Source organism: Falco cherrug, chromosome 11 (genome assembly GCF_023634085.1).
Source record: "Falco cherrug isolate bFalChe1 chromosome 11, bFalChe1.pri, whole genome shotgun sequence".
NCBI lineage: Eukaryota > Metazoa > Chordata > Aves > Falconiformes > Falconidae > Falco > Falco cherrug.
This window is the reverse complement of record NC_073707.1, coordinates 5,760,051-5,829,742: the sequence shown is the minus strand read 5'-3', so window position 1 is coordinate 5,829,742 and position 69,692 is coordinate 5,760,051. Positions and strand designations below refer to the sequence as shown.

General features: G+C 49.9%; 3 protein-coding genes across 3 annotated transcripts; 1 reads left to right on the top strand and 2 right to left on the bottom strand.

Annotated features, from left to right (window-relative positions):
• Positions 1-30,366: 30,366 nt before the first annotated feature.
• On the bottom strand, positions 30,367-38,988 carry CRYGS (crystallin gamma S). The gene is made up of 2 exons (XM_027808891.2): positions 32,655-38,988; positions 30,367-30,694 (listed from the first exon to the last, which is right to left on the bottom strand). Exons 1-2 carry the CDS (start codon positions 32,961-32,963, stop codon positions 30,422-30,424), a joined length of 582 nt encoding a protein of 193 aa, XP_027664692.1. The 5' UTR covers positions 32,964-38,988; the 3' UTR covers positions 30,367-30,421.
• Positions 38,989-39,127: 139 nt separating this feature from the next.
• Positions 39,128-48,072, bottom strand: TBCCD1 (TBCC domain containing 1). The gene is made up of 7 exons (XM_005441755.4): positions 47,613-48,072; positions 47,384-47,533; positions 45,284-45,650; positions 44,128-44,314; positions 43,478-43,975; positions 40,248-40,408; positions 39,128-39,656 (listed from the first exon to the last, which is right to left on the bottom strand). The coding sequence occupies exons 1-6, from the start codon at positions 47,952-47,954 to the stop codon at positions 40,279-40,281; spliced, it is 1,674 nt and encodes a 557-aa protein (XP_005441812.2). The 5' UTR covers positions 47,955-48,072; the 3' UTR covers positions 39,128-39,656; positions 40,248-40,278.
• A 300-nt stretch (positions 48,073-48,372) lies between these two features.
• Positions 48,373-63,532, top strand: DNAJB11 (DnaJ heat shock protein family (Hsp40) member B11). Its single transcript, XM_055723269.1, has 10 exons — positions 48,373-48,561; positions 48,695-48,851; positions 52,282-52,379; positions 53,469-53,601; positions 54,541-54,683; positions 55,215-55,297; positions 56,572-56,629; positions 58,201-58,312; positions 58,724-58,883; positions 63,130-63,532. The coding sequence occupies exons 1-10, from the start codon at positions 48,392-48,394 to the stop codon at positions 63,192-63,194; spliced, it is 1,179 nt and encodes a 392-aa protein (XP_055579244.1). The 5' UTR covers positions 48,373-48,391; the 3' UTR covers positions 63,195-63,532.
• The last annotated feature ends 6,160 nt before the right edge of the window (positions 63,533-69,692 follow it).

The window sequence follows — 69,692 nt, the reverse complement described above, 5'->3', positions numbered from 1 at the left end:
TCTCCAAAACAGAACACAATGCATATTTGTCACAATGCTGGGGGAGGAGGACCCTGGCCTCTGGAAACTTTATCATAGCTCTGTGTTTGCAAGGGAAGCAGAGGGACCTGGGCCCAATCCCACTTCTGCAGATGCCATAAAGCACAGACATACCTCTGCCTGGTCTGCCAGGGCCTCACCATATACACTGCAGAGCCACCACATCCTGCATCTGACTTTCCTGGGAGTTTTATGCAGTCCATGAATTTCCTACCCCAAGCCAAAAATCTCCCCCAACAGGACAGATTTGTGCCCCATGTGTGATGGAGTCCAGTGAGGTGCCTGTACCACCCCACCAGCTCCCTGGAAAGGGGACAATAAACCTTCTCTACTGCAAGGCCAAGGAGATCTAGAAGCATATTCTCTCTCCTTTCTAATCCTTATGGATCATTCTATTACTCGTTGCAGAGGGTTAGCCTTCACTCTCAGCCCAAAGCAGGACTAGGTTGGCTTGAACTTGGAAGGCTCATGGAGCTCAGCACGGCCACTCGCTCTTGGTGGACTCAGGGCAGGTCTTAGCTCATGCCCAGGGGCCAGCACCTCTTTTACAGGTGAATTACATCAGTGCGTAGTGGGTCTCACTCTGCAGAGGACAGACGGAAGAAACCTCTCCCAAAGCCCTGTCTCAGAGGTGGGGAAGGGTGAGCATCCTCACACACTGGCATCACACCTTTAACTCAACCAGGAGCTCTCCTGGAAAGGAGGAAGCTGTGTAAGAGGGAAAGCCATGCTGTTACTATTCCCATAATCAATCATGGTGACCTAAATAGTTTTCTGTACTCACTCAAAAGCCAAACCCATCTGCTTCAGACCCCGGGGAGAACATTTCATTGTAGGAAGGACCATGTTCAGCAGGGGAATAAAAAACCCCTTAAGGAAAATGCTTGGAATAAAACTTTAAGACACTGGAAGAACAGGTCCCAGGACCAACTCAGACTCACTCTGTGACCCTGGGCAAGCCTTTAATTCTTCTGCGTCCACGCTTTCCACCCAGGAACCTGCTGCTATCTGGAAATATATTCATGGCATACATAAGAGTTGTTGGAGTCTTTTTCTGCATCTGTACAGCCCCTAGAACGATGCAGACTCAAGCTGTTATTCCCGTCATCTGAAAAACAATTTATACTGGTCATGCAAGATGATAGAAAGAGCTCTTTAAAAAAGGATACAAAGGGCTAATTCATCCTGAATTAACCAATTTTTTCTTTATTTTAATGCAGATGTAATCCACTCATCGTTCCATGTAGGAAATCTGCTGCACACTGGGGAGTGCCAACCTCAGCTCTCAAAGTGCATTACAGTTTTTACATGTCCGTGGGGAATATGCCTCCAGGCACATGTGCCTGGACTCTTTGCTGGTCAGTACAGAGCACCCAGCCAGGGAGGATTCTCAGCATCCTGTTGGGAAGCTTCCGGGATCAGCCCATGAACGATGAACCGACAGTAAAGATGAGTGTTCTTCCCGTCTTATTTATTCAGAGCTGGGAGTCACAAGAGGGAAGAAGGGAATTAGTCTGGGTTTTTAAACACCCTGTAATAGCTTCCATATTCCACATGTCATTTCCAGATTCAAGTAGGTGGGAGTCTTTACCCATCTACTCCCAATTCATTCAACCCCCAAAATGCCAAATTAAAACAATGACACAAAATGCCATCCTGCAATCCCATACAATACTATCCTGAATTGTCAAGTGCACTCTAGCAAGGGTGAAAAGTGTAAAGTGATCCAGAGCTGGGTGTCAAGCTCTGCCACAATAGAATTCAAAATAATTGTGCTGTTGTTTGACAGGTAGTAAAATTCATGGTGGTCTATTAAATCAATGGCAATATAATGCGGAACACTGCAGATTAAAAAAAAAAAAAAGCCAGAGAGTTCACAAAGGGAGGCCATTGGCAAGAATCCCTTTGGAGCTCCTAATAGGTTTGATTTGTGGCGACAAAGGCTCATACATGCAAGACAAAATAGATAGAGGGGAAGACAAGAATGGAAAAGAGAAGCAGGAAGAGGAAAAGCAAAATAAATGTAAAAGAGGAGACAAGTGAGGGAAAAATGGGAATGAAAGAATTGTAAAGAAAGTACTAACAAGTTATTATTGTATATAGATGCCTTGGTCTTTCCACCTTTTACATGCATCGATGCTTATTTTGTCACAGCCGAGAGTTCCTTACGCCAGCTTGTGGATACAGGCTGCTTTGGCTGCCAGGAAGAGACCTATTGATTAAGTTCAGAAAGTGAAATCTGCTTTTATTATCTTAAGCAGGATTCATCCCAAATGCAGAAAACCCCTCCAATTTTACAAAAAGTACGTAAAACACTTGTCTCAAAGCCAGCATGTCAGGCTGAGGCACAATGAGTATAAAACTGGCACTGGAAGAGTATGACTGCCCGTGGCTGGATGCATTATCTCCTGGCTGGAGACCAAGTTTTAACTCCAAGGAACCCAGGGTGCTTGGTGTTCACACTCGCAGGGACCGTCAAGGATTACAGCCCAGTTGTGTCGTATACATTTTAAAATGCAATGGGGGCATCTTTCACCCAGGAATTCTGCTGGGCCTAGGATCTGGTAAATAATTTTGCATTAAATCACAGCGCTTTCATGAGGTTACACTTACCAGTTTCAGGGAATCGGCTGTGCCAAAGGTGCTTGTGAAGAGGAGCACAGGTTTGTGTCTGAATACACTACACCGAAATGAGTGGGAGATGAGCCTGGAGAAGGCTGCGCTGGCCATGAGGGTCACAGAGGTTCACCCCCCAGGTGCGGCAATGGAAGGGGTTCCACCTTCTTAAGACACCTGGAGCCTGCTCCATAGCAGTGGTTGAACTGGAGTGAACCTTTCAGAAAGCTATTTAGTTGTGAACAAAGAGACAAGCAGTCATGACGGACTCACTGCTCCTCATGAGAGGCTGTTCCAGCAGTTAATTGCTCTCACTGTCAGCATCTTATTTTCCTTTGGAATTTATCACACTTAAGTCCAATCAAGTTCTCATCTTATGAGCACTCTGTTATGAGAGTTTGGTGGGAAGTGATGGATCTATTAGAGCAAAGATCACTTTAGTACCAGATGCAGGTGTTGACATTGAGATACCACAGTCAAATCACCCTCTAAAGCTTGCTTTTGGTAGCCCGAATACGCTGATTACTGTGTCTCTGTGTGTAGGTGTTTGCTGAAGCCCCAGCTTTTCCATGCACTTGTGCCCTCCCGCTTAGAGCGTGAAGACCAAAACTGAATGCTGCCTTTCAATAATGATCTTCCCAGCTCCATTAGTGGAGATAATATCATTTATTGGCTTCAAATAAGTATGCCGGGTGTCACAAAACCTTTCATGCCTCAGGACAACAAAAAGAAGGGCACATTCAGCCGTTTATTTACAGTAACACAAAAATATCTTCAAATATGCTGCTTCCTGGGATATAACTGAATTATAGCCTCCTATAGCCCATCAGTGCTTCCTGCGTCTTTTGTTTCTAAATATTTGACCTTGCGTTCGGTGGCATTGAAACATATGTTGTTTGATTTGTGTCAGCTTACCAGATCCAGATTCAGATAGCTGAGACAGTGATCTCTCTGCACCTCTACTTGTCATATCATCAAGCCTGATTGTCTACAAAATCTATTTTTTTTTCCATGCTATGAATAGAAAAAATTAGACTCAAAGACCATGATCCAAACATACTGCACTAATATACCTAGCCATTGGTTACAGCACCTTGCTACTTATAATTTTGGAAATATCAATTCATTTTATCAGTTCATATGGCCTAGATTAATTTTATAAAACCATTTTTCTTTCTCTCCTGCTGGAAAGGTCTGCAGCAGTAACTTAACCGGTCCCAGCATTCCCATTCAAAGATTTTTTTTTTTTTCTTTTTCTTAACTGAAAGCTATGATTTCACTGAACAGGTTTTAGGGGAGACTTTTTTTTTTTCCCCACAGCAATGTTACCTTTTTGTTAAAAATACCTCCTATTCTATAAGAAAAACTTTGATATATAACTTTTATTAGACCAACCGAGGTGGTTGTACAAGCAAAAGATCTCACTGGCTCCTACCAGCTTATGCATTGCAAATATAACAACATTCCAACTGTATTACAACTCCATTATTAGCAGCAAGTTTATCTGTGTCTTGTCAAATAAAACTTATACCCTTTTAGTGTCCACTCAAGCTCTCCTGAAAGCTAAAAAAAATTGTTTCAGCAGTTTTCAACATTTCAAAATTTGTTCTAATTCTGCTTCAACTCAACAAGGATGGAGCTTGTTCTAAATCCTCGATGAAAAACAATTTCTCAATATTTTTCCCCAATATATTAAAAACAACTCATGTTTCATTTTATCCCTAAACCCTAAAATTCTGCTCTCTGTTTTTATGCAATTTAACTGAAAAGCACTAATGGAGTTACAGAAAGCTTGCTAGTTTTCCTTCTCCATTCAGTGCGTAGCTCCAGAACAGCCCACTCAATCATACCTGCTTATCAAAGACTCTTAATTTCAAGGGTCATCTCGCATTTTAGTCTCAGAGTCTATCCACTTGACACAAATTGGGCCAGCTCTCACATTTCCTTGGGTCAGAAAGAATCCAGCAACTGGATTCTATTATATAAAATAGAATTATATTGAAATATAATTTTAAATATTTATATAAATTATATAAAATTATTAAAAAGAGCCATTTTCCCAAAGGAATGAACACCACCTCATGTTCATTACACCATCATTTAGTAATTTCTCAATTATGCCATGCCACGCCAGGTTTCATGGTGGGACATGCCACCATGGCTGATGGGCACTAGGAGAGATGAGGGAGGCTCTCAGGGACAGTTGCGGGGGGAGGAGAGAAAGAAGGAGGCATTTTATAGACAAAACTGTCTTCTTTTGGCTACTAAAACCCACCAGGTGAAAACGTGAGCCAGTGCAAGCTAAAAGCCAGAAGCCAATGAGAGGCCCCAGAGGTTCTCAGGACTCGGGTCCTTCCCCCAGGGCACTCAGGGGGCACGGGGCAGCCTGACGGCAGCTGGGCAGCGGTTAATCAGGACCAGCATGGCTTGTTGGCTGAGCAGTGCCCACGTTTTCATAGGGAGCAGCACAGTGACGGCACACTCCATGACTTGCCTGCTATGTTGCCTCATGCCTGGTTTCAGCCATAGACTCCACGGGCAGGGCCACCACTTACCTCCTGCACTCCCCACCATGGCACAGCCAAGCCCAGCCGTGGCCTTTGGGTCATGTCCAGGGTATAAAAATTAAGCAACGATAAATCCCACGCAATCCCAGCAGAATGCAAGTCTCCCCTTCCCTCAGAGCCAACATTACCATCATGGGGGCTGGTATATGGCAAGTCTCAGCAGAAATAAATAAAACCAACGGCACACAACTGTCCACCTTCGCTTTGTTTCCCCGCTATGTCTGGTCGATGGTGGTGGGACACGCCTTCTCCCTGTGGTGGGATGCAAGTAGCCTGCAACAGTCACAGGTCACCAGCAGACATCTTGCCCAGTCGGGTGAGAGGTGATGGTGGCCAGCCCACAGCTGAGGAGAGGCCCATGGTACCCACAGGCTCCAGGCCAACCTGATGCCATGCAGGAGGCCATTGCTGCCTAGCTGCTACGGAGATGGCTCCAGGGGAGGAGAAAGGCTGGAAGACATCCCACACACCTTGTTTTCTGTCCTTAAATGTATATATTGCCTGAGTTAGCAGAGAGGCTAGTGTCTGGCACAGTCCTTCTGGCCCAAAACCAGAAGAATGGGACCACCAAGTCTGTCCGCTTTTCTAGGACAGCCACAGAAAAGGCAGCAGAGAGAAGGGAGATGTCTATGGACTGCATCCAAGAGCCAAAGGCGTCGGCTGGAGGAGCAGGGCACCAGCTGGACGTAAATCACAAAGTTGCATGATGCTGTGAGCAAACACACTTATTTGAATGTGCCTAAATGTACACTCATTGCTAGTCTTGGAATCAACCCGGGTGATGAATCACTTAGCTAGTCCCAGGCACACACTCAGGACAGACTTTCCAAAGAGACACATAGTTTGAGTACCACATACTGTGATTTCTAAGAAAAAGAGGTCTGCAAGACTTTCTTTTAGATTTCTGCTGAAAGCAACCACTATGCTTCAAATTTGTATGACCTTTTCTGAATTCCCTACAGACGAACTTTAAGCCCTTCAAAAATCATAACCAGCTTACCTGTGGGGATACCTCCAAGGAGGTCTCAACCCAGAAAATGCTTTTTCCTTCCACAAACCTCCTGTCTATATGTTCGAAACATCAGAAATCCTATCAAATCCACACTTCAGTTTTGCCCAAGGGCTGTCAGGATTTGATGGCTCACATAACTCTGAGTTCACTTCTTCACCTCTCATTTCTTCTCACTCTGAAGTACAAACCTTGAAGTCCTTCAGCTGACGTTCCTTGGTTCCCTCACTTTGCAATTTTGCAGGGCTCACTGCATGACAAGTTATTTCACACTCAACGTTGCTCCCAAACTGAGGTATTTGTAATAAATACACTTGGAATACATTATCTGGCTTCCTCAAAAATACCTGTCTGCTCCAACTTCCTTTGGCCACCAATGGAAACAGAAATCTAGAGTTCCTAACTCGTCGAAAACAAAGTTGAGGAGCAGTTTAAGAAAGCAATTTTTCTACTGCCATTGTTCAGTCAGAACATCACAAGCAAGAAAATGCAGATGGATAGAAAAAGGATGTCTAATATTTTTAGGATTAATAAGTGGATGCAGAATGAGGATTTGCCTAGCATTGTATACCCTTTAAAATCAGTGGAATAACCCACCCGGCAAAGCAGGAGGCATACAGAAGTATACATTGATCAAGGCATTAAAGATAACTAGATGTGAACCAAACCGCTGTAGTAATGGAGTGAGTCATTGTGTGTGAAAAGACACTTGGGGATTACATATTAGGAGTGTGCTGGGCCACCCCTGAACTAAAGCAAAAATGTAACTATTCAAGGAATTTTGAAGAGACTTAACACTCTGGATTATAAAGTACTTCTACTTTTGTCTTTTCTTTTTTAAATATATTTTCAGGCATGCTTAATTATATCATGTTTAAAAGTCAGCCAAGTCTTGAAGTTACATTCTAGAACAACAACAAAAAATAAGCATTTCTCACATGAATGTGCGTGCTGTCCTTTGGATCCCACTGCAAAGAATTACTTTGGTTTAAACACAGCTGTTGTCAGCTGAGAATCTGTCATTTGCTAGTGGTGTCCTTTAGCCATCTATAAAACACAATTCATACAATAAACCCAGGTATTGCAGTGGTAATTAAAATCCAAAAGCAATTAGCCTTTTGTTTATTTCACTTGGGAATCTGACTAAAACCTAAATGAGAAAACCAAAAAAAAAAAAAAAACCCCAGAAAAATCTCCATCTTAGGCATAGTCCCAGATGTCTGAATGATGTTCTAATTTCCTAATTAAGCTGTACTACAGCATCACAACATAAGCTGGCCCACATATATATGTATACACATACATGTGTGCACTTTATTATGTGCTCTACAGCCCTGACAGCCTCAACAATTCATTTCCAAGATCTGAGCAGGTGGCAATTAAGGACTGAAGGGCTGGGGGGGAGAGAAATAAGCAACCTGTCTAAAGCTTTCCTCAAAGTCACCTGGGAACAAGTGCCTTCATCTGTGAGGATGCAAAAGGTCTGGAAGCGACCCTAAAGGGAAATCCTTGTACGGTGGCTGCAAGGGGTGTGTAACCTAGAAGCAGGCAGCCAGGTTCAGCAGAATGAGGTGAAGATGTGTCTGAGGTTGAGGGGTGAGCTGCACACAACCTTCACTGCTGGCAGGTCAAACCTGAATCTGCCAAAGAAATAGCTTCTCGTTTTGCCGAGATTTGTCCCTTCTACCCACATGGAAAGAGGCCGCAAATCATTTCTTCAGACTCTCAGAGGTGACCCCATCAACGGAGTTTCTATCTACTCCAATATTCTTGAGCCTACTCCCACAGAGCATTGGTTTCACCCTTCTTGAGCCTTTTAAAGGTGGGAAAGACCAGGTTCTTGGCAGGAGTTAGAGATATCCAAGGATTAGATTCTGAGCCTGGGTGCAATGCCCAAATGGAAGTGAGACAGGAGATGGGCTGTTTTCCAAGGGAAGAAACGCAGCTGTGCGGAAGTACAGGTCTGGGAGCAGAAAAAAAAAGGGAAATGAATGATTTCTGAAGGACACCACACTCAGAAAACCCCACTGGAAATGCTGTCCTCAACTTCAGACACCAGCTAAATAATACCTCAATGATGTCAGCTGCTTGGCTATAGTCTAGTAAATTCAGTAAAGTCACACGCAGGAATGTTCTTGCACATAAAAGTAACACCCAGCCATTTCCTTGTGCATTATTAATATCAGCCCCCCTGGTCTGCATAACTGTAGAGTTTGCATGTGTGTATCCATGAATTTACCTGCAAGAGTCTCCAGGAAAATGGAAGGATCACTGTTTGCTGTCAGTTATCACGCTGCAAATCTGAGCTACAAGCATGGAGCGAGGAATAGCACCTATTATAGCAGTGCACAAGCAGAATAAAACCGAGGATTCTTAACCCCAACAGAAGCGTTCAGAATTTATATTTGTTTTTAGGGCATTATTTAAACAGAGTTAAATTGCATTTAATAAACCACATTTCTCAGTAAAAGGAACACATTCAGCTTTCCATCAGTATTTCAAGACTTAGATGCTAAGCAAGGAAGGCCCCAGTGATAAACCAGTTCTCCCATGGGAGTGGTGGGAAGCATGTTCTCATTTGTGTTGTAGCTGAAATGCAAAGGGAGAGAGACAAACTGTTAGATGTGGTTGGCTGGAGTTGAACTTAGCTGGTTAAGACGCACTCTTGTCCTAGGCAGCCACTAACAACCTTTTTAAAGGAGCTGCCTCCCCCCACAGCAGTTTGGCTATGTGTTACTTGGATGCTGGATCTGCCTGGAAACATGATGGCATGTACCCACGGCCAGTGCCACATGGGCCATACTGGTGATACTGTCAAACACCCTGCTTGGGTGTTGCTTTTCAGAGCAGACACCGCTGACAAAAAACACATTGCATTATCAGCTCAAAACCGCTGTCAGATCCACCAGCCATGCCTTTGTTCTGTGTGCTCCAGTTCTCCTTCATGCATACCATCTGATATTTTGGACACCATTCTTGTTTACCTCCTCTTCAAGGAAAGCAGACCCAGACACTCTGTCCAGCTGCATTGTTTCCCCCAGCCTCTCAATGGCTTTTGTGCGCCGTCTCTGCACTTTTTATTTCCCACCATCTTCTGCCTGTGGCAGGCATCCAAACTGATAACTTCATTTCAGCATGGGAGCATCGATGTGGCTTTTCTAAGACTGTAAGAATGGTTTAATCTTTTCAGATGCTTTCCAAGAAGTCTTCAGCAGAGCAAATAAGCTTGTTCTCCTCATCTTTCTAGATGTGCTCCAGCTACAATTCCCACTTCCAGCCATTTTCCCCTCTCTGAGGGTACTGGAGGAACCTTCTAGATTCTCATGACTTTGCTGAAACCAGTCAATTCTTTGTCCTATTTGCTATTATCCTTCTTGACTTGACTGCTTTCACACCTTTGTTTCACTGTCTTCTTCCAGAGTTGCCCTTGCACAGAGAGGTTTCAGACACAGAAGCCTGACAAGCTCTGAGCAGGGCATCCACGTAGAGACCCGCAGAAGTCCCTTCCAACCTGAATTACGTTATGATTGGTATAAAACATGTCTCAATCACTATGTTGCATCATCCAATGAGAAAAAATAAAAGCAGCCCCCCAGGCAAGATCAGATGCTCTGTGTTTTCCCTGCCCTTTCTAGATGATGATGATCAGTCCCACTTTTCTGAAGTTGAGAGTACTTCAAGGCACAGGGGAAGCAACCAGCTATAATGAGAACATGCTTGGTGAAGATTCCCCACTGCCCAGGAAGCTGTGAGCCTGTACAGCAGCTAAGCCCTATCCAGGGGTTTATGTGGAGCCTTTGTGCTGCATACAGCTTGCGTTGAACCTCCAGAAGGACGCCTTCAGAGAGTAAATGCACTGCAAGGTTCATGCTTCAAAGTACACGCAGCCCAGTCCCAGAGATCTCGCAGCACTACCTGCAGGCTCTCCATCCAGTGCTTTACTTTCACACCCTGTAATATATCTACAAATTAGTGTTAGCTTTCACTGTCCGCTAAGGAGTTAAAGATCACCAGAATATAGCATGCAAGTGAAGAAAACAGCCGAACTCAGAAAAGATCCCAGACTGCTGTTGCAGTTTTTCCCTTTTCTGTTTCCTCCATCTTCCTCCACCTCTAAAACATTCATTTTGCTCATCTCTTTGACGGAAGAACAAGCTAAAGCAGAGAAAGGGATAAAATAAACCCAAATAAAAAAATAATAAAGAAAATAAAAATAAATCCATAACAAACCCCTTTCAAATACTCACCCTTCAAAAGGATAAAATTATTTCAATTTTGGTCTGTCTCGTTCACTTCCCTCCCCCCTTCCTCCCTAGGTGTATATAGATATCTGTATATTTAGAGAGGGGTGTTTTTTTGTATTATTATTTAGTTAATATGAATTACAGGCCTCAAGCTGCCTCTCCTCTAAACCCAAAATGAAGAAGCTCTCTTTTTTCTCTTTTTTTTCCCCTCTTCTTTCCCCCTCACCAACACGATTTACATTCTCAATGTAATGTATTAAAAAGTTGACAGGGCCGAAAGGATTCACATGATGTCGGCTAAGAAACCCAATTTCCATGATGAATTGCCCGGAGCCCCTGAATCACAAACCATTTTTTCCGCTGCTCAGAAGTTGATTTTTTTTTTTTTTAAATCTTCTTAAAGCTTCTCTCCTAATCTTCGGCTAGAAGAGATGGGTGAAAGGATTTTTTTTTCTAAACTAAGGAAAGTATTAGCATCTTGGTTGTTGTGCATCAAATTTGAAAATGCAAGGTTAGTAATATTTCAAATCGGCTACGGTCCAAGCCACTTGATAAGTATGCTTGCTGTCTCTCGCTCTCTCCACCCCCCCCACCCCCCCCCGCTTCCAAGTTTCTGTTGGCAGGAGTACAGTACTACTGCAGTGACTGCGTGTGCAAGTGTGCGCACGTGCACACTGTGTGTGCAGGTAGGGTGGTGGGAAAGGAGTTTCAGCCCCCCCACTTTAGCTCTTCCTCCTTTCTTTCTTCCCATAGCACACGATTTCCAGCGGAGGAGACCCATCCATCCCCATTCAGTGCTTACATGATTTGAGACAGGGCAAATGAAGCAACAGCAAAATCCAAAGCCAAATACCTACGACTATGTTTTCCTTTCAAAAACGACCACTGAGTTCTTCCCTGGGTGCTGGGATAGAAGCCCCATGCTGAAATAGTGTGTCCTGCAGGCGCACGGGCATGTATATTTGTTTTTAAATGAGCTCCTTCCCTCCATGGAGTTCCTGGAAAAAAAAACCTGCAGAGAGGAAACAAGTCATCTTCCCCACTCTAATGAGACATCCAGCCATTCCCAACAGCAAGGTCTTTAATGAGATTTCCTCTCCTGCTCCCCTCATTTCCCAGCATACGAAAAACTGAAGGTGATGGGGGGGCTTGCCTCTGTGGATGACAGGAGGCACAGTTACTTCCCCCAGTGCTGCTGCTTCCAAGCTGTAGCATTCCTGTCTCCATCGTTTGTAGAGTGCCCCTACTGCTTACCCATGAAGGAGGAAAATGCTGGCAGACAGTGGATGGAACCGTGCTCTAACCAGCTCTCCAAATGCTTGAGGCTCTCAGGAAATGGCTCGGGCATAAGTGCCAGATGCAAACCCCAGGAAGATGAAGCAGCACAAACACTAAGGACTCCCAGCAGCAAGTTCTGCATACAAAGAGTGGGGTCAGAGACAGGGTTAGCATAGCAAGGCATTTCCAGGGAATTCATTGCTTTTTTTCCCTTTATGTTCCAAAAGGAAAGATATTTGCAGCTCTGGAACACTCAAAATACTACTGGGACCAGGTAGAGACTGTCCACTCATGCCATGTCTGCTTAGCATTTGGGTCAAACAGGACAGTGGCTTACAAAGGTAGCCCAAGAATTTACCCAGAAGACCCAGCACACCCATAGGATGATCATCCAGCACAAACAGAGCCAGGAAACACTGTGCAAAGAAACGCATCCTTCTGTTTGTTGTGAACCTCTTTCCTTACTAAAGTCATCTGCTGCCCCTTGTACTGGAAGACACCCCGGACTCCCTTACCTCTGGGAATATAAGTTTGTTGTAAGCTTGCTTCTGCAGTGGTGTGTCTCACCTTAGCTGACCACAGCTCTCCAGGCTTGCCGTCTTCTCTGTTTTCCATCTCTTTAGCTATTACCTTAGATGCCTAAAGGCAGGGAGTCAATTGTATCCATCATTTTGCATACAAGTTTCTCACACTGAGGGGGAAAAAAAAAATCAAACACCACCACACAAAGCCTCTGCTTTGCCAGAAAAGAAGCTTCCTCAAATGCCAGAGTTTTCTTACTGGGAGTGGTTCTGTTCTAGTATATTGCCAGAGATGCTGGAAGGAGTGAGTCTCTCATGATGTTGGCAGAGCTACGGCATGAGCTTCCACTACCTCTCTGTCATGATTAGTGTCCCAGCCCAGACTGCAGCAGCCTATTTTATTTTTATTCATAAAATCCCTCCCTGGTCACCTCCAAGTCAGGATCAGCTTTGGGAGCAAAGCCAAAAGCTCAGAAAATCACCATCAGTGCACAGGGACCTGAGGGCATCATGTATTTACTACAGGTATTGGAAACAAATTTGCATCTAGGGGACATGAGAGAGGTCATGGTGGGCTAAATACCTCTGCGATCCATCTGCAGAAGAGTAGGAGGGACTGGAATCACTGACCTTGGAGACCTCTGCCCATGGAGTGGGACCTACTAGTTGAGTAGCTGAAGAGGAAATATCCAACCATTCCTATCTGTAACCTGTGCCAAGAAGGAGGCTTCAGACCCTCCAGTTTCTTGCTAGCTGTTGTCCCACTCACCTTGTGGATTTACACTCCAAGGCACCCCTCTCTCTTCAAATACCATCCCTCTTAACTATAAAAAACACCCCCTTTTTCTCCCAAATTCAGCCTTTACATCACAGCACCCATTTCCACTCTTCAGTGCCCAAAAGCCTGCTTTTTTGAGGTTGATTCCTAAAGCACCTTGACAAAACTCTGGACTGGGGCATCCTAGAACACTAAGTAAAGCCCAGTTTTCTTTGCTAGAGCCATCTGCATTAGTCCCATATCTCATGCAGAGCAGTAGGATCTGTGCCTAACGGTTGACTCAGCCTCTGTCCCTGGTGCTAACATTACTTGCATTGAGGCAGGTGATCCTGAGGATTAGGGCCCAAAGATAAGCCTCAAACTACTTTCTTCCAGGTACAGCAGCTGATTTTAACACACAGCTGCCCAAGCGTTAGGCAGGCCTTAAACTCGGGATTGTCTTGAGCAATTCCAGCCCTTACAGATTTAGGAAAAACACAGAACTTCAGCAACTGGGCTTAGGAGCTGATCAAGCTGAGCTCCGTTCCTGCAATCACGTCACCAGACTTTGCTTTCCTGGATTTAGCACCAGGAACATGTATACGAAGCAGCAGCAGGCGGGGCTGACCCTGTAAGTATTGCTAGGAGTTAATCCAGTCTACTCAGACTGATGAAGGCCCCCTCCTGTGCCCTGAGCTCTCAATCCCTGCACAGTTTTGCCTTGCAGAGGAGGTGGGAGAGACCTCAAATCCCACTGCCCCCCGCCTGCTTACCCCCACTGAGCTTACACCCAGAAGCCATATACCCATCACATCAAGAGCAGACAGGGTGATGCAGCACACCTGAAGCTGGGTGCAAACCAAACTAAGGCGATGCAGAGAGGCTGAGATTGAGGACTATCAGGACACTTAGGAGAAGGTGAGAAACATCACCTGCAACTGCTGAAAGCTTGGCAGACTCCATACACTGAAGGCATTTTGTTGTGAGACGTGAGACCTGTGTAATTTAAGGAGTTTTCCTATGTATTCCCAGGGCTTGATCAAATTATAGCAGGCAAAAAATCTCAGAGGACTGATTCAGATGAAATCACCAAAACCCAGGTTATAGCAGTTGGAGAATCACAGAAGTGCTTTCCTTAGACCTAGCATGCACTAACATCTTTCAGTGAGACTGGCCCTCCCAGCGCACGGGTGAAAACATTAACCCAACAGTTAGGCAGGTAAGTGCAAGTTACAAGCTATGTAATCTTTCCAGGACTTTGCGTCCTCTATACCTGAATCAATCATTATGTGATTTTTATGATTTGCTTGCTCTGCACTCACCACATCCATGGAAACTCTGGAAAACCAGCACATTGTTCCCTTCTTTCTTCTCCAGACAACAGCCAGGAACTTGGATGACCTGCTTTCACCATGATCCCCCTTTTCCTGGTTACAGTGGAATGACTGTTAGTCACAGTACTGAACAAGTCTCAGCACACGTTTGGTCACCGTCAAGTTTTTAGGAAAACACCTTAGAACATGCTTTGACCTCTCACAGACAGATCAGGTTTAAGGCAGGAGGCTAGTGGAACGTCACCAGAAGGATCAGCTATTGCATGATGCCTGCATCAAAAGCAGCTGGAACACGGAAGCATGAGTGAAGCCGTGCCTGCAGGAGAAGTCAAGGCTCTCCATGTTGGATGACCAGCTTGGAGTTTGCTTCACATCCAAGCTTTAAATCCAGTAGTTTTCAGAGTGTGCCCTATCTTCCCCACCCATGAACTTCAAGTAGTGGGAGCTTCTTAGGCTGAAAGAAAACCAGGATCCTCGGCAGCACGGGTAGCCGCAGGCATGCTGCACCCACGCACCCAGCGCTGCGCAGCGGGCACCGGCACTGCTGCGCCGGGTGGGGTGAGCTGGAGCCCAGGGTGACCCCAGCACCAGCAGTGCCCTCACCCACCAAGGGACGGTCCCTCACTGCCACCAAGCCAAGGGCTGGCCACAGGGTCCCTCAGCGGTCCCTGACCGCGGAGGGGACGGCCAGGTCCGAGGTCCATCCACAGAGCTCCCCTGGGAGATGGGGCAGAGCCAGCTAACCACGACACGCGTCCCGGAGCTGCCCGGGGCAGCCAGCGCAGCCACCGCGTAGGGCCGAGCCGGGGCAGGAGCCCGGCGCCGGGCTCCGACGGGCGGGTGCCCAGGGCAGCCGCGGCGGCGCGATGGTGCGCCCGGGGCCCTGGCGTTCCGCCAGGGTGTGTACGGCCACGCACACCTGCCTGCAGCCCCGGGGTGTGACCCTCTTAACAGCTCCTGAATCCGAGGAAAAACACCAGCGGCACTGACAAGCGGGTGTTACAGAAACACGGTCAGTCCAGCGGCACGCGGGCCCCTCCCGCCCTCGGACCCCCCCAGCCGGGAGGGGCCGGAGACGCGGGGCCGCGGTCCCGGCGCTGCGGGAGGCCCCGGTGAGCCCCGCCGGGCCGGGCGGCGCTGCGGGCAGAGCTGCCGGCGGGGCCGTGCCGCGGCTGCCGGTGACTGCGCGGCCAGCAGCAGCCTCCAGCGGCCGCCCGGCAAACGGCACCGGCGCGGCTCTGGCCGGCGGCCGCGCCAGCCCCCGTGGCCCGGTGTCCCATGTCCCACCGCAAACCCCTGTGGCCTCGTGTTGTCCCGGGGCTCCGTGTCCGACGTCCCACTGCAAACCCCAGTGCAGCCTCGCGTCCAGCACCCAACAGTAAACGTGCGTGGCCTCCTGTCCTGTGTCCCACCACACACACCGGTGTGGCCTCGTGTCCGGCACCTAACAACAAATATCAGTGTGGCCTCATGGCCAGTGTCCCACCACAAACACCAGCGTGGCCTCATGGCCAGCGTCCCACCACAAACATGTGTGGCCTCATGTACAGTGTCCCATGGCAAACACATGTGACCTCGTGTCCAGTGTCCCACCACAAACATGCATGGCCTCGCGTTCAACATCCCACCACAAACACCAGTGTGGCCTCATGGCCAGCGTCCCACCACAAACATGTGTGGCCTCATGTACAGTGTCCCATGGCAAACACATGTGACCTCGTGTCCAGTGTCCCACCACAAACATGCATGGCCTCGCGTTCAACATCCCACCACAAACACCAGTGTGGCCTCATGGCCAGCGTCCCACCACAAACATGTGTGGCCTCATGTACAGTGTCCCATGGCAAACGCATGTGACCTCGTGTCCAGTGTCCCACCACAAACATGCATGGCCTCGCGTTCAACATCCCACCACAAACACCAGTGTGGCCTCATGTCTGGCATCCCGTGGGAAATACCAGTATGGTTTCGTGTCCAATATCCCACCTCAAACGCCAGTGTGTCCTCAGGCCCAATGTCCTACCCCAAACACCAATGTGGCCTCATGGCTGGCACCCACTGCAAACACGGGTGTGGTTTCATGTCCAACACCCTGCAGTGAACTCCATTTTGGCCTCACACCCAGCACCCCATGGCAAACATCAGCACGGCCTCACATGCAGTGTCCCGTGGTGGGCACCAGCGTGGCCTCACGCCTGACACCCCACAGCAGACGCCAACACGGCCTCACACCCGGCGTCCCACAGTGAACTCAAGCGTGGCTTTGCATCCAGCACCCTCAGGTGGCACGCCGCCATCATCACCCACATCAGCTCCAAGCCCACGGGGATTCACAGTTGGCCCGAAGCCAGAAGGACATAAATCAAACCCTTCCTCCTAAAAGGGCAGTTTTTCAACAGCACCACCACACCTGCCTGTGCATGGGCAGGAACGAGCCTTTCCCCTTTCTGTCCAGAAATCGTACGGACGCATGGGGCAGGCCTTTGCCCCTGTTGCATGGACAGGGGATGTTGTGACCATGTCACCCCAGAAGCAAGGTGGTGTGAAAGGGTGCACCTCTTCCCCTGCCCTTCACCCTGATGCAGTTGTACGATGGCAGCATCCTTGGCCAAGTGTGGCTGCACGCATGGCTGCAGGATCCTGGAGTCTCCTTGGTGGCTATTCACCGTTGTCCCCCAGAAGGATGGCCTTCAGTCATCAGTGTCACCGTGCCACCAAGGCCCTAAGGGATTTGGGAGCAAAGCAGAGCTTTGCCTGCGCTGGGTCCCCAGGTCCTCACCCTTCCCCAGCATCTCACCCCATACATTGCCTGGTTGTCTTTCCTGAGCTGCTGCACAGAGAACATCTTGCGGAGGAGGAGCCCACCCAGGTGTCTGGAGAAGCTGCAAAACAGGAGTGGATGAGCTTGTTTTCTTGTTGTCTGCTTTTTCTTAGTCCTTTGAAATAATCACAAACATAGCAATTATTGCAAAGATAAAATAGCAAGGATTATGAAATCCTCACAGGCAAAGCTCTCCATCAATTAACTAAATCAATCCTTGCTTTAAAATATAATCCACAACAAGAAGCCACAGCAAGAGATAATTAAAGAAAAGCACAACAAATAAATATTTTTGTGGAAGAAAAGGGTGGGAAGGAGAGAGGAGAGATTTTTATCAGAGCGCAGAATAATTTCGTGCGGTTGCATGTAATGTACAAGCACCAAAAATATCTCAGCAAGGAGCAAGCTGAGATACTTACTGCTGAGGTTTTAAAATGTAGCTGAGGGACTTAAGGGGTGTCATGGGTTTGGAGGCACACGCACACACAAAAAATGCCTGGATCAAGATTTTTAAAAGTAGTGCATAAGACTGGGTTCCTCAGTCCACATTTAGGGACAGATAACTAGAAAAGCTCTCTGGCACCGGGAAGTCCATTCCCCCACAGCACGGACAATGCTGGTGTTTAATCCTCTTCATCACTCACCAATCTCAGCGTAAAACCAGCTCCTCTCCAAGAAGGGTTCGGTCTGGGGGATGCTGTGCTTGGTGCACTGCTAGAGGGGCTCCTCCACAGCCTCCCTTGCTCTGCGATTGAAAAGTCACTGGCAATCCGCTCAAGTTTTTCCCAGTTCAGCCCCATTTATTCCAGTATCAATATCCCCTCGTAACTCAAGTAGCTACCAACCACTCCAGTGTGCTGTTTGGGGAGTAAAGTAAGCAGCCAGCTTCTCAGCAGCCCCAAGTCTCCTGCAGCAATCACAGATGAGGCTGAGCACTTGATTGATTGATTGATTGATTACTACTTTTAATTAAAGCCTTGCCTAGTGACTCTAGCCAGGGATCAAACCTCAACGGCAGGGTGACATGCCAGCATGAAGTCAACAACCGGACACGTGTTCTTCTGGGGCACCCCAAGACCCACGTACATGTGAAGGACACAGGAGTGGTGGGCACTGGCGAGCACCACACACAGCCCCAAGGCTTTGCAGAGGTGTCCACCAAGCGCTGTAGACTCCCGTGACACTTGGGTTTGCCCCTGTAAAATGGAAGCAAACTGGTGTTGGTGTGCCGGCGTTGGGCTGGTGCATGGAACAAGGATAACTAGCCTACGTTTGACCGGACAGATCTGGGTTTATGGCTCAGATGAGCCTCTCGTCTCTCTTTGTTCACCACTTCTCTGTCCTCTGCCAGGCGTCACACCGCACAGGGCGAGGGTGCTTTCTCCCCGTGCCCACGTACAGCACCGAGCACAAACGTCTGCCGTGGTGGAAGAGCTGGGAGAGCCCTGGGCTTGCTTGGCAGATCGAGCTGCATTTCAGACCTCTCTCTCTCTCGTGTGCTTTGTCTTCCTTTTGAAACTCAGAGCTTTTCTGCTGCAGCAGAAAGAAACCATCAGGGACAATCAAAAAGGTTAATAAAAAGTTGGAAATGTTCTTAAATGACAGCTCAAGCTTGAAATGTGAGTCGTCTGTTTGTTTTTCTTTGTCGCTCGACTTGAATATCCCTGCTAATTTTTTGAATATTGCTGTGGTGTACAGAAGAATTGCTGATGACACATTTTCCTAACACACGCATTACACAAAAGGAGATTATATTTTAGCCTCTTTTAGAGTCTATAAAATCAGATTCATCCTAACGAAACAGCAAATAAAAAGGGGTTTCCCTTTTCTTTCTCAATCTCTTGGCATTTTTCCTCCTGTGGTTTTATTCTTCTCCTTCCCCCTCCTCTTTCTTACGTTATCTGTGTTTCCTGCTCATTTCAACTTGATGACATGTTGCTGGGACGACTAAGTCTCGTAACCTTCTTAACTTTGCCATTGTTACTGCCTGGAGTGTATTTAGGAGGAGTGTTTTAATTTCTTTTCGAATGCATAGCGCCTGCCCCGTAGAAAGATATTAGAAATGGAAGGGGGGGGAAGGCTTTTCTTCTATAAATGTATGCTATTCAAATCATCTCTTCTTTTATTTCCTTTAAACCCATCATTTGTATGCTGTAGGTCGCTACTTTAAAACCCGGCTCGCTGTTGCTGAAAGGATCACCCATATAATGATGTCATCCATATTCAGCTGAAATCTTGGCTCCTCTGGAGCCCAGCGCTTCCCTCCCCTCCCCCTGGAAGCCCAGCCACAGGCTCCCAACCATCCGCACTCGCCCCAAATTCCCCATGGGAATGTGTGGGCTCAGCTGGGGGTCACAGAGGAAGGGGTGTCCGGCGTGGAAAGGCACCACGACGCCTAGTTTATATGGGAGCAAGCAGTAAATCCAGCTGTTTTGGAGACACCCCTTTTCCAATTTTGATGGAAGGTCCTTCCTTGGGGTCATCCCATGAGGAGGAACCACTTGCTCTCGCTGAGAGCAAAGGATGGGGTCTGACCTGGCTGTCCCAGCCCGTACAGCTGGGCCGAGCCGGGTTTCACTCTGTTCGACATCCCAAACCCAAGGCTGAGCGCCGGCTGGATGCCCCCGTGCCACTCCAGTCTGACTGTATTAAAAACCTAATTGTACACATGTTGTGCATGCGATTGCTCAGTCTCTTCAATGTCAGCCTGATGTCTCCCTGACACACTTATTGTACCTGGATCAATGCTCTTTTAACAACTAATTGATCTTTTATTAACATATAATAACTTACTTATTAAATCTAAATTAAAGACTTAATTGAGACACTTAATCTAGAGTGGCTCAGTGTATCACCCTCATAAGCATAATGTATAATTTAATTAATTGACAGAGCTGATAATAGCATGTCATCTGTCACCATTTCTCCTGACCTGGGAGCTGGTTGCAGCCCGAGGATTTTGCCATGGATCCAAATACAGGGCTCTCCCAGGAGTGGTACTAACGGGGTTTGGGTGATGCTGCTCAACACGCCGGGCACAGACCTCTGCGAGCTGATCCCCACCCCTACCAAAATGCACGCAAATAAATTGTCCGCTGCCTAGGATCACAAATCAATATTAACATTTTATCTGCTTGGGAGGAGGAGGCTGAACGTGCGCCAGGCGCCGGTGGTGAAGGACCAGCTCAGCCCAGCGCTGTCCTGGGGCTGTTGGAGGAGGACGGCAGGACTGTCACCGTCACCATGCTGCCTTCCCCTCCCTACAGGCAGAGACTGGGGGGGGAGGGAGGGGGGGCAGCTGCCCCAAAAGCGGGGTGCAGGCAGCATCCCCCATGTGGGGAGCTGGCAAGGGGCCCCACGTTCCTGGCGACATGAGGCACCGACCAGGCAGGGCTTTATTTCCCCGCTGGTCACTATTCCTTCTGCTCCAGCTAAAATTTGGGCCCATGCACCATTTTTCACAGACAGGCACTTATGTTCCCCACCCACCCACCCCCACCCCCAACCACCATCTCCCAGCAATAAAGAATTTCATTTTAAAAACTGAAAGATTTAATTTAAAAATACAAAATGGCAAAGGGAGGGTTTTTAAATAAAAAAATAAAGGTAAAGAGATGATGGTTGGAACAAAATGTTCTAGAAGAAAGCTGTTCCCTTGGGGTTTCTTTTCTTTAAGCTTTGCATATTACAATTTGAAATTTTTGTAAAGAGATCCCCATTTTATATTCACACTGGTAGCCTGAATTTAAATATCTCTCTCACCTGAGATTAATACAGGCTTCACCCTGAATTACTTCCCAGCTCTGAAGTACAGCTCTGGAGAGCTCAACTCTCCACAAATTCACTTCTCTTTTAGAGGCATAAAAGCTTATGAAATATATGAAATATTAAAATAGCGTGTGTGCTGGGGCAGAGAGGGGGGAAGGGAAGGCTGGGTCAGTGCGGGGGGGCTCCTTTGAAATGAAAACACACTTTTCCTCAAATGAAACCATGGATCTGTTAGCACAGGACAAGAGGCTCATTAAACACTAAAGGTGAAGATTTCAGCCTAAAAGTTGACGCTTTTCTTTTCTTTTCTTTTTTTTTTTGTTATTTTTAAGCCCTGCAGAGGGAGTAGAATGTAATCCATGTTGTATGCGACAGAAATCATTATTTCTGTCAGCAATAGAAAATATCAAGTTTCTCCGGAGCAAAACAAAGTATTCCCTGCAAATGAGGTTATAAACAAAGTTATAAACACTGGCTTCTTATTATGCTAGCTCAACATTAACCAAATCCACCTGATGGGGGGCAAGTACTTTGTTTTACATGCTGAGGACCCATTAGCTAATTGCTATAGAAATCCATCATTTTATATAATGATTTAACCCTCGCAGAGCTGCCAGGCTGGTGGCAGAGGGCAGCCGGTGTGGGAGAGCAGCCAGCACGGCGGCAGGGTGGGCAGGGGCAGGCGGCATCCTGGAGTACTTGTGTGGACCACCTCTCCCGGGGCTACTGCATCCCTCTCCTGCTATTGCCGAGGCGTTTTTTTAACCAAAGGATTTTGGTCCTGTGAAAACCAGCCCCTGCTCACCCTGTGTTTGCTTTCATTCTCCGTGTCTACAAAGACATCAACTCCATCAGATTTCACTTGATTGTTTCAGCACGTGATGCTCGAAGACCTGTTGGTCTCTGGTAGCCCCTCGCACTGTCCCCATCTCTCTTTTCTCCTCCCTGTGTTTTCTTGCATCTTTTCCTCCCTACCTGCCATCACCAGCCTGCACAGCCCAAAGCAGGAGCTCCTATCCCCGGCCGGCGGGGAGGAGAGGAAGCTCTCAGCCAAGACAGGTGGAGTATGACAAGGTGGGACCTCCTGGAGACCCAGCATCGCTCAAATGAGTAACCAGGGGCTGTCAGTGCTGCAAAACCCTGTTTGCTCATGAGCCGTGAGCAGAAGATGCCAAGATGGCAATGGCTGGAGTTTAACAGGGATGGCAGGGGCAGCCCAGAAGAGGCCCAGGAGTGACTTTACCCCACAGCCCTGCCTGCAAGCCCTAGCTAGAGCACCGTGCCTGGGCTCAGCAGCAGGAGGAGGCTGCGGTGGGCACTGCCCACATGGGTCGCACCCTGCCACCCACCCCAGCCCATCAGGTGGTTTGGGGCTGTGCTTGTGACCACCACAGTGACCTGCCAGACTCGTGAGCTGCTGCCAGAGAAAACCTTCCATTAGAAACCTTCCTCAAGGGATCATCAGCATATAAAAATCCACCGATTCCCTCCTTCTTGGCCTCTGTAGTCTTCAGGGTTTGCAAAACACCCAGCACAGTTGTGGCCCAAAAGACACCCCAGCTCCCAAGCGCTTCTGGGCCAAAGCCAGAAGGGATGCAGGGGCACGCACAGCGGGTAGCAGGCGGGCAGCCCACTGCTGCACGTCTGCAACGCGCATCAAGCCGAGGCAATGGGTGGCCAACCTCCAGCTTGGGACATGCCATCAGGGTCCTGCTTCCACGCTTGCCTGGGTGTCCCCAAGGCAAGCGTGATGGCTTCTGGAGCCAGCTCTTGGGATATGCTGTGAATCAACACAAGGCTCGGTCACGGTGCTTTCTCCTGGCAGCATTTTCCGTGCAGACTATGCACACGTGTGCACACATGTACACACGTGTATGCTGTTTTCTTGGAAAGCGCTCACGGCTGTGGCAGAGGGACTTCTGTGCAGCTTCTCCATTCTGCCAGCTGCAATAATTTTCTTTGCTAGCGCTGCTCGTCTGAATCAAATATAGTTTATTTCATTTTAAGAAGTCCTTTTTTTTTTTTTTCATTTCAGGAAAATGAATGTTAGAGCCAGATAAGAAACTATAGTCTGCTTTCAAGAAGGTTACAAGAAAACTGCATCTTGCATTACTAATCCTTTATCTTTCATGTTAACAAAAAGATTACTGACATATTTTTGAATGAAAGAAAATAAAATAGCAAACGCATCTAAAGAACTGTGTAACTTTCATGCAACACACAAATCGGTTGTTAAACGTGGAAAAAAAAAAGGAGGAGAATGAAGGGAAAATTCATAATACATTTCCCTTTGTAAAGTGAGCAAACCAACTTTCTATAATAAAAGAAACTAGTGGAGGACTAGAAGATGCTCCTTTCATAAACAGAGCGCAACACTATTTTTACCAGAGGCTGGATTCAGAAAGCAGAAGAGGAAATCTCCCTTGCCCAGGTTTTCCCAGGAGGTGATGAGGCGGCACCCGCCCCAGGGCAGCCATCCTGCCCTCCTGGGACCTGCATCCCCCAGCCCCTTCCACCAGCCTTGGCTTCAACAGAGCTGTTGCTCTGCCCCAAATCAGGTGCAGGGTGAACGCGTCCCACCTTATGGGCCAACTCCGAGACAGTTGTCACGGGGGACCTAGCTGGTGCCTCCCTCCGCAGTGCAGTGCTCTGTCCCCCCATGCCACATCCACTTGGGATGAGCTTTTCTGGTGCTTCTCATCCCAAACCACCCTAGAAATCCTAGTCCTGATCCTCAGCCCTGCTTTTCCAGGAGAAAACATCCCCCTGCCTTGGCACACAGTGGTTCATTAGGAAACCCATAATTGAATTCCCTGACCATTCAGTTCTAAAACCCCTTTGATCGAGAATTAGTTAATTACATTGGGCCCAGTATATTCCTTGTCACAAATTTTGCCCATGTCCCCCAGATATGCGATTGCAGGCTCCGCTCGCATTGTATCCTTTGAAATGCATTTATGAGCCTTTGAAGCTCTCCCCCCTTAATGATGCATTGTTCGTTAATAAGTTGCCTGTAACATTTCCCCATTAGGAAATAGCTGTCTGCGACTCACTTTGGCTTGAATGAGTAATAATAATCCAAATGTAATTGATAATGTTGGAGAATAAATGGGGATAGGCGCTACCTGGAGAATTGGCTCAAGCGGGGCAGAGGGGGAGAGCGTGGTCCCTGCCTGCCTCCCTGCTGCCGACCTTCACCGTGCTCGCCCTGCCAGAAATCCATTTGACTTTGAGCCGGGGGCTGAATCAAAACTCCCGGCAGCAGATAAGAGCCAGGGAGATCACAGGTAGAGAGTCTCGGCGCGGGCAGCCGTCTCTGCCTGCAGCCGGGGGAGTGGGAGAAGCGTGCCGGGTTTCTGGGGAAGGTGAGAGGAGATAAGCAGCATCTGGAAGCGTGGCAGGAGAAGAGGCCGATAGGGAGATAATGCTGAGATGGGGAGATTGCGCCTTGCTCATCTCAGCAAGGAGGGGTTTAATGAGGTGGATCGGGGGGCTCCACGGAGGAAAGCTGGTGGGACCCCCTCGGTTCTTCTCCTTTATGGAAGGACTCTGGTTATGCCGTCTCCAAGCAGCAGCATCTCGACAAAAGGCCTACCCCAGACTCCCCAGAAAACTTTCTGTCCCCCAAGGCTTTGACCCCAGCCCCACACCGCAGCAGCAGCAGCAGCACAGTATGGGTCTCTGCCCAAATACCCTTCCCAGCTCCTTGCTGGGGTGTCTGGCCGTCCTGGGCACCCTACATCCAGGCAGGGTGCTGCTCCCTGGCACTCCCAGCTCCCTGCCACATAGATTTTCCCCTTTCTTCTCAAATAATCGTGTTTTTCCCCAAAGAAGACCAGGTCTCAGCTCCGCACCCAGGTGGGAACACTGCCAGGAAAGACTTTCCTGCAGTGTCTGTGCAGATGTCTTGTCCTGGCTGGGAGGGCATCTGTAGGACCGTGCTGCTGCCATGGAAATCTTTCCTTGCTAAAACATCCTCATGTACTTCCAAGCAGCTTGGGGGCGGGGAGGGGGGGAGAAAAAACAAAACCAAAAAACCACCATCTGCTGAAAAACTACATGTAGGAAACCTGCAAGATGTGAATACCTGCCAAGGCAGGCAGGAGCGTGCAGGAAGCAGTAGTGCAGCAAGCAGGACACAGGCTCTCGCCCAAGCTGGTCCAGCCGTGGAGAGGTGGAAGGGATGCTCTGCCCTCCTCTTCCCGGCTGCTTCCCCCCTGCAGCCTGCTGTGCTTTTAGCTTTGCAGGAAGGAAGGCAGCCTCCAGGCTGGGCCACCCCCAGCCCTGCACATCCCTCCGGTCAGGACAGAGGTCTGCACCCAGAGCCTCCAGGCACGCATGGAATCTGATGTCCGAGAGACCAGAACATCCAGAAAGAGACCCAGAAACTGAGCTCAGCTCAGCCACACAAGTTGAGCGGGTGGGATATAATCAGTGCTGGGAACTCTCAGAGCCTGTCCTTCCAGCACCATTCTCTGGAGGCCTGTCAAGGCAGCACTCTCCACATAAAAACCGACCTAAAATGAAGAAAGTTTAAAGAACAGGGTTAAACTTCTCCCCTTCCTTCTCCATCTAAACGCAAAGCAGTTACTTGTGGGCTTACGAAAGCATTGTTTTGCTTTTAACTCCGACCAAATTATCCTTGAATCACTCTGTTTTGCTTCGACCTTCTTCTCAAGCATCCCTCAACCGCACATCCCTCCGCTTGCACATTGCCCGCCCCCCCCCCCCCCCCCCCCCCCCCCCCCCCGCACACCGCTCCCGCACCGCTCTGCGGTGCCTCGCTGCCGGCAGGTCCGCGGGCTGGAGAACTGCTCCCCTTGCACGTTGCTTGCAAGGGCTTGTCTCTTGCATTTGCTTCTATTGCCCTCTGCTGGGGACTGTCAAAGGGAAGGCTGATGCCCTGGGCAGTGTCTTCTCCTCTCGTGTCCCTCTGCAGCTGTAGGGGAGCCGCGCAGCCCCAGGCTGGGGTGCTGGTGCCGATCCCTCGTCACCCCTCGCACGTCCCGGAGAGGCAGCTCTGCCTGCGCACCACCGCTCGTGGGCACGGCCAACCCCGCACATGGCCAGCACGTCTGGACGAGAGAGGACACGAGGGATAGTGAGCAGACGCCAGAAGGGCCTCCAAGGACATCCATGTGTGTACACAGATGTGCATGAGATACGAAGCAGCTCAGGTCTGCCACTGCAATGGTTGTGCACAGCTGGAAAGCTCTGCACGCCCACCGCTGGGCCAGACTCCACTGACAAGCTCACAGCGAGATGGACAAAGCCTTGAGCATCACCTCCTGTAATGCTTTGCTCTGTGCAACCTTCACATTTCAGCTGCCGTCAACAGGGGATCCAGAGGGTGGGTTGCACATAAAACAGAGGAAAAGAGGACACCTGGAAGGGTTGCACTGGCAAAACCAAAGTATGTGCTGTAAGCACGAGTGAGGACCTTCAGAGACTGCCCAGGTGTGGTCTAGGGCAGTGGCTGAACCTACAGAGCCTTTGGTTTCAGCAAGGAGATGGTGGGAAACCCAGAATCCAAAGCAGCAGGGCTCCAAGGGAACCAAATGGCAATAAAGTGTTGCCCCAAAGGGACACTGCTGAGTCTCATTCATTAATGACCTTTGCTGGCAGTAGAAAGGCTCGTCAAGTTGCTGATGCCTCAGGACTGAAGAGCATCAGCAACACCAAGAGAAGACCCACAAAACCCTGAGGACCACTGTGGGAAGCACGAAAGCTCAGGCTGTGCCCACAGCAAGCAGCAAGGAGGATTTCTACTGCAACCTGGGTGCATCACTGCTGGGAAACCTGGAAAAGGAGGGCAAACACAGGAGCGTGGGCTGATGGCATCACACCTGCCACGGCGAGAGCTGCAGCCAAGCCCTGCTGCGGCTGCAGTGCCAGCAAGCTCACGTCATTAGGGCCTGGGAGCAATCTGAGGGGGGGACAAAGCTCAGCACAACTGTCCCACTGGGATCATGCAGCAATCTCTCCTAGCCTAGGCAGAAATCTGAAGATGTGATGCTCTGTCGCAGAGATAACCGTGCCCCACGCTGGGCCGCCACCAGCCAGCTCAGAAAAGGAACAAATTGGCAGCATTCAGAGGAATATTCTTCATTTCCAAGCATATCATCCCTGTCCTCTGGCAGAAAGCCCCCCCTGCCCAGCTTTTTAGCAGCTTTTGCATTTCACCAGCCTGAATCCGAGGTGGAAAAGGGGAGGGAAGAAACTGGAGACCATTTTCATTTGAGAACTGCGGCCCTCCTGTGCGGCTGAGGGAGCAGGATGGGTCTTCACCCAGAACTGGAGGGAAGGGATGGGCCAGCAAGGATGGGTCAGGGAGCAGGGGAAAGGGAGGTCACCATCCCACCAGCCCTCGTAGAGGGTCCCCTGGGAACAGGCAGTTTTAAGAGGCACCTCCAAATGGGTGCTACCTCCCACCGTTCCCCAGTCCCACCTGGACCTGCTTCTCCCCAGCAGCTGGAGAAAAAGTTTGGAGAAGAGTGGTGCAGGGAGGAAGAAAATAACAGCGGGTCTTTGGGCACCAAGGGGATGGAAATGAAGGTGACTTCAGGATTTCAAAGCCAGCCTGTGTTTCTCAGTCACAGCCGGTGCCGGATGGGCTGAGGAGGGGAGACGCTTGCCTGGCAGGCTCTGTTTCCAAAGTCCTTGCACACCCACCGGATTACCGAAGACGGAGGAGAGGAATGCCTTATACCAATTAATTCCCAAAGTGTAATTAACATCTGGGCCAGCTCGTGTGATCCCCAGCTGCTAATGAAGCATGGCACCGTTTTAATTCCTGCTACGCCGCACCATCTTCTTATTAAATCCAGGAGTAGGTTCCATCACATTTCCCTTAAAGGGAAAAAGGAAAGAGAGAGAAATGGAGCAGGATTTGTCTCAATGAAATATGATAGATTAGAGTTTGCTGGATAAAGAAAGTAGGAGTGGGGGGAGGGCACAAAATGTGAAATTTCGTAGGTGTGTGTGCGCGCGGGCATCTGTATATTCTCTCTCGCAATGACCTCCTTACACCCCATCCATCAGCCTGGGGTTGGCTTATTCTAACTAGCAGAGTCTTTTCTCGTGTCTAACAGGCCCATCAGACACAATCTGCATGCCAATTACCAGAGCAGACCCCCTGATACTGAAAAATGGAAATTAGCTGTCAAGCAAAAAACAGCATCAGCAGGCTGGGTTTGGATTGCCTGCATTCCCCGCTTGCTCTCGCCACCGCTCATATCCATATGCACTCCGCTCTGCGTGCAGCCCTGACAAGGGAGCCCCCAATGGAAAAAGTAATCTAGAAGAATAATAAAATAAAAAAAAAATATTAAAAAACCCCACCCAACTAGCATATTTTATTGTTATTTGCATTGGTTGCCAACATTCAGGGCACAATGCAAAATACACCAGAGGGCAAGCGCCAGCCAGAGGAGCGGGGGGGAAAGAGTTTGGATAATTGTGTTTTTGCAGTGGGTAGATCAAGCAGTGTAAGGGAAGGACACGGGGAGGGAATGTTACTGTAAGGGCAAACCAGAACCAGGTCTGCTTCCCCTGATGCGCCGGGGTGGATGTACACCAGCAGCCATGGGACTTGTAGCACCCCAAACGTGCGCCGGCACCCACTGCAGGGTGGGACAGATCCCACTGCAGGGGACACAGGATGGGGAAGCACACTGCCCCGGCAGGCATTCCTCAAAGCTGGGGTGGGAGATGGCTGGAAACACACTGGCCAGAGCATGCCCAGCTGCAGGAGACTTTCTTTCCAAAACAGGGATAGCAACCGGCTCCCCACAAAAAACGGCAGCCAGGTGATGCTCGGGCTGGTGCCTTGCAGAGGTGGGAGCCAGCAGCCCTTGGAGGTGCTTGGAGAGCTTTGCCAGGAGCCAGGGGGGAAATGGAAGCTGGAGCCAGATGCTGGCAGGGCTGGTTGGTCCTGGAGAAATATTTTAGGGGGAAAACACCCTGAGCCCCAACCATGATGCCAAATTGTCTGCACCCTCCTGACCCATGATGGAGAGGTGACAGATGAGAAAGGCAAGGTGGGACGGAATTTGGTCAAGAGGATGCATCACCCTTTGCAGCAGAGGGCTGAAACAGGGCAGGGAGCTCAGGCTGGGGGGTGGGGCATGAACTGCAGGGTCACAGCAGAAGGAGGAGGAAGGCAACTCTCTTCAGCCCACCTTTGTGCTGGGGGAAGCCCAGAAGGCCGGAGCTGCCCCTCTCAGCAGCCTCTTCCCACTCTCCACCGGTGGTTGCATTCCCGGGGGGTCATAGCACCGCTGCTTGACAAGCATCACTTAACCTGCTTCCCTGCTCCATAATAACCTCATACATCAACTGGGAAGAGACTGCAGAGCATGGCTAGAAGGGTTCTGCTCCTACGTCCAGCATCATTATCCCAAGGCCCCTTGGCTCGATATGCAAACAGGCTGTGGGTCCCCGGGGTGCCCGGGAGGAGAGTGCCCTGCGCAGCGGACATCAGTTATCCCTGTGCAGGAGGCTGTGTGTGGGCACACGGTGACAGTGCAGACCCAGCCTGACATCTAGCAGCACTGGGCAAGATGGGGTGCTGCAGGCGGCAGCAGACTGGGCTGACTGGAAGCCTGACAGCCCCCTTTGCTCTGTGCACATCTCAGGTGCCCGGGGACCTCTTCCTGCCCTTTGAGATCATTCAGCAGCAACCTGCCATCCCAAAGCAGCTTTCCGAGGCACTCGCCACCTCTGACCAGCTGCCCAGCCTAATGTGCTGCTTAGTCCCATTTAAAGCAGCCAGACCCCTTGTCTCACACCTCCAAGGGCCACCCTGTGCCTGACACATTGGGCTGTCAGGGTCCCCAGCATCCCCCACTGAGACTGCAGTCATCTCCCTCCTGCCTGCTCAGGGGCCCCTGCCTCTCACCTCCACTCCTCCCCAGTCCCATTGCCTCGTGCATCACGCGAGGGACATGGACATGCTCCTTCGGCAACAGGACGTCTGCTGCCCGCTCAGGCTCCCCCGGGGGGGTCTCGCTGCACACGCTATGGGTGTAAACCTCATCCCTTCTCCCCAGCCACCAGCAGCCCTTTCTCCCGAGCCACCATGGAGCAGCAACACAGCAAGCGGGGACTCTACAAGGTCATGACAGACTGAGCCACCCACAGCCAGCACCAAAAACTGGAGCCCTGGGGATGGGTGGTCCCACCGCTCCACTAGAGCACAAGCTCCAGCTTCAGGATGGCTTTTCCCTGGAGAGGGGCAGTGGGATGGGGGGGAAGGGAGGGGACAGCCTGGAGGAAGGGGATGACAGCAGAGACAGGCAGTTGGGGCTGGCAAGGAGGGTGTTTTGCTTAGACAAGGCTCAGCTCCACACCGGCTCCCCCAGGGCAGGATAACTCGCACACAGACCCCAGGAATAAGTAGGAGAAGCTGAGCTGAGCGACTCAGTTGCTTTATTGATGGCTTCTGGCAGCCCAGTCAATGGGCTGTATCACTCAGCGATGCTGCGGAAGGACTGGACGGCGGGGCTCGCTGCTCCCCACTCCACAGGTTTGCGGTACTCCCCCTTGGGCAGCAGGTACTGCCTGCCCCGGTAGTTGGGGTGCTCGTAGAAAACCCAGACACCCTCCAGCACTCTGCAGGCATGGACCTCGCGCATGTGCCACTCCTCCATGACAGAAGGGCAGTCTTCAGTGGCTTCAAACATCTGCCCACCAAAATCTCCTTTCTCAAAGACCTGGATGTGGCCCCGGCCTCCACTCGGCTAGAAAAAAGGAAGAGAAAATGGCAGAGGGCTGGGGGGAGACACCGACGTGTCCCCAGCGGATGGGAGCAGAGCTGAGGCACGGTTAGACTCATGTCAGGTACAAACCACCCCCACAGCGTGCCAGGACAGGGCTGAACAGCTCACGTCAGCCCCCAAAAGCGTGTCGGGGAGGCGACCAGGGTAAATCTTGACTGAGCATCACGTGCAAAGCGTGCACAGAAGCATCAAGGCAGAGCAGAGCAGTTTCAGCTCAAACCCCCACCGCAGGCCCGCTGTCACAGGGACGAAGGGGGCAGGGAGGGGTAAGGCCACGACAGCAGGCACTGGGCTCTCCGTCCCAGTCCCGCTGCTGGCTGGGACCCGTCAGCCACGCCACGTGAGCATGAGAAGGAGAGAAGGACCCCCCTCCACTCCCCGCTCCTCCGGGCAACGAGGAGTTTAATGAGCTGGTGACCCCAGCTGGGCTGTATTACAGGCAAACACAGCACGGGTATTTTCCACTGTGATTTGAAGCGCTGCTTTGCCTGAAGGCTCTGCGGCAGTTTTAATCTGCAGCTGCCTGGACACCATCTTCCCCCGCCTCCCCCCACCCGCCCCAGCCTGCTCTTGTCGCCAGCCCCAGCCAGGCTCGGCGGGTCTCTCGGATCCGACGCTTCTCCAGGGCACTGCGAGCTGCAGGTCCCCATGCAACCTCCCCGGGCGCAGCACGGGTAGTCAGGCACCAGGTGCACGTGCAGGATAAGGCCTCCGCATTTCATCCTGACGGAGGAAACTGTGTTGCTGCTACAGCTCCCACGTGTTTTGCCTCCTTCTCTTATGCCAGATCAGTGCTCTGAACTGGCTGGAAACTCTCCCTGCCCTGTGCAAAGGGATTTAGACCTAGCTCAAACCCAGAGCAGGCTCAAAGCCGCGACAGACCTCCAGACATGAAAGCAAAACCCCTTCTCAGCTGTGAGACCTGCTCCACGCAACAGGAATCGACGGCTGTGCTACTCAAATCAGCGATGCACAGATCTCCAGTGCCTGCCCCACTGCTGGCAAGAACACAGCAGCGGCAGCACGCAGTGTCTCAGCCCCAATCCACACTCCATCCATGCTCCCATCCCTGCCACTTTTAAAGGGTGCTTCTCCCCACAGGCTACCCAGATTGTCCCCTCTGCTTCTTTCTCCCCCTCAGCGCTTCCACAAGGTGTAAATGCTGCTCACTGTCAACCTACATTTATCCCACCTCCTGCGGGTGGAAGGAGAGCTGCTGCCGGAGGCTGCGGAAGCATCTCACCATCATCAGCTAGGAGGGCGATGAGGACAGTTCCTGCGCTGCAGTGGGGAGACATGCACTGCCCCGTGCGCTCCTAATACCAGGAGACAGCAGGCTGCCCAGGGAGGGGTTCAGGCATCCCTCCTACTCCTGGTCACTCCAGGTCTGCTGCTGGGGCTGTTCTCTCCATGTCCAGAGGGGCTCGGTGATGCTGAGATTCAGTTCCCTGTATCAGAAGGGAGCCCTGGCTTGCTAGAGGGGCAAACTGCTCCTTGTTCTCAGTGCTCCTGCACAACCTGCATCCCACTGTTGCAAGCCTTGTGCCCACCGCCCGATTTGGATCAGCTGGCAGCACACCACAGGGAAAGCAAGGGGCAAACCTCGGTGCAACCCTGAAGTCCCAAGAGGAACATGCAGATAAAACTAAACTGCTGTTCTTGTGGAAACTCACCTACAAAGTGCTTAAAGGGATCTGCTTTTCCCCACTGCAGCCAGAAGTGGAAGAGATTTACCTTCTCCACCCCCCGTACGCCCTGCCGGTCCCAGAGCAGGACTGCGGGAGCAAACCCCCTACAGCCACCCTCTCCAAGGGAGCTCCCGCAGGTCTCCAGGAGGATGAAGGCCACCCACAAGCACGCTGAAACCCTTTAACGATAGGTGTTTCAATTAAAATGTCCCTCGGGAAGAGGTCACACTTACTATCTGGACGGCTTTGCAGGAGCCAAGGCGGTCGTTGAGGCCCATCCAGTGGTGGTAGTCAGGGTACTCCCCACGCGTCAGAACATACATGTTCCCAGAAAAGTTCGGCCTCTCATAGGCCACCCAGGTGCCTCCATCCACACGGATGGAGTTGCAGCGACTCAGGTAGGTGTGAAAATCGGGGCAGTCGCTGTCGCACTCATAGCAACGGCCTAGGAAATTCTTGTCTTCATAGAAGGTGACCTGAAACACAAGCAGAGAAAGGAAAGCAGGGAGGTTCCTCGTCCCCCGGCACGTGTCTGCATCCATATTCTAGCTGTACCATGGCATGAAATATCTGAAAACAGAGCCCCCAGGATGTCAAAAACTCCTCAAGCTCCACCGCTGAGCAGGATCAACTGCATCCCAGCTCACCGTGGCAGCCAATTCACCAGCCTGGCCCCAACACCTACAGCTGCCACCAATGTCTTGCCCTGCCCAGCACCTGATTCGGTCCCAATCCAACCCAAAGCTCCCCTGGTGAAGTCCCTCCCTGTCCTCTTTGCAGCAAAACACTATTAATACATTTCCCTCCCACCTTCTCTAGATCAGTAGTTACTAAACAATGACCAAGGGAGCTATAAGCAGTCGATGGACTACACTAAGCAGCATTTCGTTACCGAGTGTTTGCAGTTAGACTTTTACTGATAAGGGGGTGGTGAGGTCGCTTTTCCCCTGGGTCACATCTTCTAGCCCTGCGAGCGTCCTCCTTGTTCCCACTCTAACACTCCACAGCTTGCTTTCTCAAAAGTCAGTGCCAAAAGCTGGACATCACGCAAGCTTTACCAGTGCCACAAGCTAAAGGAGTGCTGCTCCACGTACGTGGTGGACAGCAGAATTCTTTGGAAATCCGAGGACTGCATTTGCAATTGGCCGCTTCTGCTTTGGTTGCTGCAAGTTTGCGATACAGCTGACACTTCCAATTTGTCACATTTCTTTCCCAAGACCTGCTCTATGGCCAGGCAGCTGACTGCAAAGCACTTTGCTTAGGGACACTTCTTCCCTACTTGATCACAACCTGTTTTGAAATGGTCTTGAGAGCTGGTGAGCAAATCCCATTCCTCTCGCCCGAGGTATCACCAACCCAGGCAGCCCTGGAGAGACAACACGTGCTTCCTTCAAAAAACTCTTTGTGGGAATATTGCCAGGCTCTAGACCCAGAGCAGTCCCTTTTTCAGCCCCATTTTTAGATCCTTCCAGATGACACTGATCAAGAGCTGCTTTTTGCAATAAGGGTTCCCAAACCAGCATGTCTATTTTGACTACACCCCTTGTTGGTTTATGATACTGTGATGCCAGACCATGCTCAAAATTACATTAGTTTGATGTGAACCAGTCTCAGTAAAACCCTTTCAGCTGCACCCAATTACTAGCCCATCTTCCACCTTAACAGGAGTTTGATTACTTCAGTGTCTTCTAGAGCCTTGCATCAAACCAGCTGATATGCAGGCTGGTTGATCCAATGCACCACGTACTCAAGACATTTCACCTTTTCCAGCCTTCCAGTACCACCCCAGCCCCATACATGCTGCCGGGTTATTTGGTAGCATCTGAGATCACCTCAGCCAATTCCCCCAATTGCTCTGGAGAGAATTTTTCTGGCCACAATGGTTTAAACATCTAACACGTAGTACTCTGTAATCCATTTTTCCCCACAGTTTTTCCATAGCTTGAGTATTAAGACACAGGACCACCTTTTGCTCCTGGCTGGTTGTACTTCGGCTACTGGTATTGGTCTAACATGACTGCTGTTGACAATACCGTTCATTGCCACAGTTTCAACCCAGGAGATAGACTCAAATCTAGGACAACCCCCTCCCTATTTTTTTTTTTTTCATTCACTTTGTGTTAAAAAATAAATTAGTCACAGTTTTCCTGGAGCTGGATGGTCAGTGTGTCCCGCCAGCCTGACCAGGTATCATGCCAGAGGATTTATGTTGTTGGTCTTGTGGCTTGTTAGTAAACCTTTATTAGGATAATGTTATTTCCCTCTTACTTCCAAGAGACTGATTTCCTATCACAAAGTAGTCGGCACATCGAAAAGCAACCTGTCCTCACGTCTCTCCCTCTTGAGCAAGCTCTTCCCTTCTTCAGCACAACGGAGAGCTGGGAGATCGCCACCACCCTTCCAGCAAGTGAATAAAGATCGTAAAAGCTGTGCACTAAAACCTCCAATTCCTGTTTTCCCGCACCGCTACTTCTGAGTAGTTAGCGATGCTGGTCAGCCCTTGCCAGCCACAACCCTGCTGGTTTACACATCTGGATCTCAGCCCACAGGTCTGGTCTCAGCAGGCAGCACCCTGCCCGGGCAGAGCAGCACCTCCTCCAGCCTCACAGCAGGGCGGCTGGCGGTGGGAGAGGAACAGGTCTCCGTCACCTCTGGACTTGGCTTTGCACAGGCTGCCTTGATTCCATGGCTGGCATCCAGCAGAGCCAGCTCCTCCAGTGCTGCCCTACCACAGCAACTGTGCATGCAGTTGGTTCAGTCGGACTTTAATTTTGTAACAAAAAAGCTCATTTGATGTCCCTTCCCCACCCAGCTTAACACAACTGAACTTCAATTTGACAGAGCTACCTGGCGTTCCCAGGAGGGTGTTTTCCCTGTGCTTATCAAGCCACATAGCCAAAGAAATCCAAGAGCGGAACCAGAGTACGGCCATTCCCACACAACAGTGACCAACCAAAACTGTCGTTCGTTGTTCTATACTTAGAGGAAGACTGAAGGAGCGGGCTCCTGCCCACCCCCTCCCCACCACAGCCCTTTGCGCACACCCTCCGGTCATTTCAGACCTCCTCACTCAGCGCTTCTCAGCTTTCCTCCAGCGATTCAGGCACAAACAGACCAGATGGACATTTTTCACCTGCAGGACAATGACAGGTGAATTACAGATTTCAATCCCGGATTCGTCAGTCCATTCCAGTCGCATCTTACTCCGACTCCTTCACCAAAGCCACCAAGTTGCTCTGCTCTCAGTCCTAACCCATTAGCTGCTCGCTGCCCAAACTTTGCTTTTTGGGGGCTTACCTGGCAGATAACAGATTTGCCATAGTAGATCTTCCTCACAGGACTGTAAAACTCTTACTCCCTTGGCCACCTCACAGCAGCTATCACACCTCTTCCCACCTGCAGCTCTGTTAGAAGGAAACTCGTAAACAATCACTAGCAGCACCCACTGCCTTTTGAGTAAGTAGCATGGGGGCAGCGACCCCTTCCTGGGGCAGATCGCTTGCTTATGTTGTGAGAAATTGTGTTTAATTCTCTCCTTTGCCCTTTTCTTCTCCCTGGAATGTGCTAGATGAGCGCAGCACAGAGAAAAGAGGAGATTTGAGCTCTTTCAGCGACAACTCTCTTGGACATTTTGCTGCACCACAGCAGTGCATAATCAACGAATTCCCTGCAGCACGCTCAAAGGGGCCATGGCTTTCAGCAGGGGTAAGGGCAGTACGTGTCAAAAGTATCTTCAAACATATAGAAGACTCCAGCATGGATCAGTTACGTTTCCCCGGCACCTTCCCTACGCACGGGTACGTAAAGACCATCCCACTGCAACCCGCCAGCCACCAGGTTCACAGCCAGCAGCACACACCATCCTCGGTTTCTAAAGACTGTTCATCAATAGCCAAATGACTTCCAGCCAAGATCACAGAGGAAAGGAGCCGGAAAAGAGCGACTGAATCCAGATCTTCCACAGCATCAGCCAGTGCCTACAAGACCACTCTGCTTCTGAGCCCTCTGCCCCCTTGGGTTTTACAGTTTCCACAGGTTAAACGGAACGTAACCCAGAAGCCAAACTCATACAGTGAAAACATGTACACCTGTCCACAACCTCTCAACGGTTGTTTAACGTTTCACAGGAGAAACTGGCCGCCAGCCCCGAATTCTCACCCTCCATTCCCAGCTGTTCATTCCTGCCCAGTCCCAACCCTGCAACAAGGTCTGCGTGACCAACCAGCCCAGCTCTGCTAACTTCGTGACCAAAGAACAGAGCATTAGAGCTGGATCCTCAGCTGACACATGCCACTCTAGCTGTAGCTGAGCTTTCTAATCTACCTCCTTCTCCAGTTTAAATTCATCTCTGCTGGTTCTACCAAATCAGAAGGCTGGTTTGCATCTCTCAGGGTGACATGGTCATCACTCAGGTGTCTTTCTGTCGCAGCACACCCTTTGCTCCACCATGGAAGGGGGATGCAACGGCTGCTGCTAGTGGTGTTGGGACCCGGGTCCTCCCAAGGAAGCCTTCCATGAGACTCTGCTCTGCAAACGCAGCTCGTCACATTCACTGCTGGCACAGCAGCCTCCACCATCAATTTATAAGGCATCAGATCCTGGTGCATTTTAAAATATCCCTTCACCAGTCACTGTGTTCAACTCCATCCTCTCACTGAGCCACACCTATAGGAAACAGCCAAGATCTGGGAAAAGACTAGGCAGGGCTCAGCTTCAGTTTCCCTCCATTTGAAGAGGGATTCCAAGCATCTCCTCTTGCTGACACACTGACAGAGGGTGAAGCTGTCAGCAGAACAAAGAAATCAAAGTTTCTCCACAGCTTATCCCTGATAAATTCTGTACTCTTAGCCACAATCATGAACAGGCTGCAAATAAACTTACCTTGGTTCCAGCTCTGGACATTTTCCGTTCCAGCCAAGCTCCCCAGTGCTGGAGGAACGTCAGAAGCTGTTACAAACAGCCAGGATCTGAGGCACCCTTTTTATAATGGGCTTGTTTTAAACCAGACAGCCGCTTTGTCATGAGAATAGGATCCAAAAATTGAGTCAGTGATTCTGAGGCTATAGCCGATTTCCAGAAAAGCAAACAGGATTATGGAATAAAGGAAGGCTTCGCCATCCTCCCTTTGTTACCATTTGCTGAGTCAGAACACCAAAACTCTGCCAAACACACTCAAAACACGCAGCCCCCTGCCAAGTCCTGGAGGACGGAGGGCAATCTGGCTGCTCTCTCCCTTTCAAGCATGCTAAACAAGAAGGCATCCCCATCAGCTCTAAAAGGCCCACCCCCATTTGTAAGGAGGAGACCCAATATTTATCAGAGAACATTCCCATGCAGCAAAAGATGCAGCTAGGAAACAGTAAACACGTGCTCAGGGCAGACACCACAGGCTTGCAAAGAACAGCCTCTGCATCAAAAGCTCACAATGGAAACATCTGTGCAGCAAACAGGCCATGTATTTTTATAGCACACCCTCAGCTTGAGCTATACTGCTCCAAATGATGCCTGACAGAAGAAAAGAAGTATGCCTGGCCACACACCCCCAAAGTGAGTGATTTCACCCATCAGATAGTAAAGAACGATGCCCAGATTTGTGACCGTATCTGCTAGCATCACAAATTCAACTCAAAACTCTTACACCACTGTCTGAGGTTTGAGCAAAAAGGTTTTTGCTTTTAGCCACAGTCTGGCCCACTGAGCAGGGAGGGCGAGGATTGCTGGCTTATGGACACCCACCCCCCCCCCCCGCCAGCGCATTATGAAAAAACACCTCTGCAGCTATTCACTGCACCAGCCCAAAGGCTTAGTGAAACAAAGGGAAACAAATTTGGCACAGCAGCGCCTGAAACACACAGAACCTATTTCAAATCTGTCAGGACAAGCAGTCTCGCAACAGCGGCTCTGCGTGCCACACCGTGTACACTGCTGCAGCTCTGCGAGATGCAGTCAGATACAACAGCCTGAGGCAGACACACTCAGCACCAATCTGCCCATTTTAGATGTCTTGAATTGCCCAGTGCTGTTGCTTACACCTCTTACGGCTAGAAAGCTGTGAGGCCACTTAGATATTGGGGGTTTTTTATTCAAATGCTGTCTGAAGATCAGAGTTTAACCACAATGTAGGTCCTATCAAAAGGCAACTCAGTACGTCCACTAGGACATCTCAAAGCTCCGCTGTGGTCACTATGCACATCCCTCCCTTAAATGTTGGTTAAATAGAATAAACTCACCTTGCACTGCATCACTCGACTCACCTGGAGCTAAGAGCGACCTTCAGAAAACTTCTAACATCACAACAGCTGGGTACACTGGAGCACTAAACGCCCCTGCCTTCCTCTCACTCCAAGCTTGGATACTCCTTCATAAGGCACCGACAGCTGCTGCCTTTGGTCACCCACACGATGCCTTTGTCTGCCTTGCCTGGCTTATTTAGGTGCTCAGCTATGAGCAGATATCCCCATGAGAGGTTCCACTAGCGCATGAAAATGGTACTCATTCAAGCTGATACCCTTTACAAGCAATATTAAAGGTAGGAAACAAAATACTGTGCTACGGCAGCCTTCAAAACATTCAACTCCACGGCGGTTAATAAATTAGCACTTTCCTCTCAGCTGACCTGTTCACATTTCATTAAGCTGTAGAGATGTTGCATCCCTCTAACACCCACCATACAGGTAAAACCCTCTCCCTAGGACACATGCCAAGCTTATCTGAGAATTTTGTTTTATTGACATTCGTTAAAACAACGCAAACATGTAAAAGTTAATTCCATAAAAACGCATTGCTTAAGTGCCACCTTCATATAAAAAAAAAATCCATTGAATTTCATTCATTAAAAAAAAAAAAATCAAACATTTCTTTTTCACATTTACAGAAGTAGTGCAGCTGCCTTGTACCATACAGACACACACGATGCCCAGAGCCCTGCATCCAGCTTTGCAACGGGAAGGGCTCCTGTGCCAGACACCTGCACGCCACGGACACTAACCGTGGCGACAGCCTCCCTGCTGAAGGATCCACAACAAGGCACACTTCATCATCCTCCAGTGACATGCACTTCCTCAGTTACCAACAGCATAGTTACAGCATCTTCCTGGGAAAGTAGCAGTGACCAGAAATCCTGCAGCAGACAGCCCAGTCCACACCGAGGCTGGGGGTCAGATCCACATCGAGCGTGTTCAGGCAGGATGGCCACAAAGTCCTAATGAGAACTGTTTTCAGTGTATATTCCGAGACTGTAACAAAATAAGAGGAGCAAATTTTACTCCCAACACTAGCAAAGAAAAGGCAACCCAAAGACTAACAAAAAGGAAAAAACAACAACTTTACAACAGTTTGAAATATGCAATGGCAGAAAAGCACAATAAGGGCTTGTCTCTGGCTCCTAAACCACTTCCACTTGGGAAGAGAAAGAGACCACAAAGTACGAATTATGTGACATCTCACTCGACTCTTTTAAGCAAAAAGTAAGACAGATAAGTACAAACATTAATACACACAGCCTCTCTGACAGAGCAGCTATTCAAGTAAGTTTTTACATCAGATTACATACAATATCCCTATCTGCCTTTATAGACACACACGGATGTCCCCAACAAACCAAACAGAACACCTGCAGAGAACAAGGGGGGTGCTGTGTACACAGGGAACAGGTTCAAACTGCTTGAGAGGTTTTGACTGCAAAGTAAGAACTAAAACCAAATGCCAGGCTCTCGGGAGAATGGCCACTGAACAGCCTCCTTCTCCTACCCCTGCCAAGGCTGTGCAAAGAAACACGGGGCAATTCTTCCTGATAAAGAATCAAGAGAAACAGGCCCTCTACTCACCCCTGCTTTCCTTCCGCTGCACAGGAATGTTCTATCCTGCTGCCTGCTTGGAGCCTACGGCAGGAGGGACAAGGCTATCCAGCTGCTGACGGTTCCCTGTCTCAATCAGCCATTCGTAGAATTTGTTTTCTACCAGTATCTGGAACTGTTTCCTCTGATCCCTGAAAGCAAAAGAAGATCAGCAAAAGATCAGTATGTAAAGGTCACACTTATTTATAGTACTATACTTTCACTACCAAAACAAGCTTCCATATACATCAGAGCTAAGAGTTGGGCTTGATGCCTGAACTGTCTGTACCAGGAAGAGAAGGTTTTTACCAAGTGAACATGACTATGGTGAACCCCAAAGGCAGAACTGGCAGAGTTAGAAAAGTCATGCAAACTTCCCCATCCCACCAGCACAGCAACCCTGCCCCACAGGGCTGCCTGCACTTTACTCTTAGAGCACAGATTAAAAACTGTCTGAAAAGGGAGAAAAAGAAGATTAGTAACCAGCATTCTAGCACTAAAGACACAAAATTCTGTTCTGACAGCATCTGAAAGAGAGAGGACGGAGATCAGGGGAAAAAATGCACCTATAAACAACACTCCTTAACTAATTCCCATTACTGCTAAATAACTTTTGGGGTGGTTTTATTAAGACCAGCAGTAACAGGGAATGCAGGCTCTCTGTCACTGGCACCAGTCAGATGCCCAAAAGCAGCACAGTCTAACAGCAATACTTCTCCAGAGTCACATCCCAGCCATCAGTTCCAGAATTTCTTAAGCCAAAGGTGGCATGGGTGTTGAGTAGTCCTGCTGGATTTTATTTTTTTTTCCTATGAGCTTACACAATTCCTTTCACAACCCATGTAAAACATAACATTTTAAATATCCTGTGGGATTTTATGTGGTTTTGCTTTGAACCCAATCCTAATTTGATGTGCTGATCCCACCCCACGTTGGGAAGAGGAGCAAACCAGCCCCATTCATTTTTGTGCCACGGCTTCAGAGGCCCGGTGTACCGAGACCCTTTTTTGAAGCTGAAGGTTCTTCTTTGTGCTATCGATTACATTTGAGACATTCCACAGAAAGCAGGGTTCTAGGACAGAAGGTAACCTAAATTCCTCCCCAGAGAACATGAACACAAAGGCAGTCACTTCTTTCTTCCCTTATGGTTTTATGCTCTCCAAGTGCTCTTTATATACCTTGATCTGCTACTGACCCTGAAAGACATTCTGTCTCATATGCTCGGAAAATGAATAAACAGGATTTTATGCTTTTTGCGAGTTGTTCCTCAAGCTGTCTTATTGGTCCTGTCTTACGGGGGTTTTACTTTCAGCCTGGCAGGATTTGCATTCTTTTTTTGCCCCACTTTCCTCATTCAGACAACTTCAACTTCTTGAAAGATGTCTTCTTATTTCTAACATTCCCTTTCACCTCCCCGTTCAAGCACGGCAGCTTTTTTCTTTCTACAAGTCTGATATCCTGTTTGCTCTAAGCTTCCTAGTTGTCTCCCTGCCTGCAGGAGACAGACACATTTTACACTGTCAGCTGACCAGTTTCTTTTCAGCAAGCTTCTACACTTGGCAGAGTTTTCCCCCTTTTAAGAAATTAACCGCTCCAGTAGTGAGCTTTTGCCTCTTTGCTGTGATTGCTGTAGAGGATGTTAAAACTAAGCATATAATCTGTATTACTTCACATTCCTTTAACAGCAAGATTTTGACAGGCCAAACACCTTCACAAAACCCTACGATGCGAAGTGGCAGCCCTGGGAGGACAATGGGTGGAGGGGGAAGCACCTTAAATGCAGCTGATAGACACAACAGCTAGCACAAGGGCTGAGGTTCTAACTTTCCTCTCTGAAAAGTTCTGAGTTTTCTCCCTGAGCCCTTGAAGACTGAGAATTTCCAAGGTTTTTACACCTCTGTCACCACTACTGGATCACTGCTGCTCAGCTACCCTCCTCCTATAGCAAAATCCTGCCTCAGAATCCTTTCTCTCTCCCAGTTTTTCAAACTGCACGCTCCTCCACGCTCAGCACAGAGGCACCTGGACTTCAGAAAAGAACAAGGGAAGCTGAGGGAGCTCCTCCAAAACAATGAACAAACAAATGGACCAGAACTCCTCAGCCTGGTATGATGGGAACTGTTGACAGTTTGACCCAAGAGGAGGTTTTCATATTCCGTGTTCCCCACAGTATAAACCCCTCCAAGATCACTGCTTATCATCACCCAGTTACACACCCGTGGCAACTCATCGACTGAGCACAGAACAGAAAGAAAATCTATACAGCTTAAGTACAGCTTAGGGAACAAAACTTGTTGTCATCTCTTCAAGTCTTCACAATTGTACTATCCCCGTTCTGTCTTTGCAAAGGAAGCCAGGTCCTTCAGGTTGCTGTATCAAAACGGTTCACAAAAACATAAAAGCTAAACTGAAGTCAGCAGAGATTTGTACCCTCGCCCGATCTGGCTGGTTGCAGCAGGAAGCACGCTGACACAGGGAGCAAGCTGAACTTTTTCAGAACTCCACAACAGGTGCTGAGAAAGCCAGCAGATGCTCACGGTACATGGGGTGGGATAGATAGGCCTAGCTAGCACAGCAAAAGCTGGGCAGAGGATTCAGCGTGATCTGGTAAGGAGGACTTTAAAAGCTACTGTCCACAAGGTGATCTACCGTAATGGTCCACATGCACATTCTTAGCTCACCTCAACAACAGATGGGACAGTAATTTAAAGCTTCAGTCTCAATGTAAAGGTTGGGCTAAGAGCGACCGTCAATCAGCTGCAGGCCAATAATTAGTCGAGCTGTCGCTCAGGGTACGCACCCAGATCTCACCCATGGCAGCATGCGACACTGGAAGCAGAACAGAGACAGCAGAGAGACAGTACCCAGCGTGAGACAGGTTGTAAACTCTTACTGCCAGGGTGGATCCCTCACCTCAACCATCACCAGTACCTAGGCATGCTTTTCCTCAAGTCTCACAAGCTAGGAAAATGCAATCAAAACAATGCACCTCCTTCAGAGTTACGGTTGTGAGCATTATTCTTCTCACTGTAATGATACCAAAGACCACGATCGCAAGATTGCTAATTACTAATGCTTTAGAAACGGCATGCAAGACGTGATTCATGCAAATCAACCCATTATTAAAGCATTTTTGTTGGACCACATCAAAGGCATCTTCTATTTGCATGCCTGAGCTGAGCTGCAATGCAGCTCACACGTTCCTATTCAGACGCACTCACTTGGTCAGGCCTGCCTCCTTCACAGTTTTCTGCCAGATCTGTATCTTCTGCTCTCGCTGACTCAGCGCCTTCTGATAGGCAGGGGGAAGCCCACCCGGCGTCTCCGTGGTGTCTCCTTCCATCTCAAAAGGAATTACGAAGGTGTAGAAGTCCGAGGGGGGCAGGAGGCGGAAGACACTCATGTCACCGCTCTCCTTGCACACCAGCATGGGACTGTCCCAGTAGTTTGGCAGAGTGGCCAAGCCCACTTGAGCCATGTGGTCTTCAAGCATCGGATAATGGGTGTGGAAAGGGGCAAAGCTGACTGCTTGGTTCCCTGGGAGGATGAGAGGCTGGGTAGGTGTGAGAATGTAAAAAGTACAGCCAGTGGTGGAAGAAAGGGACAAACGATGGCAAACCACAATGACCTTGACATTGTCACAGCTGTGGACATGAACAGACGCCTGCACAGGGCCAAGGACAAAAGTGCTATTCCGGCACTTCTCAATGGTCACAGATCTGCCAAAGAACAAGACAGCGAGGACACGGTGAGCAGGAAAGAGCAAAACATTTTCAATTTTTCACTGCTTAGTCTATCTAACAAAAAACTTTGCGCTCGAACAAACCTGCTGAAAAGACATCTAGCTGTGTTCCAGGAGAACAAAACTCACCGGAGAGGGGAGAGGAGGTAAATGAAGGACTCGTTGCAGCGATGAATCCTTACATGAGCCCCCACGAGGGTGTCCGAGCTCTTGGCCAGTGTCTGCTTGTACACCTGGCTCATTATCACCATGGGGAACACCTCTGGCACCACACGAGTATTGCAGGCAATCTTTGCTCTCCTGGTTGTTCCTTCAACTGCAAAATAAAGATCACCAATGCATTTAAAATTAAAGCACAAAAAGGTTACATGGGATCCCTACAGGATGCTGGCTCACTGCCCACATCACTCAGCAATCCCTTGAGAAAATAATCAGGCCACAACTTCAAGGATGGTACCGTCAAGCTGCATCACTTCATGCACGAGTCACACCACCCACCGATGTGTGCCTGCTAGGCAGGTCAGTAGTACGGAGCAGGCAGAAGCTCCAGAACTCAGGGCACATTGGAAGATCAAAAACTCTTCAAAATTGTTCAGGGGCAGCCAAAGCCTCCCACAGGCTACAGACAGCCCTGCCCTAGGCATCTCCATTTCCAGAAGTCTGGTCCCAAACACAAGATTTAGCCTGGAAAGAAGATCCTTAGGGCAAGTTTTATGCTGAAAGCAGGAGCTGCATGTTTTAGAACAGTGAAATGCTCCCTCTACAGTATAATCCTTGAGCAACCTCGCTGCCATACCTAACATACTGTCACTCTCACGTCTATGCAGTCAGAGAAACAACGTATTAATCCGATTCTTTTTCTCCTAAGGTTGAAGATGCTCTGGCTCCACCACCATGTCTCTGCAGGTGAGGGGCTGTGATTCAAGACAAGGAAACCTAGACCAGTTTTCAGCTTTGCCGCAAACACACCACAGTATCTACTCTCTGTGCCCAGCTGTACTTGAATAATGTAGTAATACTGACCTCACGCAGCGGGGCCTTTAACAATGAAGTTGTTGCTGTTTGCTCACAAAAGTGATCCAAGGACCAGAAAAATGCACGCAGATGTCACGCAGCACTCTCTAGTTGCCCAGACTCACCTCTCAGCTGTTACTTTCCCCATCTCCACTGACAGTAGGAGGAAAAGAAACCAAGCTCCCCCCCCAACACTGCCAGACTCCTGGTCAGCAAGAGGAGCTGAGACCGGAAAGTCCTTTCTGAAAATAAAGGCAAGGCCAGTAGCTACCTTGCTGTGCCCACGCGAGTTTCTTCCCGGACTTGAGGCAAGCATTCATTCCAAAAGGGTTTGTCGTCAGGCAAGACCTCAGCCAGCTCTCTAGCTTGGGGAAAGAGAAGGCTCTGGAAACCTTCGAGTAGCCGTTCTGCCCGTGACAGGGCTGCCAGAGGGCAAGCTCATGCAAAGGATGGACTGTCTTGGATTTGTTCACGGTCCCTTCAATAAGAAAGCTGAGAGCACAGACGGCTTCATAGGACACCAAGCTACTGTGGGTGGAATGGGAGGTGGCAGTGAGCTGCTCTGGCTCCAGCAGCAGTTCCAGCATATCCAAGAGGTGGCTCTGCACAAAGGCACGGTGGTCCTGATCGTTCCAGTTCTTGGTGGGCAGAAAAACACACAAAAGAGAGGTGAAGAGGCAAGTTCTCACAGAGCTAGCAAGCTTTACTGACATTATACAATGCATCCTTGCTTACGCTTGTCCTAGAAGGGGGAAAGCAAGTCAAATGTGGTGCTCTCCCCTGCTCACTGCTTCTGCTGCTCTGCTTTTCCAACCCACAGAAAGCAACCTCCCCGCAAAAAGGAACAAAACCATTTTATTCTAACTCCAAGCACCACATATTTCATTCTAGGAAACAGGAACAGACTCTCCTACAATCCTTCCCACACAAATTCAGCCAGCTGCTGCTGGCAATTGACGGCAGGAAAGAAATCAGTAACTGACAGTCAAGGTCTCGCAACTGCTCTATTGGAAAATTGCCGCGTCTGTTCCAGACCTTCAGATATGATTCAGTGCCGTCTCCTGAGGCACTGCAGGGAAAAAAAGCAGAGGGTCATTTCTTCACAGCGAGCACACCAATAAACCAAAAGACCTCTGAAAGAATCATTAGTTCAAATTCTAAAGGGCTCCAGACAAAAAAAAAAAAAGCGCGAGACTAGAATTATGGCAGACCTTAATAAAGACAACCTTTGTCGGCCCGTGAACTGCAAAACAAGCAACACACGGCTGCGATTACACATTTTCCTCACCATCTACAAGGGCTGTAGCCAAAAGGGATGAGAAGCAGCTGCAAACGTCTTGTCCAGCAGCTGGAGATCCCTGCACTGTGACAGAGACCCCCTTGGACTGGGCAAGCCTCTCCACACCACTTCAAAGGGGACACAAGCACTGCTGAAGTTGGGGAAATCTCACCGGATCGCACAGGGAAAAGTGGAGACAGCCCCAATTCCATCGGGACCAAAACCTCCAGGAGGGGTACACGGTAGTCAAGACACACCTCCTTCCTGTCCAGAGTTTTATGTAACAGTTCTAGTTTAAAAGAGAACATCAGCTTTTATGGATGTTCCATGCCCACCCACCTCACAGCCCTGTGTCAGTTCTTCTCGTTTCTTTTTTCATTTGTTCACTCTTTCAGTATAAAATTACCCCGTTCCTATTTTTAATTATTTCAGCTTGTCCCAAGCTACATTCCCCTACCTCAGACAGCTCATGGCATCACAGTTGTGACAGAAATCCACAGAGTTTTGCAGCCAGCCTTATCACGTTACCAATCGCTCTCAAATACAGAGTTGCCCAATAAGCTGCACCCAATAAATCCAGCTCGCTTCTCTTCTTTCAAATTACTTGACATTATTTGAAAAGGAAACCATTAAACATTTCCATCCACATGGTTAACCTACAGCTGACCAACCAACTCCCCTCTCTGAAACGTAACGCCACAGACCATCCCGGGATTCTTATACTCTACAGTGGATCACTGGAAAGCAGCCTCCAACATAACAAAAGCTTTCCATTTGAGTAATAGAAAAAGCAAAGAGGAAGCTGCTTCTTAAAAAGAGAATTGCCAAGGCTCTTGGAAAACTATCACAGTTGGTCTCAGACTCTAGGAAATTCCCATGGTCAACTCTTGCTGGTAAAGCTGCAGAGAATACACCAACCTCGTTTTGTTTACTACTGAGTGCAGTAACTCCAATTTGACTCTAGCTTAGACTTGACCACAGGCAGTATTACACCCTCCCAGGAACACACCCACTGCTTTTCAGCCTGCCTCAGGGCAGGACTTTGCAGTTTCCCACCGGGCCACACAAGGAGAATCCTGTAGCCACAGGTACCTTATTCTCGCTGGCCGATTTTCCAGTCAGGCTGGGAGACTTGGTCCTGGGGCTGGGCCACTCCTCCCCGATCAGAGACCTTCGCAGAGAGACCTTGTTCACCTGCTGGAGGTACAGGAACAGCAGAAACTGCAGGGTGTCTACGGACAGCTAGCCAAGAGGGAGAGAAAGAGGCGTCAGGCCGGGCTGGGGTCCCCCACACCCGCCCGGCCCGGGATTGGGCTCCTGCCTTGCTCCGCTCCCGCTCGAGCTCCTCGGCGCTGGCGCAGGCCGCCTCGGCCTCGGCCCACTCGAGGCTGCGCGGCGGGTCGTGCCGCAGGAGGCTGCGGAAGAGCTCGAAGTAGAGCCAGGCCAGGCCGCGGCTCAGCTGCAGCTTCCCGCAGGCGACGTGCCGCCAGCAGGGCCACGACAGCCGCGGGAAGTAGCCCTCGGCCGCCCGCGCCCGGGCGTAGGCCACCATCTTCCGCAGGTAGTGGGGCCCGAGGCGGGTGGGCGGTGGGACGGGCAGGGCCCCCACCAGGAACGGCTCCACCTTCACCCACAGCCGCACACGGACCGCCACCGCCTCCATAGCGACCGCCGCCGCCGCTCGCTTCCGGTGCCCGCCGAGGCGCCGCGCGGAGCGGCACCCGCGTAGGACCAACGAGATGACCCTTCCCTCACGCAGTGGAGGACTCCGCCAAGCCCGGGGTCCGCCCCTTCCCCTCGGAGCCGATTCCGATTGGCCGCTCAAGCCAGCGAGGAGGCGGGAACAAACGACGCGCCCTCTGACTGGCTGCCGCTGGGCGAACTCGTACTTCCGCGAAGCCTGGAAGGGCGATAGGATGTGACGCCACGAGCCGTGATTGGACCGGTGAGCTCGGCGCCGACGTCCTGTCAGACGATTGGCTGCTGCTGCGGAGCCGGTGGTGAAGTGTGCGCAGCCGATAGGCCGGCGGCCAGCAGCGCGCGGGGCTGCGCCGCGTTCCTATTGGCTGGCGGCCGTCAGCGGGCCCCGCTTCACTCCTAATGGTGGCCGGTCCGGGGCGGGTGGCTGCGGCGCTGCGGATCCGCCCGGAGAGCGCTGCTCCCTCTGCCCGCCGCCCGCCGGGCAGGCCGGGCCGCCGCGCCATGGCCCCGCGCTGGCTCGGCCGCCTCTGCCTCCTGCTTCTCTGCCTCTGCGGGGAGGCCGCCGCCGGGTGAGTGCGCCGGGCCGCGCCCCCGGGCCCGTGCCTCAGCGCCGGGCCGGGCCTCCCCACATCCCCGCCTCGGGCTCGGCGGCCGCGGCGCTGACGGGGCCCCGCTCCCTCCCTTCTCTCGCCCCCCCGGCAGGAGGGACTTCTACAAGATCCTGGGGGTCTCCCGCGGCGCCTCCATCAAGGACATCAAGAAGGCCTACCGGAAACTGGCGCTGCAGCTCCATCCCGACAGGAACCCCGACGACCCCCGGGCGCAGGAGAAGTTCCAGGACCTGGGGGCGGCCTACGAGGTGAGGCCGGGGGCCGCGGGGCACCCCCGCCCTGCTGCGGGCGCTACCGAGCCTCGCCGCGGGGCAGGGGGTGCCGAGGTCCGCCGCGGAGGGAGGGGTGAGGACGTGCCCCCCATGGTAAGGAGCTCGGGGGGGGGGGCGCCCAGCTCTTCCCAGGCTGCGGAGGGGGTGTGTGGGGAACGGTGCTGCCAGCGTGAAGCTGAGCTTGGCCCGCGAGTAGTGCCGTGGAGCTTCGTCCTGTAACGCTCAGGGGAAGGAGAAGGGAGGGCCGCTTGGAAATGCGAGGGCCTTGCTGTAAGGCGTAGGTGCGCTGCATCCTCCTCTTTTTGTTGCATGGAGTTTCAGGCATTCTACCAAACAAAAAGCCATGGCAGAGAGGCTGCCGGGTTGAGCAAACAGCTCCTTCTGTTGGAGGACAATGAAAGAGCTTAGCTCACTTAAAAGAAAATGAAGGCACCCAGTTAAAGTTACCAAGTTATTTATTAATAGTTATTTGAGGAAGAAATAGAGTTGCCTCAGCTACGAGTATTGGCACAGGAGCAAGTGTCTATGTATGCAGTCTGGCTGCGAGTCTGAGCTGTTGGGACCGAAAAGGTGGTTGGCTTGCCCCTTAAAAGGTGTTAAGGTAGGAAAAATAGTTGTGGGTCAGTACACATGAGGATTCCTGTCGTTTCCATGATACTACAGTTGCATACAAATGATACCTGACACTAATAGCACAGTGTATTAGATAAATCACGTATAGATTATTTCATTAGCAGAGTGTTTTAAGTCAAAGCCTACTTTCTCTGCCATGTACATATGTGTTAATGCAGTTTAGGCAAGGTGATAGGATCTGTTTTGTCCACGTTCTCTGTCCTTTTTGTCTCCCTGCTGTCGCTGGTTTCCATCCGCTCCCGTAGTTCCCCACGGAGCAGAGAGCCCTGAAGGAAGATAGTGTTTCACCAGCAAGAATTTGTAGCAGTGATTCCACCTGGAGCTTGCCTGCCCTGGTGGACTGTTTGGGTGGGATGTTTGTGTCCTCTTTGAGGAGTCAAGCTTCAGAAGGGAAGGGTTTGTGTTCCTGCTGCAGTCCAGCGGTGGTGCTCAGCCTGCAGCTGTGGTGTAGCTCCTGCTCCCATCCTCGATGTTCATGTGCTCTTCAGATATGCAAATACAAAATAAATGAGGAAGTGAAAGAAACAGCTTGAAAGCATTCCTCTTTGGTCAGAAAGAAAACGCATAAACTCTATTTTTGTATCAGCTGGGACCTCTTTTTAGCAGACTTACCTATTCTTAAATACATTGGCTGAACTATCGCAGGGAGACCAGTGAACATAAAGAAATTCTTTTGCGGAAAAAAGTATTTGTTACCTGTCATTTGCAGTATCCGAAGGTGGATGCATGCGGTTTACTTCAAAGCTGTGAGCTTGATGTAGTTTCTGTGGGCTGGGATCTTGTCACATTTGACAGTACTTTATTCCCTGGAAGCATTTTTCTACCTCTTCACCGAGTCCTAGTTTATTTAAGTCTTTGCCATAGTAACAGTTGAGAGTACTCTTGCTATTAAAAACATTGGGGAGAAAATAGTTGTAAATCAAATCAGCAGGGAATGTGGTAGCCGGAGTAGGTGAATAGTAACTTTCATGAGCAGTGACTTGAGTCTGCCTCCCCCTAACCCCAGGGTATTATTGAAGCACAACAGTGTCCTTGTTCAGCATAAATTGTGGCGTTCTAGTGCTAACACAGACAATACCGCTGCAACATGCTCTTGCTGGGTGCTGGTGAAAATTAAGCTAAAAACCCTGCCTTCAGAGTCTCCTGTGCTCCTTGCTGAAGAGAGATCTATCAGAATACTGAAATCTGGTATTGATGGACATGGCTTTTAAAGAAGGTTTGGAAGGCATAACATTGGGATGTCCTGCAAGGTCCTTGTCTCTTTGTTTAGCCAGTACAGCTGGAAAGTCCTGCTAAACTAGCTACAAGATGCAGTGTGTCGATTTGATTGTTTTGAGCAAAAAGGAGCTAGAATTGGGTATCACTTAATCCGAACCTGGTTGCTTTTTGCCATAAAGCAACAGCCTCTGTGAGCAGTACTGCTGCTCAGGGTTTGGCTAGCTGACTATCTATAGCAAAGTCTTAAAAAAAAAAATAATGGTGGGGAAAGTAGGTTAATTAAACTACTGCGGTCTCCTTCATTTTAACAGCCAAAGTGATTTCCACCCTGCAGCTGTGTGGTCTGAACAGTAGTTTCAATTAGAAAGGAGACTGGTCCCATGCGAGGGACCCGAGACTCATCTGTGTGTCCTCATTAGTCTCAGGATGGTTCAGGGGTGGAGCTTCTGTGGGGTTTTTTCTAAGCTTGTCCACTGTGGTTGCTTTGCTTTAAAGGCAGCCTAACATAAAAAGAACTCTCTTCACAGTACTTGAAATTGTGTTCTCCAACAGCCTGCAGAAAGAAGGAAGTTAACAGAAAGGCAGATATTTTGTGTTTTTAATTCTCTTCCTGTTGCTCACAGTACAGGACTGTGCAGTACCTTACCGGAATAATTTTGCTCTGACACAAACAGATCACAGAATGGAAAGCTTATCCTGGTTTTAGGAAATGTGTATTTTAATGCAAAATCTGAAGAGACAAAGGGAGAGTTGAACTTTTATCTACTAGGTGAAACTAGTAAAGTCACTGTTGACTAGTTTTTATCATTTAGCCAGCTCCTCTGGCTGTTACTGCTTCTCCACCTGTTTGTGCTCCTTAGCCTTTTGAAAGCTAACCTGGCAATTTTAACCTTCCCAAATATGATCAACAGGGGAGGAAGGCTAAATGTGATTGGAAATTTTTGGGTCTCTGGGGCAGGAAAGAGCAAAGATCAATCCTTAGGCATTAAAATTGAAGCTTTACAGTCTTGAAAGTCATGCGTGTTGGGTTGTATTATTCTGCCTCAGCACTGAAGTCACTTCTAACTTTTGTTACCCTTAGAAATGAGGGCCAACATTCAAGCTGGTGCAGTTACTGTATTTGACAAGTTCAGCTTGGTAGGCAAGCTTGCCATCATTGCCAGTTGTTAAAAAATACCCATTTTGGGTGCTTGAAGAAAACTGAAAACCAGGAGTGGTATTAATGTGTTTGTGGTTTTTTTTTCCAGTGTCCTGCTTTGTAGAAACTGCTTTGAATTGTTCCCTCCGATTCCTTTTTAATCCTTAAGATAAACTCATACTTCTTATATTTTCTGCTGTTTTAATAAACTAATTGTACTTTTTATGGGTTTAAATGATAAATTTTTAACTTCGTAGCCCAGTGCAGCAAGCGAATTCTGGCCAGCGTTTCTGTAACATAAAGCATTGCTGCTTGTCCCCCAGTGAAGAGTACTGGTGAGCTTCCTCTTGGAGCCTTGTTTAAGTAACTGAGCTCAGCTGTGGGTGAGTGTCTTGTCTGCTTGCATCCCTCTGCCAGGTGCTGTCAGATGAGGAGAAGAGGAAGCAGTACGATGCCTATGGTGAGGAGGGCTTGAAGGATGGTCACCAGAGCTCCCATGGAGACATCTTCTCACAGTAAGGAGATCTTGCCGCTTTAAGCTGTTCTGCAGTTGGTGGTCTAATTCTGTGATGCTCGTGGATGTGTTTGGTTTAGGCAAATTCCATGTTAAGTTCTCTCACGCAGTCTGGAGGTACTGATCTGAAGTGACAGTAGAGAATTTGAAGAAATACACTTACAGTGGATATCCCATGTGCGCTTTTAGTTGTCTGTCTTGCATCAGTCCTTGCTTCAGGAGCAGTGAGCAGGAACCAATGGTGTCTTCCCACATAGGCAGCTCTGGCTCAGTTAGCAAGCTGCATTGCCAGTGTGTGTGATTTGTAGGGTGCTGCAGCTGCTTTAAACCTGTAGGAACTTTCTTGTGTTATCTGGTGTGTGATTAATGTTTGGGGGTCACTTTTTCTTTTGCAAGGTAATGCTGTAGTGACTTACACTACATTTCAGAGCAGCTGTAGAATTTGGATCATTAAAATCTGAAGGCATTTGCATGTGGCTCAGGTAGAATCCAATTTTCTGTTTGTGCCCCTTTGATTCTGCTAGGCACAAATTTACTAAACCAATTCCTGAAGTTGCCCATCTTGTGTAATCCTTCTGGATAAGAACTTGCACCGTCTGCTGGTCTGTTTTGAGGAAAAATATGCAGACTCACTAGGAAGTTTTTTCTCATCCCCCTCGTCTTCAAACTACTGAAAACCAACCTGCCAGCACTGACTTGCAGTGCCAGAGGTGAAGTGCTACACAGAGTTTGCACCTTGTGGTGATGGTAGCTGAGCGGCCGTGTAGTACGGAGAGGACTTCCTCAGGCAGTGGTCAGATTCTGAGGTGTTGGCATTCAACTCCTGCTGCAAAACTTGTTTTCTTTAGTACAGAAAACTCTTCCAAAGTGACCATTTTGTTTGAAGGCATTAGGTTGTGTCCTGAGGGAGCAAACAGAGGTATCTGGATTTACTGTGGTGGTTTTGTACTGTGAGGAGGCTGTTTTGTACTCGGAGGAGGCTAGAAGCATTTGACAAGCAGCATGATGCTGCTGCCTTGGGTGGCTGTCTTCATCGGAGCCTCGCTTGATCAGAATTCCTTCCTGGATTAATTGATGTGCTTTACTCCAGCTTCTTCGGGGACTTTGGATTCATGTTTGGAGGTAACCCCCGCCAACAAGACCGGAACATTCCCCGAGGAAGCGACATCATTGTGGACCTGGAGGTTACACTGGAGGAGGTGTATTCAGGAAACTTCGTAGAAGTAAGTTTGCTCGCCTGTCGGTCTCTCCAGCGTGTTCTTAGGTTTGACATGCCTGGCCTGGCCACTGCTCAGGATAATACCTTCTCCCAAAGAACAGAACTAAAACGGATGCTTGTCTTCACAGTATCCGGCAGTGACAGCGGAGGATGTTGTGATGCTATTTGCTAGTAGTTAACTGAAGAAACAATACATTTATTCATGTTTGCTGTCTGGCAATTTCTCTGTAAAGGGATGTTTCTTGTGATAATAGCTTATTTACTGGCTGCGTGTGTCTGGCTGTAGCTTGCTTTTATTGCAGCAGCCAAACTGGAAAAAGGTGTAAGTGGCCCCTCTATGGAATTCAGTGATATTTGATGGGCCCATTCATAAGCCTCAAATTAATTTTGTAATTCTTGCAAAACCATGTTGAGGATTTTTCATAGTCTCTTTAAGGGGCCAAACATGTCACTGCAAATGTCTGGATTACATACTTGGCAAATGTATGGTGGTCTTTTTGATTATTTTTTTTAAGGAAGCTGCATTTCTGGTGCTGACAATCCCTGCTATTCCACATATTAGAATTTGTATTGATTGAGTTTGTGAGTGTCTGGGTAAATGGGAACTACAAATTTTGCCCTTGTGTGGGACAAGGAAACTATCCTAACAAAAGTGTGAAGGGTTTCATCCTAATGTTACCTTTCCTTTTTAGAAAGGTGTGCAGGAAAAAGAAAGGAAATGGTGACAGTGGTGTCGGAGAGTTTTTCGTGGTATTTAATGTATGATGAGCAAGAGATGGAAGGTGAAGACTGTTGTCAGAATGTTTTGCTGAGGCTGTTGAGCTGCTGTGAAGGCAGCACACAAAACCAAATCATGTTCAGGCTGCTTGAGCAATCCAGACCCTTGAGGCAACCCAGGAGTGCCAGCCTGTGTGTTGGTATCAACCTCTTCCTCTTCATGCAGGTTGTCAGGAACAAGCCAGTGGCAAGACAGGCACCTGGCAAACGGAAATGCAATTGCCGGCAGGAGATGAGGACCACCCAGTTGGGTCCTGGACGTTTCCAGATGACTCAAGAAGTTGTTTGTGATGAATGTCCAAATGTCAAGTGAGTTTTATGCTCTTACTGCTATATGGCTGTTTAATCAAAACTTGCCACTAGATGGAGGAAAGTGCCTGTACTACCAGTAATATCTAGGGAATGTGGAAACACTTAACAGGGGTTTCTCATTCCCAAGGAGCCAGTCTTTATTCTTGCAGTAGGGTTGGCCAGCTCTTGGATGTAGAGGTCCTCAATTTGCCCTTTCAGCCTTTTATTCCTTGAACAGTCAGTCATACTACAGTGGAAGTTCCACAACTAAATATGAATAATCAAAGCCAGGGAAGCCCAGTTTCCAGCTGGGAGCAGTTGGATGTGGAATACTGTGATGTAGTCATGCATTCAGATGCTGACACTGCATTTAGCTTAACTTTGCCCTCCCTACTAAATTAGTATCAGCGTACAAGAAATGCAGCACTCTTCCCTCTGTAGGTATGAACAAGGAGAGAGTGTGTGGTAACTTCTGGGAGCGTTCTCATTATGATGGTAACATAAGTAGGTGTTGAAAACTTAGTGCTTGCTTGCTCTTCCCCTTGGCAGGCTCGTGAATGAGGAGCGAACGCTAGAAGTGGAGATAGAGCCAGGCGTGCGGGATGGCATGGAGTATCCCTTCATTGGCGAAGGTATGTTATGTGGGTGCTGCCCTGCTGCTCAGCTTTGACTTGCTCCTTTTCAGTCATACGAGGCTGGTCTTTGTGGCAGTTAATAGCTAAACAGCAATAATGGCTGTAAATTTGACTTAGGACGTTCCAATCAAATCTGTCGCTATCTGAACCCTTCAAGCCCCACGCTGGGCACCAGAAAGGACTGCTGTGGTTTGACCTCAGCCAGCAGATAAGCCCTATGCAGCCCCTTGCTCCCTCTCCCTGGTGGGATGGAGAAGAGCATCAGAAGAGTAAAAATGAGGAAAACTGCTTTTATCTCAACAGTGAGTTAATAGGTAAAGCAAAAGCTTTGCACACAAGCAAAATAAAACTTAATTCACTCACCACTTCCCATGGGTGCACAGGTGTTCAGCCATCGCCAGGACAGCAGGGCTCCATAACACCTAATGGTTACATCACTCCAAACATCCTCCACTACTTCTTCCCCCAGCTTTATATGCTGAGCGTGACATCGTATGGGATATCCCGTCAGTCAGCTGTCCCAGCTGTGTCACCTCCCAACTCCTTCTGCACCCCCAGCCTCCTCGCGGGTGGGATGGGGTGAGAGGCAGAAAAGGCCTTGACTGTGTGTAAGTGCTGCTCAGCAGTAAGAAAAAAAATCCCTGAATTATCAACACTGTTTCCAGCACAAGTCCAAAATGTAGCCCTGTACCAGCTACTATGCAGAAAATTGGCTGTATCCCAGCTCAAGCCAGCACAGCAATGGAAGTGCCCGAGCCCTGCACTGGGTGACTGATCGGCATGTGTTCCTGTAAGTGCTGTGTCCCCTGTGTGCTGCTGAAATCCAGGAGCATACTCATTGCTAAGTCTGGAGAGCGCTCTGAGTTCCACTCACTTTGTTGGTACTGGGGGTGCACAAAAAAAAAAAAAAACCCACCAAAACTCTAAATCTGAGGTTTCAGATACCCTTCTACTCAAAAATTCTGTTCCAGGCTTGACTATGTGAAGGAATCCCTTCTGCCTGAGGAGATGAAGTCCTTCAATAAGTAAAGGACATCATTAACATGCAGGTCTTTCAGAACAGTGGAGTGGTATGAGCTTATTGAGACAATACTCAGAAAGTTCTAGGCTCTTTAATAATGGATATGTGTAGGCAGGGGTTAGTCATGTAAAGATCAATTAATTATTTTTTCCTCAAACACAACGTGCAGCTCACATGTTAAATATGCTGCTTGTTTCTTAGTTGTTACTAACTAGCTCCTTTAAACAGAGCTTTCCTTTCTTTTTCACAGGTGAGCCCCACGTGGATGGGGAGCCAGGTGATTTGCGCTTCAGAATAAAAGTTCTTAAGTAAGTAACTGGCCTAGTTTGGCCACTCTCTCTTTCTCTCTTTACTCTAAAGGAAGATTACAAGCAAATTTCTGGCCCAGTGTTGCCTCTTTGACTAGCATGCAACTTGCCCTTCAGCACAGCCAGTGCAGCCAGGGCTCTGGTACTCAGGGCTGTGCAGGATGTTCAGCCCTGGTGGTGCTGGAGTGGAGTATTCACCACTGTTAAGATGCTGCAATAAGTCCATTTGTATTTACTTTGGCTTGAATTCTGGCACGCATTAGTAGCTCCTTGTGTGAATCACATGAAATATCTCCTTTTTCCATAAATATACTATCTCCCTATCATAAGGAAATGAACTACTAAAAAAATTGAGTCACAACTTCTTGACACACCTCACCACTCACTGCCCTAGAAATAGAAAGGTTATTTAGTAGTATATCTCTTGTGCAGGAAAATGAAGCTTAACTTCATTTGTTCTTTACTTCCTATCTGATTTGTGAATTCTCCAAATTCACAAATAAAGGGAAGGAAGCTAGAGGACCTATTTCCCCTATGAGGAAGTGTAGTGGGTTTGCATGGCAAGGTTTTGGTAGTGGGGGGGGCTACAGAGGTAGCCTCTATGAGAAGATGCCAGAAGCTTCTTCCCCCATGTCCAATGGAGCCAATGCCAGCCAGCTCCGTGACAGACCTGCTGCTGGCCAAGGGAGAGCACATCTGCAATGGTGGTAGCGCCTCTGTGATAGCGTGTTAAGAAGGGGGGGAAAAAAAATCTGCAGCAGTGAGAGAAAGAAGTGAGACTATGTGAGAGCAACAACTGCAGACACGAAGGTCAGCGCAGGAGGAGGCAGGACGTGCTGCAGGCACCGGAGCAGAGATTCCCCTGCAGCCTGTGGGGAAGACCCTGGTGAGGCAGCCTGTCCCCCTCAGCCCGTGATTGTTAACAGTGGAGCAGATCTCCACCTGCAGCCCATGGAGGACCCCACGCTGGAGCAGGGGGATGCCCGAAGGAGGCGGTGACCCAAGGGAAGCCTGCACTGAAGCAGGTTTGCTGGCAGGACTTGTGACCCCCATGGGGTCCTCATGCCGGAGCAGTGCATTCCTGAAGGGCTGTGCCCTGTGGAAGAGACCCACGGTGGAGCAGTGTGTGTAGAACTGCAGCTTGTGGAAAGGACTCATTAGGAAAGTTCATGGAGAGCTGTCTCCTGTAGGAGGGACCCTGTGCTAGAGCAGGGGAAGAGTGTGAGGAGGAAGGAGCAGCAGAAACAATGTGTGATGATTTGATCATAACCTCCATTTCCCATTCCTCTACGTCGATCAGGGGGAAGAGGTAGAGAAACTGGGAACTAAGCTAAGCCTGGGAAGAAGGGAGGGGTCAGGGGAAGGTGTTATTCTGATTGGAATGGTAATAAACTAATTTTTCCCAAGTCAAGTCTGTTTTGCCCATAACAGTAATTGCTGAGTGATCTCCCTCTCCTTATCTCAACCCATGAGCCTTTTGTTGTTTTCTCTCCCCTGTCCTTTTGAGGAAGGGAGTGGTAGAGTGGCTTTGCTGGGCACCTGGCATTCATCAAAAGTCTCTAATTCCACAGGCACCCAGTCTTTGAAAGAAGGGGCGATGACTTGTATACAAACGTGACAATCTCGCTGGTCGAGGCACTTACAGGCTTTGAAATGGATATTGCCCACTTGGATGGGCACAAGGTGAGGCAAAGGTTTGCTTTCTTGCTGTGTGTAAACAAAATTTAACTGCAGGTCTTCTGTGCTGAGGGTTAGCTCTCTTGGGGTCTGTGCAGCTGCTGATTGCACACAGGATCTCCTCTGCTAGAGACTTCCAGACCAGTTCCTGTGGAGCCAAAAGAGACTCTGTACCAGGGGTGCACAGTCTGGGTCGTAGTTCCAGGCTGCCACAGCAGTTACTGCATGTGTTGTCTTGGGTGCTGTTGGTTCTGGCATGTGTCCTGGCAGTAATACTGCCTAGACACCTTGAATATCACTGACTTTGGTGAAGAGTCAGTTTCAGTTGAAGCTTTCCAGTAGGTTGGAAATGGCATTGGAGTATTGGGATATACACACAGAACACGTGCAATGTTCTGCTCTTTCTTTTGTCTCTAGGTTCACGTTGCTCGGGATAAAATTACAAAACCCGGGGCCAAACTGTGGAAGAAAGGAGAAGGTCTTCCAAATTTTGATAACAATAATATCAAAGGCTCACTAATAATAACGTTTGATGTGGAGTTCCCCAAAGAGCAACTGACAAACGAACAGCGGGAAGGTGAGTGTTGTAAAGCTCTGTGCTGGCAGCGGGCTGCACAGACCTCTCACCAAAGCTGATAAGAAGTTGGCACGATGGGACCAGTGGCCTGCAGCAGTCGGAAGAGGCTCTCCTTTCCCCATGCCCCTTGTACAACATAACACAGTTGGCCGATGCCCTGTGATTAACTTCCATTTCCCTTTGAAGCAAGTGAGCTTGGCTGCTGCGGTTGTAGGGAGCCAGATTAGGCTGGGATGTGCCACTGCTGGGACGTAGCACTTGGCAGATTTGCAGGTGCTTTGTTTTGTAGCTGGCCATCTGTCTGAACTGAAAGACTTGCTGGGCTTAGCCTCTGTCTGCTTTGCCTCGGCTGGAATGGGATCACAAGCGGTTTTCCAACCCCTGCTACTTTCTTGGGAGGCAAGACTTTTGAAAATGCCTCCACTGTCAAGGGTAAAGAGTGTCATGCAGCATCAGAAGGATTGTTCCTCTCTGTGTCTCCTACCCTGAGCGCTTTATGGCTGTATAGGGAAGAAGCATGCAATGCAGGTATTTCATAGGGAGAAATCCGCGTCTCTGCTTCAGTGCTGAAATGGAAACTTCATGAACTATGTAGAAATCCTATAACTGACGGGAGGGTAGATACTACTAGCTGGAAACTCCTCTTCACTTCAGCCACCTCTGCAGTAGGTTCTGCTGCTCTGCACAAGGCGTCAGAGTAGGCATTGAGGGCCCCATCCTCTGCTATGGGGCAAAGAAGTTCTTGGGATGGACCAGTGCAGCTCATCAGAGAATCCCCATCCCCAGAACTTCTTCCTGCTGGTCAGGGCTATCATACTTTCTTCTGCTGCTCTTTTGTGGAATCTGGCAGCTGTCCTGGTGGAATGAGGCAGATGCAGAGCTTTCCTGGACTCTCCGAAGTTTGTAGAGGGAAGCCAAGCCCTCGGAGGGCTTTTCTCAGCCCTGTGGCATGTACTGCTGCATTGGCCACACTGCTACTGCCACTTGGAGCTCAGTTGGTAGCTGCAGCTACTGATTCATGTTCTGTGGCTCTTCCTGCTGCTGTTTGGGCTGTGAGGGCTGTGCTTTGAGGGGACCTGTTTTGTGTTTTGACCCCTGTGCTTTCCCGCTTGTTGCAAGCATGTTGTGCCCGGTGAGGGCTGCAGGACACACTGACCACATCGGTGTAAGGTCTCATTCCAGGCTCTGCTGCCCTTCTTGAACCTCCCTCCATAAGGGGACAGCACCTTGCAGACAGACATGAGGTTATTCCAGCTGTTGCTCTTGACAGTTTAAGCAGACTGGACAAGGAGCAGTGACAGAAGCCCCTGTGTTTGTGAAAGTTACTCACACGCCTTTATGGATATCCCAGGAACAAAGAGATGATTGTACAGGCACGAGCATGTTCAGGCACAGGGCTTTTGGGTGTTTCACTCCCTCCTAAAGCAATTCCACACTTCCTAGAGGAAGGTGACTGGGTAGGCAGTCAGATGCATTACTGTGTGCTAGAATATCTCCAAACATCCAGTTGTTTAAAGAGTTTTATGAGGGAATAGGTCTATTCATGTTGCGTGGCAGCAGTTCAGTGTACACATGCAAAAGGACACTAGGCTTCAGAATTCAAAACATCCCTTTTTTCTTATTGTTGGCCGTAGTCCTAATTTCTTATCATAACCATACGTACAGCTCCGAGGGCAGTCAGGAGATACTCTGACTCAGAGAGCACCACTCTGGTCAATCTAAGCTGTAGAGTCAGAGAAATAATATGCTTGCTTTTGTGCTAGTGTGACATCAGGGAATTTATTGCCTGTTGATTGGAGGTGACTTTCTCTTTGACATATCTCTCGTTCTTCTCTAGTGAGACTTGTGGTTTGTCTGTTTTGGAGCTTTGGATCCCGTGCTTTAACTCTGGAGTGTTTAGCCTAACAGCAGGCAGCGTAATGCCCAGGCTGTATTGTAACCTGTCATCTGTTGGTGATGTCAGAAAAATCTCAAAGTTGGCTCTAGTAAAAAAAAAAAAATGCCTGAGGTGCAGTAGCACCAAATGTCAGGATTCCTGGCCGGAATTCCTGATTGGACATCAGATATGTGTTGGTGTATCCTGTACACAGACTGGGTATCCTTCAGGCCAGCAGGCAGCTGTCTAGAGCTAGCCAGCAGGAAGTGAGATACGGGGCTGGTGCTAATCACATTTTCTTTTCAGGGTTACCGGAGCACACCTTTCTCCAGCTAAGGCCTTCCTTTCAAAGAACTACACTTCCAGGAGGCACATCCTCTTACCCATCAGCCAGGAAGTGGCTTGCAGCCACCTCTGGCTGCGGTGGGGACCTGAACTTGCCTTGCGCTCCCCTGGAGAGCAACCTACCCGTAATGAGTACCAGCTCCTGCACGGGGGCTCACTCCGCCCTGCTGTTGAGGATTTTTCTGAATGCAGAAAAGAGTTCAGGGTTCTTTGGCCAGCAAGCAAGAAGCATGAATAGTTCTTGCCTGCCAGAGAGCTGTTTTAATTCCAGTTACTACTTCCAGGACAGTTTTCCAGTATTTCAACAGAGCTGCTGTGACCCTTATGCATCAAATCACTGGTCTGAAAGGACGGTACTGTTTGTAGCCAAATAATTTAAAGGTAGACAAGCAGAACGAGGTTTGCAGGAAGACATGCTCTCTTCTAGCTAGATTTCCTGAAGAAGAGCTTGTATGCCTGAAAAGTTAGGGGCGGGGCGGGGTTCTGCAGAAGTAAATTGGTTGACTCAATTACTGATCCTCCCTCTCCATGCCTATGTACCTCACTTAAATATCACCATTATTGTTAAATTTTTCTAGCCAGCCTAACCTGACCTGTTATACAAACGTGTACAGTATGACACCGTGACTGGCTTCAGTGGAGCAGCAGAGCAAGCTGAACTGAGGCAGGACGACAATCCTGTCGTCTGTCACGCTGAGGTGCAAGCAAGCTGCCTGTGTGCTTTGTTGCAAGACTGATGCTGTTTTGGGGACACCCAACAGCAGAATTATAGCAGTTTAGCTTTATTTTTTTAGTAGTATTGTTGTTTGAAAGTTACCCATGGTATGGGGAGTTTTCCTCTCTGTTTTGGGTCTTGACAGCTCCTTCTTGGGCTCAATGGTTTCTGGTGCTGGTCCGAGGCAGTGGGTGTCCTGGCAGCATGTGACCAGGCTGACTTTGAAGAGGGAGTCCCTTACGATTATCTCTGAAAAAAGTGTGACACATTTGTTCTTGCCGGTCCTGCTTCCTCTGTTTTGTATGGATTTGCCCTTTAAGTAACAGTGAGGACCTGCCAGTCTTGTCCTGAAGGTGCTGACTTTAACGTGCTTTTTTTAACCGTACTTTGTACGTTAAGAGCTGACTCACTCCTACCCTGTTCTGGTAAGCACTTGATACTGATAGGACCTGGAGGTGACAGTTCTTTGAACTGTTTTATGAACGGCCTTTCAGGGGTGGGGAAGATGGTATTTGAAAAGTCACCTAGAGCCCTTTGTAAAACCGTGGGTTTCCAAAAAAAAAAAATATTTTCAGGCCTTCAGTGGGATACTTAAGCCCACAGATAAGTTTGCTTGCCTTGCCTTAAGCGACTACTTCTAGTGGACAGCAGTGTCCTCGGGCACCACGTACCAGTGTGAAAGGCTCTGCTTTCTAATTACTGTGATGTGGCTGCTGTAGCTGCAAGTCCAGAAGGACCCAAAGCACGCATGGCACTCCTGAGCTGGCTGCTGGCCCGTTTCTCTTGGGCTGTGAGGCAGCTTGGGGAGATGAGCTGTCTGAATTAGACTCTGGAAATACCCAGCAAGTTGTCATTGCATTTGTGCTTAAAATGACAAGATTATTGTCAACTTCCAACAGCAGAGCAGCTCTGGGAGTTGCCTTTATCCCTTGCAGAGCTCTGAGAATCTTGAGGTGTTGCACTGGGCTTTGAGTTTGTAGCAGAGGCTTTCTCCCTGCAATGGCTGGCCTCGTACGGCCCTGAGAGCCTGGGAAAGCACCGTTAAAGCCTCGCTAACCTGTCTCTCCTTGTAGGAGTGCTGAAGGAGCAGGAGTAAAGCTGTCTCGCCACAGGGTTTGAGGGGGATTTTTCCTTTCTCTTTAATGATGCTCTTAGAGTACCTGTTTAGGCTTTATTCAGGTATGTGGGCTCAGCCTTGAAAGGCTGGTACCCCAGGGCCTAGAGCCAGATGTGTAAATGCAACAGGAACAGCAAGTGCAGAGTTGTCCTCCTGTCTGTGCTGTGCAGTAATGTTTTCCTTTCTCTTGCAGGTCTCAAACAGCTGTTGAAACAAGGATCGGTGCAGAAGGTGTACAATGGATTGCAGGGCTATTGATGTGTGGGGAAAGTTGGACTTAACTGAAAATGAAAAGTCAGATTTTTTTGCAGTCTTTTCTCCTGCCCACTGTAGAATGGAAAAGAGGGAGGGTGGGGCAATTGTTGAGCTATATATAATTTTTTCTTTGTAAATGGTGGAAGTGCTCACACAAGTTGGGAAATACTACCCTTTTCAGGACATAACTGGTGCTGCCTATCATGTTCCACGTCCTGGAACAACATGCTCCTTGAGCAGAAAAAAAAAAAAAAGGTGGGGAAAGGAGTTTTAAATTCCACACAGATTGGAATTCCTGGTTTTTAAATATATTTTGATGTGACTTTTCTTGACCATCTCAACATACTTTCATAGCTTCTCCTGCTTTTTACGTCCTTTGTGTCAGTCTCTTCTGAGTTTCTGTTGGTTTTGTTGGGGTTTTTTTGTAATCCCAGCCCTTCCTCCCCTTCCCCTCTGAGTCCAGAGTGTGGTATTGTTTCAGAGTCTGTGTTTCTGGGGCAGGAGTACGGGTGCTGTTGGGAGTGGACTGGCAGGAGGTCCTTCACGGGCTATGTTGGGCCCCTCACACAGCTGGGAAAGCAGAGGGAGAGAGTCTCTTAAGGCACCTGTGGGCTCTTAACTACCAAGTAGTCCTCGTGTCCCAAAAGTTAACGCTTGGTTTTTAAAGTTGAAGTCACAACAGCTTAGCAAAGAGTCCTCAGACTTCCACGGTGGGGTTTTGGGAAACAACGGGAGTGGCTCCTTGTGGCCTTGGTTCTTCCTCGTTGCCCCCAAACATAACAAGTTGTCTGGAAAAGTTCACTTACCTCCTGCACTCTGTCCTCTGTGAGGACGGGTGAAGCTAACAGCACAGAAATAAAGATGTTTGAGTTGGAATGGCAAAAGCTACCTGGTTATGTGTGTCAGCAGCCCTTACCCTGGGACAGCTGCGAGTCGTTGGACTAACAAGGACCGGTCCCTTCGGTGAGGTAAGCCACGAGCTGCTGTAAAGGGTGAAACTACAGCTGCTAATATCAGGCAAAGCTCTAGCTGCTTTGTTTGAACTGGGGGCTGGTAACCTGGCAGGGAGGTGCCTGTGCTGCTCTGGTCTCTGTTGTGAAGACCCTCGTGCTTTAAGCACCCCCGCCAGAGACTCATCTCCTTGTTCTTCAGGAATGGTAGCTGAACAATTCCTCAGGTGCCTGTCAGACTTGTACTTCGCTGTGACAGGGATGTAGGCAGTGAGAGAAATGAGTCAGTTGTTCACGTAGGATGGTGTTCTGTTTCCCTGGGGGCTTTTAGGGGCTATAAAGTGGGATTCTTACCGCTGCTGCCTTGTACCTCGTCCCCTGCCTGGGAAGTGGATGGGATCAGTTTTCTCTATGTGGAAATGTTTGCCAGGGAGCAGCAGCATGAGACTCAAGGTAGTGGTTTTTGTTTGGTTTTCTTCATCGTGAGCTTTTTAAGTAGCTCAGCTCTGAGCGTGGAGAGATGGAGAGCAGCTCTGGCCCAGCCCTTGGGTGGGACATTGCTAGACCAAGGGCAGCACACAACCCCTAAAGCGGCGGGAGCTGACGCAGCGGAAGCAGCAGCAGCAGGAAGGTTTCCTGTTGGATCCTTTGTACGTTTGGCTTGGCAGAGCAAAGCAGGGGCTTTTGGAACAGCTGGGAGAGGGGGGAACAAGACAAACCTGGGGTGTCAAACCCGTGGTCTCAGTGCTGGTCTTCCTCAAAATCTGTAATGCAGAGCTGTAATCCCAGCTGAGGCCACTACCTTGGGCATCTGCCCGTTTGATGACTAGCTCTTTCCAAGTGTCCACAGGCAGCTTTGCCCCTGCTTTCCCCTCCCTCCCCCCCTTAGCTTAGATTTCTAAGAAACCTCAGATTTCAAAGAAGCTGATATCTGTGTGCATGGGGCTGGATCCTGTTACCTGGGCCCCTCGAGGGTCTGTTTGATGATTGTCTTTCTGTTCTACTGGCACATGACCATGCTGCCAGTGCTCACCAGTAGCAATAAAGCCAAAAAGCCTGGACCTCACACCAAAGCCCCAGCTTCTGCACAGGAGAAGGTGGTGTGGTTTTTCCTGCCTGCTGCTAGGGGTGCAGGTAGTGCATTTGTTTCGGGCACGAGTACTCATTCCTGCTGCTGCTTTTCCTATTCCTGCTAATTCTTTTCCTTCCTGTGGTTTGTGTGTTTTCCATTGTGGGTCTGTATTCCTTGGAGGCCAGCGCTATGTAGAACAGCAACAGTAGCTGCAAAGCCCCAGCTTTTACAAGGGTGAGAAGAAAACCAAAGAGGAAGGCCAAAATTGTGCGAAGCAACCCTGCTTCCTTCCCTCTTCCTATTCCCCCTGGCCGTGGGGTGTGTGCAGTGGTGTCCTTTGCCTTTCCCACCTTCAAAGCTGCCGGGGTTCCATGTTCTCACTGCGGGCAGTGGTGTACGCTGGTGCTTGCCAGGGTCTGGTTCAAACATTTCCTCTTGTCTGAGGGAAGTTGTGCTGCTTCTGGGGTTGTGGGGAGGTGTTTGTCCTCAAAGGGCTCCGAGGTGTCTGGCCAGGGGGCTGTAGGAGCTATTCAGTGTCCTTGGCATCCTGTGTCCGCTAGTTCGGTAATACTTGGCTGGTGTCAGTGAGTCATAGCGCACATGGACTCCTACATCATCTTCTTAGGAGGCTTAGATGTCCACATCGCTGCCTCTTGGTTTGGGACCGAGCAAGCGTCCTGAAAGCGTGAACCTCTGAGCTGGGAATCCTGTAATGCACAGTCTTAATTTCCAACCCCTTCTGTTGTTCCTGAATTAGATCAAATAAAGCAAACTTTGTGGTCCCCTTTAACCCTAAATCCTTAGAGAAGTCTGGGATTGTTGAGGGTTTAGAAGTCCTTGCTGTTTTGAGGAGGGGGTGTTTAAGCAAGCACGGGGTTCTTGCCTGGCTGAGATGGGATCCCGGTGTATTTCCGACGCGAGCGAGTTTGATTACCCACAGAAGTTCCTCCAGGGCCACACCACAGCCTTGCTTTGGGATACCCTCGCCTCACCCAGGCTGTTACCTGCCTTAGGTGGGATCGCTCCCGTCCCAGGCGAGGTGAAGGAGCAGGTGGGGTGAGGACCCCCTGGCAGGTAGATGATGGGGGGTGAAAACAGAGGTCAGATCTGCTTTCCTGGGCAGCATCATGCCCTGGCAGCCTTGTCTGCTTCTGTCCCTCTGCAGTCTGGGCTTGCCCCGTCTAAAGTCACGCCGCCTGTCCCAGCCCGGGTGCTGACATTTTGGGGCTGCACCAGGGGCTTCAGCATTAGGTACGTGGGTGCCGGGGCGCAGTCTGGCCCAAGGGGGTCCTTTTCCCCCCAATGGCTTCAGCCGTGCCGAGGGCCACTGCTGTCACTTCCCGGCACTGCTTGCACAGAGCATCCCTCCTCCCCGGGCAGGGGCTGAAAGTGTTGCCAAACAGCGGTTTCTTTTTCCGTGGAAACTTCTCTGCAAGTACAGTGCAAGTGAGCTCAAGATTTTCCCTGAAGAGTTTGTTATTGTAAAGTGCTTATCTGTATCTAAACTTTTCTGCTTCTGAGAGAGGCACTGGCGATAGGAGGGGGGAAGTGACTGGTTTCAGGAAAAAACGGCTCTGAAGGCACAGGGATCTGTGATGTTCCTGGACACATCTGCTCAAGTGTCTGGAGACCGTGGGGGTCTCTCCTGGCAAGGTGAAGCGATGAATCCTTGCTGGAGTCCTGAATGGGATTCCTGGACGGCAGCCCCAGCTCTGCCCCCCGCCACCGGGCTGATGAGCGGCGCTGCCCGAGCATCGTGCGAGGGCTGGCTCGGTCCCAGCGGTCCCCAGGGAGGGGACAGCCCAGCTGGGGCAGGGCAGGAGGTGCGGTGGGACTGGCGGTGTCCTGCTGCCCAGAAGCCACCCTTCACCCCGAGTGCCATGTAGCCCTGTTTGCTGTTGCCTGTGGCCAGCAGCCAGCTTTCTCCTCCTCTTCCCTCTGGCTTGGTCAGGCACGCTGACCTGAGGCGAGCGGAACGGGAAGAGGCTGCGATGGGCCCCGGGCACCCGCGCGCCCTGCAAGGAGCCACGTGCCAGCGCAGCCCTTCCCTCGGCTGTTCAACATTTCCAGGGACCTGCCCATTCGTGTGGGAGCAGGAGGCTGCTAGAAAGTAGATACCCGACAGCCTCCACCTCCAAAACTGTTGCCCCCCAAAAAAAAAAAAAATAAAAAGGAGCATCCCGTGCTCGGGGGAGGGCTGGCTGGGGGCTGTGCATATTGCAGCCCCACTCAGCCCAGTGCAGCCCCCGGGTTACAAAGGATGTCCCAAAGCTGGTGATGAATGAAACTGTGTGGGGCTGTGACAATGTGACTTCTGGGGAAATTTAGAAGAACAGAGCTTGTTTAATCCAGAAAAATGATGACACAAACACCGGCACCAAGTGCGTAGGGGGTGTTTACAAGGATAATCCTTTCTTCCTTCCAGATTTATGTCTGATGCTACGTGTTTTCCTAATAAGCCACATACGGGGGGGTCCGAGCTGCTGCCTCCCTTTCTCACCCGGGCAGGCACAGGAGCCCATCACTGTGTTGTCAGGCAGGTCCCTTTGTCCCTGGGGCCAGGCAGGGCACCGCGGGTGGCTGGGGCAGGGAGCCAAGGATGCTGTGCCAGGGGCTTGAAGTTCCAGAAGGACACAGCCAGGGACACCGACACCGGGGTGGGAGCTGATGTGGGTGAAGGGCAAAGTTGGTTCTTAGCACATTGGCATCGTCTTACTGGAGTGAGGTTCAAGGCTGGATGTCGTATCTCGGCCCTTATCTGAGCCAGGGACAGCAGGGCTGAGTGATGGAAACCATGCGGCCCATGGAAAGCAAAGCCTCACCCGGACAGCGGTGTGGATGGCCAGGTGGGTTTGCTTTGGGGCAATGCTGCGTAGGAGGGTTGGTTAAAGCCTCCCAAGGTCTGCGTGCGCGTTTGTTCCCCCTCTTGCAGAAAGCAAAAAAACCCCAAGGACCAAATTAAAAACATCCTTCTGTTGACAGGATACGCGGTTAGGTGTTGGCGCCTGTCCCGAGCTGTGATCAAGAGTGGAAGAATAACCAAATTTGGGAGAAGATTGGCCATGGATGTGGCTACCAGCTGCTGGAGAGGTGGTAGATGTTGGAGTGGTGGTGGAGAGAGACCCCAGCTCACCGGCTGGGGCAGCCAGGCCACGTGGCCTCAGCACGCTACGCTGGGCCAGGTATTGGTGGCCCTGCAATGAGGCAGTTGGGGTTTTGGGGTGAGGAGGAGAAACTTTGGGGCTGCGGTGCGCTGGAGGTAGATGCTGTTGCCACAACCCCTCTGCTCTTGGCCACCATGCCTGTGTCAGGCAGTGGTGCTGGTCCCCCCGCAGGAGGTGGCCCTGGGATGGGGGTGGCAGCCTTGGGCGCGGTGCCCCCAGGCACAGTTCGGGATGTGGCTGCCTCACCGGGTGCTGCAGTTTTGGGGGGATCCCCGCTGCTGGGGCCCCGTCCCCCTCTGAGCACTGGCGGAGACTCAAGAGACCAGTAGCAGAGTCGGCTCCTTTCTGGAGCGCTTTCCTGCTGCAGCCAACATGCACGGGGCACCCAGGGGCAGGAAAAAGGCTTTTCCAGAGCTCTTTAAAGCAGGGACTTCCTCATCTGTCCAAAAAATGATTTATTTCAGCAACAAAAAGCCAAACAAGCCCTGTTGTTCCAAACCACCTCGGTTTCTCCAGCCTGGGTCTGTCCCAGGTGCCATCCCTGCTGCCAGCCCGTGCCCGACGGCACCGTCGCAGCCTGGGGGTCCCGTGGGACCCACGCTCTGCCCTCCCAGCTGGAGCGAGGAGCTGCTGGGGGGGAACCTGGCATGAGAGTCACTCCAGGTCCTGTGACCACAGGGCGGCACCTGCCTCCACGTGGAGGCAGCGGGGATGCCCCAGGTCCAAAACCCAAAGCAGAGCTGTGAATGCCGTGGCTCCTCACCGGAAGCTGGCGATGAGTGTTTTTATCCCTTCGTGGGGAGCAAGCCTACCACGTTTGACCTCCAGCATCAGCCTCATCCCCCCCTGGTGCCCGCGTGGTGGGGACACGCCGTGCTCGGCCCGCGGCAGAGCTCCTGCCAAGGTCGCTGCTGTAGAAGCCGAGCAATGACGTTGATGTGCCTCAGCCTTGTTTTGGATCCTTCAGCCTCTTGGCTGCCATTTCCCTTTTTCAAAGAAGTCCACTGAAGGGTGGGGAGCACCCTGGCCCCTGCCCTGGGAGCCTGGTGGGGGCGGGGGCTGCCCGGGCGGGTGGCCCGTGGCCAGGGTGATGAGATGTGGTCTTTGGAGACCTCCTCCTCCATCCCTCCTTAAGGACAACCGCTATGTCATCTTCCCATCCCTTTTCTGTCCTGCAGCTCCTTTTCTGCCTTCCCCCCTGCCCACCCTTTCGTTCTTGCTTTGAGCTGCAGGGAAGGGTATTTAGAAAGGGGTGAGCTGGGGGTTAATCCAGGGAAGCTCCTTGCTCCTGTGCTGTCCCCTCTTTTGGTGGCCC

What these genes read in the sequence shown, in the direction of transcription:
- CRYGS (XM_027808891.2), bottom strand. Translation starts at nt 32,963, where the DNA reads ATGGATGCAGACACGTGCCGGGGGACGAGGAACCTCCCTGCTTTCCTT. An exon ending in CCTGCAAAGCCGTCCAGATA is followed by an intron (nt 30,695 to 32,654) that starts GTAAGTGTGACC and finishes CCTTTTTTCTAG; the next exon opens with CCGAGTGGAGGCCGGGGCCA.
- DNAJB11 (XM_055723269.1), top strand. Translation starts at nt 48,392, where the DNA reads ATGGTGGCCGGTCCGGGGCGGGTGGCTGCGGCGCTGCGGATCCGCCCG. An exon ending in TGCGGGGAGGCCGCCGCCGG is followed by an intron (nt 48,562 to 48,694) that starts GTGAGTGCGCCG and finishes CCCCCCCGGCAG; the next exon opens with GAGGGACTTCTACAAGATCC. An exon ending in GATGAATGTCCAAATGTCAA is followed by an intron (nt 54,684 to 55,214) that starts GTGAGTTTTATG and finishes TCCCCTTGGCAG; the next exon opens with GCTCGTGAATGAGGAGCGAA.
- TBCCD1 (XM_005441755.4), bottom strand. Translation starts at nt 47,954, where the DNA reads ATGGAGGCGGTGGCGGTCCGTGTGCGGCTGTGGGTGAAGGTGGAGCCG. An exon ending in AATCGGCCAGCGAGAATAAG is followed by an intron (nt 45,651 to 47,383) that starts GTACCTGTGGCT and finishes CTGCCCACCAAG; the next exon opens with AACTGGAACGATCAGGACCA. An exon ending in TACCTCCTCTCCCCTCTCCG is followed by an intron (nt 43,976 to 44,127) that starts GTGAGTTTTGTT and finishes GTTCTTTGGCAG; the next exon opens with ATCTGTGACCATTGAGAAGT.